The sequence below is a fragment of the Hordeum vulgare genome, chromosome 4H, assembly GCF_904849725.1.
Source record: "Hordeum vulgare subsp. vulgare chromosome 4H, MorexV3_pseudomolecules_assembly, whole genome shotgun sequence".
NCBI lineage: Eukaryota > Viridiplantae > Streptophyta > Magnoliopsida > Poales > Poaceae > Hordeum > Hordeum vulgare.
The window spans coordinates 533,478,957-533,551,045 of NC_058521.1; positions in this window are offsets into that span (position 1 = coordinate 533,478,957).

Sequence of the window (72,089 nt, forward strand, 5' to 3'; positions counted from 1 at the left end):
CAAAAAAGCAAAGACAAGGCATAGCACGAAGAGATTCGGACCGGCCAATGCATGGCCGACCGATTCTCGGGGGCTATACCCAGTGGGTGCGCTGGCGCGCCCCCACTGATTCAAGAGCAGAAAAAATCAAATCCAAGGCAATGAAGATGCAAAAGATGAAGCACTCACCCTGGCGCGTTCCTCCAGGCACTCCATATCGTTGTGGGCCACCCTGGCCGCTTGCTTAACCTTGTCGCAGCTGCTGGCAAACATTGCCACCAGCTCCAGGACACCGCTGAGCTCGGCACGTGGGGTCATCGTTAGGCGCTCGGCATTGGCCACGCGCCAAGTCTTCATGAGCCGGCTCCCAGTGCTGGAGCCGGCTCCTGGAGCGGCCGGGCCACGGTTGGTCACGATGATGGCACCGGCTTCAGGTGGCTGGTTGCTGGCCGGCTCCATCGACGCCCTAGCCGGCATCGTCTCTGTAGCTAGGGGAGGATCCATGGTCACCTTCGGCGCCTCTAGGTTTAGCCCCGGCACGTCGCTCACCTTGGCCTCCGGCATGTCGGGGATCACCTCGAGGTCCACAGGCGTGGAGACGACCGGCTCGGGAGGCTTGGCCACCTCGGTTCTCTGGGTGCGCCTCGGGGCCGCCTCGCTAGCTCGTTCCTCCACGCGAGTTCGCTTGGAGGGGTCATGTCTAGCCTTCGTACGCTTCTCCTTGGGCTTCTTAGCCCGGCTGGGCTGAGATTGGCCCGCGGCCAGCTTCTTCGCCGCCACTTCCCAGCGAAGGGCGGCCTGATCATCCAGAGACTTCTGGGCAGCTTGACGTGCTACCCAGCCGGCCCATTCGGCGGCGGAGGCAGTTTCTTCCTCCACGTCTTATGCCTCCCTGCCAGGCACGATTTGAGGAACCTGTCCTCACTCGACAAAGAAAAAAGATAACAACAAAGTATTCTTACCCCGCCACGACGGGCACCTGCTTCCTGCTGGCGTCGGCGCGGCAATTCTTGGCGCTGCCTGCTCGCCCTTCGGCTGGAGTTCCGGGCACGGTGCACTTTGACGACGGCTTGGAGGTTGTGTCACCCTTGCCCTTGTTCTTGGCCGCCTCGCCAGGCACGACCATCTCGCCAGCATGGGAGGGCTGATGACTTCCTCCACCTCTTCGGCGTCCTCCGTGAAGGCTGCATCATACGAAGATGGTGGCGTGTCGTCATCATCCGTCCAGTCAACAAGGGGAGGCCTCAGGTGCTCACCAGATGGCTCGGAGCCTTCGACTCTAGCGCCTCCTCTGAGATGGCGTCTCGCAGCTCGATCATCCCCTCATCCTCAATCTCCGAGGGGTCCGACGTCTACACGTCGGGAGTCGGCGGGGTGAACCCTTGTAGCTTCTCAAACAGCTGATGCAACAGAGTTGGCGGCCGGCTTAATGAGAAGAAACAACAGTTTCAAAACACAAAGAAAATACCAGATCCATGAGGACACTCACCGTTGGGGGAGGATGGTTCCTGTCGTAAGGGACCAACCCCCATTCCCAGTCTCCTCCTTCATTCATGTTGGTGGAGGAGATCTGGTTCACATTTTTCGCCACCGCACCGGGGTGGAAATTTTTGGTGGAGAGCCGGCAAGGATCGTGCCGGCCGCTCATCTGGCATATCAGATGAGGACGTCTGTGCAGAGGCACGAGCCGGTGGGTCATCATGGTGGTAAGAAGTTCGCGGTCTACGAGGCCGTGAGCCTTCAGGCTGTCGAGGTAGATGCGTATCTGCGCAACCTCAGGAACCGGCTTGGGCTACTTGGCTTGCCAGTTCTTCTTCGCCGTCGGAGGCTCGATGGTGAAGGGGGGCATGTTGATGGTGTCGCGGGTGGGGCTGGCATTCTTCACGTAGAAGAAGCCCCTCTGCCACTTCTTCATGGAGTCTTGAAGCGGCATCTGGGGGAAACCACTCTTCATCCAGTGATGCACCAGTGCCGCGCCGCACGGGGTCATCGGGCGGGGGCCATCGGGATTCTCCACCACGGACTTGTCCATCTTGATGGACTGTTGCGTGAAGAAGAACAAGCTCTGCCAGAGCTTGAGGTGGGGCTCGATCCCCAGAAGCCCCTCGCACAGGACGATGAACGAGGCGAGCTGAAGGATGGCGTTCGGTGCCAGATGGTGCGGCTGTAAGGCGAAGAAGGTAAAGAAGTTGCAGAAGAAGGTGCTTGTGAGGATCCCGAAGCCTCGGTAGGAGTGTTCATCGAACACGGCTACTTGTACCTCCTACGGAGTTGGGGCATTCTCGGCTCTGGGGATCCGCACGGTCACAAGGGAGGCTGGAGGAAGCATTCGGCGATGGCGGAGTATGTCGATGTGCTCGGCGCAGATGTCTCTGCTGAGCCAGGCACCATTGTGTTGGCCCTTCTTGGAAGAGCTGCTCGACATGGCGGCGAGCGGCGAGATCTCAAAGGGGCTGCAACGGTTTGCGCGACGGTGAAGATGAAAAAGAAGACAAGACTCTCTCTTTCTCTGGGCTCAAGGAAAAAGCGAGCGCAAGTGCGGGGCGAGAAGGGGGCGAATGGCCTCCTCAGTACCCCCGCACCCCATTTAAACCCCAAGAAGGATCGTGGGGAGGGGATCCGGTGCGCACCGGTCCCATTATCTCCGAAACCCAACCGTCGTGGTGTAAATCCATAGAGGATCCTCCGCGCGGGGGCCGAGGGGGCGTCGTGCGGAACCTAGGGCTCAGGCCCAGTCCCGCCAACTGAACAATCCATCATCACGTCAGGCCGGGCCTAGCACGTGGTGTGATTTGCGCGACCTACGATGAAGCCCAGGTGTCGCTTGGAAGCCAGCCGGCTTCCGAGCCGGTGTCCATGCCGCACGCGGCGGCAGGAATTCAACAGCAAATAACTTAAGACGGCGAGGCCACCCGCTCCAAGGCGGCGGGCCTCCCCATCTTCAGGGACTACTGTCGGGGGGATAACCCTGGGGTACGCTCATCGAGCCTACTCCTTTGCCTTCAACCAAGAAGGAATAGCAATAACCCTTCTGCAAAGCCCGATTCCCCCTGGCTGGCTAGGAAGTACCTACCAGCTGGGGGCTAGACGACCAACTCTCTGGCCGGCCAGGAAGCACCTGTCGGCTAGAAGCAAGACGGCTACCTCCCCCTGGCCGTCTAGGCCAAGCCACCCGGCTGGGGGCGAGGAGGCCGTGCCTAGGCCGACTAGTCAAGCGACTAGCCGGCTAGGGAGCACAAGTCACATCAGACCGTAGGTCATGACGAGACCCTACGGTTAAAGGTGGCTACGCGTCAGCAAAGGTACTAGATCGGGGTGCACGGCGGGTACAGCGTCGGCGGCCATGCCGTTGACCTCCTCCGGCTTCGATCCATCACCCTACACAGTGTCGGTCCGTCAAACTCCCACTCCATTACTGCACTCGGCGTGGGAACAGTGGAGAAGGCCGTACTTCCAGCCCATGACGATCATCGCTGGACGACGCCGGACGTACCACACGTGTTCTGGGTCAACCTTACGTGATAGCCTTATTGGCTAGCCGGCGGGTCCCACACCAAGACGGGACCTCGCAACCGACGGGCCCCTCGAGCGACAAGACAAGAACCCATGGCCCCCCTGGCCAGTCGGCGAGTCTGCCAGCCAGGTCCCACTCTTATACTTTTAACCATATTGTAGGTCGGTGGGTTCGTCTATAAAACCACCCGCCCCCCTCCATGCAGAGGGTCGGTCAACTCAGCACACACACACCACATAGGAGAGGCAGACGCGAGCCGGCAGCTCCTTCTTCCTCCTCCGCAATAGGGCTCCAGGAGCACTTTGTAGTCCTATTGATACATCATACACTCCGGCAGGAATAGGGGTGTTATTTCTATGGAGAGCCCTGAACCTAGGTACATCATGCGTTCCATGCTTGTACCATCCTCGTTCCCAGCGCCACCCGGTACCACTTCGGTTCCCACCATCTTTAGCCTACCCATGGCTTATGTTGTGAGTAAACACCGATAGCTTAATAAGCATACTTAGCTCCAAAATGACATATTTAACCCAAGTTAGCTCGAAAACGACATATAGTTAGCTTGGCTTCCACCTAAATGACATAATTAGCTTAGTTAGCTCCAAAATGACCTATTTAATAAAAAATGACCTATATTTGGCTAAGTTCTCTCCTAAATGACATAGTAAGGCTAACGTAGCTCCAAGATGACCTATTCCCCCTAACTTAGCTAATAAATGGCCTATAATAAGCATAGCTAGCTCCAAAATGGCTTAATAAGCATAGTTAGCTCCGAAATGACCTATTTTATCCAAGTTAGCTCCGAAATGACCTATAGTTAGCTAGGCTTCCACCAAAATGACATATTTAGCTTAGTTAGATCCAAGATGGTCTATTTAATAAAAAATGACCTATACTTAGCTAATTATCCTCCAAGATGACATAATTAGCTCCAAAAAGGCATACTAAGCTAATTTATCTCGAAGAAGAGAACAAGAGGAGAATAAAGAGGAAAATGAAATGAAGGAAGAAGAAGAAGAAGAAGAGAAGAAGAGAAGAAGAGGAGAAGAAGAAGGAGAGGGAGGAGAAGAAGGAGAAGGAGCCCTCCTTCTTCTCCTTCTTCTTCTCCGTCTTCTTCTCTCCTCCTTCTCCTTCTTCTTCTCCTTCTTCTTCTCTTCTTATTTTCTTCTTCTCCTCCTCCTCCTTCTCCTTCTCCTTCTCCTCATCCTCCTTCTTCTTCTTCTTATTTTTCTTCTCCTTCTTCTTTTCTTGCTTCTTCTCTTTCTTCTTCTATGTAGCTTCTTTTTCCCAACAAAGACATACTTAGCTATTTATCCTCCAAAATGACATAATTAGCTTAGTTAGCTCCACAATGGTCTATTTAATAAAAAATGACGTATACTTAGATAATTATCCTCCAAAATGACATAATTAGCTCCAAAAAGGCATAATTAGCTAATTTAGCTCGAAGAAGAGGACAAGAGGAGAAGAAAGAGGAAAAATGAAAAGAAGGAAGAATAAGAAGAAGAGAATAAGAAGAGAAGAAGAAGGAGAAGGAGCCCACCTTCTTCTTCTCTCCTCATCCTTCTCCTTCTTCTTCTCTTCTTATTTTCTTCTTCTTCTCCTCCTCCTTCTCCTTCTTCTACTCCTCCTCCTTCTCCTCCTCCTCCTCCTCCTCCTCCTTCTTCTTATTTTTCTTCTCCTTCTTCTTGTCTTCTTGCTAAGAATTGATGAAATCTCCAAGAAGAGGAGAAATGAAAAGAAGGAAGAAGAAGAAGAAGAAGAAGAAGAGAAGGAGAAGGAGAAGGAGAAGGAGGAGCCTTCTTCTCCTTCTTCTTCTTCTCCTTCTTCTTCTTCTTCTTCTCTTCTTATTCTATTCTTCTTCTTCTTCCTTCTTTTCATTTCTCCTCTTCTCCTCTTCTTGGAGCTAAATTAGCCAAGTATGTCTTTTTGGAGCTAAATGGATATGAAACTTACTTATTTCTTCTCCTCTTCATCTAGTATTCTTCTTCTAACTTACTTTTTTCCCATTTTGCACATTTCATAACGTCACGGAAGCTTGGATTATATTGATGGAGTGCTTCAATATGGTTTCTTCTAAAATGGCTTCACGGACGCTTGGATTGAAACTATTGTAGTGAATGGATATGAAACTTTGTATGTATGGGTGAAACTAGCGTAATATATGGTTTGGTACGGATAAAACTTGCATAATATGTATGTATTATGGATGAAACTTATTTTAATATGGTTATGAGTATGGTGTAGTTTGTGTGAAATATATTATGCCATTTGGGGCCTTTGTGTGAAATATATTATGTCATTTGGGGCAGTTTGTGTGAAATATATTCCTAATTTGTGTGAAAATTGTTGGATATTATTAAAAATAAAATAAACAGTGGTAGTTTGGAGCCTTTGTCGTCTGCTCACCGACACCAAAGGAGCTACAGCAGACGGCAAAGGGCCCAAACTGGCATATTGAATCAAACTGGGTGCCCCCCTTTGCCGTTTGCCATGCTGGTGGGCAGACGACATAGGGGCAAAGGGCAGACGTCAAAGGGGCAAACGAGAGGGGCTTTGGTGGCACCTTTGTCATTAGCCCACCAGCATGGCAGACGGCAAAGGGGTCCATGGCAGACGGAAACTATCTTTGGGCCCAGCAGGCTGCCGTTAGCACTTCACGGAGGTGCTCGAAGATGTGTCGTCCCATATTCTTTGCCGTCTGCCCCCTCACGTCAAAGATCCTTTATCATCACCTGTCCCAATGCAGACGTCAAAGAGGACCTTCGCCGGTTTTTTGTTTTCCGTCCAGTTTGCCATCTGCTTGCGGACGGCAAAGGCCTTTGCCGTCCGGGGTGTCCCCCTTTGCCGTCCGCCATGGAAGACAGCAAAGTATCTGCTGCCTGTAGTGGGGAACAACAGCTCGAAACTAACAAGACATTGCACCAAATCACTCCTTAACCATCGCAGGATTTCTGGATCGATCACCTTGTGAGAGATTGCATTGAGGAATGCACATAGCTTCACAATGGCTAATCGAACGTTTTCCATTAGAAGCTCCCTCAATGCAACCGGAAGGAGTTGCGTTATAATCACGTTGTAGTCATGAGACTTTAGGTTCTGGAAATTTTTCTCTACCATATTTATTATTCCCTTTATATTCGACGAGAAGCCAGAGGGGACCTTCATACTGAGTAGGCAGTCAAAGAAGATTTCCTTCTCTTCTTTGGAAAGAGCATAACTGGCAGGACCTTCATACTACTTCGGATGCATGCCTTCTTTTTCATGCACACGCTGATGTTCCTCTCGTGCCTCTCGTGTATCTTTTGTCTTCCCATACACTACCAAGAAGCCTAGCAGGTTCACGCAAAGATTCTTCGTCACGTGCATCACGTCGATTGCCGAGTGGACCTCTAGGTCTTTCCAATAGGGTAGGTCCCAAAATATAAACTTCTTCCACATGGGTGCGCGTCCTGCATCGTCATTCAGAACAGATAGTCCGCCAGGACCCTTTCTAAAGATTACATGTATATCATTGACCATATCAAGTATGTGAACACCAGTACGGAGGGCGGGCTTCTTCCGATGATTTGCCTCACCTTTGAAATGCTTTCCTTTCTTTTTACATTGATGGTTGGTCGGAAGAAATCGACGATGCCCCACGTACACATTTCTCCTGCATTTGTCGAAATATATACTATCGGTGTCATCTAAAGAGTGTGTGCAAGTGTTGTATCCCTTGTTTGTCTGTCCTGAAAGGTTACTGAGAGCGGGACAATCGTTGATGGTTACAAACAACAACGCATGTAGGTCAAATTCCTCATGTTCATTCTCATCCCACACACATACACCATTTCCATTCCATACACTACTAGCAAAAGGAAATTTGCCATGGGCCTAGTCTTTGCCGTCCGCCCCCTGTCGGCAAAGAATATATTTGCCGTCAGCTTAGAATTGGCAGACGGCAAAGAGAAGGCAGATGGCATAGAGATTGTTTGCCATCTGCCTTCTGTTTGTCGTCTGCTCCCTGATGGCAAAGAGACCAAAGGCAGACATCAAAGAGGTTCTAGCTCTTTGCCATCCGCCGGCGCACGGCAAAGAAAACCACGGCAGATGGCAAAGAGCTCCCCTCCTAACGGCCGACGCTCCCACCTCCAACCTCTCTCTCTCTCTCACCCGCTCCACCCCCCCCCCCCCTCTCTCTCATCCACCTGCTCCCTCCCAGCCACCTGCGTCACCGCCCCCTCCCACCTGCTCCCTCCCATTCACCTACGTCGCCGCCCCCTCCCACCTGCTCCCTCCGGTCGCAGCCCTCCTCCAACCTCCCTCCCGGCCGCCGCCCCAGCCCCACCTCCCTTCTAGCCACCTGCGCTGCCGCCCCCTCCCACCTGCTCCCTCCGGCCGCCGCCCTCCTCCCACCTCCCTCCCGGTCGCCGCCCCAGCCCCACCTCCCTCACGGCCCACCCCCCCCCCCCCTTACCTGCTCCTTCTGGCCGCCGCCCTTCTCCCACCTCCCTCCCGGCCGCCGCCCTCCTCCCACCCCCCTCTCGGCCGCCGCCCCCCCACTTGCTCCCTTCGGTCGCCGCCCCCTCCCACCTGCTCTCTCCGGCCGCCGCCCTCCTTCGCTCCTTGCCTCCCCGACACCCCGGTGCCCTCCAGTATTTTCTCTCTTTTTTTGTTTTAGTTTTTGTTTTGTTTTCTACTTTTTTGCTGTTTAATTGTTAGATTATATTATGTATGTAGTTTAATGCTAGGTTTAGTGTTAGATAAGATTAGGTTAGTCCTAGGTTTAGTGCTAGATTAGTTTAGTGCTAGGTTTAGTGCTAGGAAGAATAAGTAGGACGAGGAAGAAAAAGATGAAGGAAAAGAGGAAAAGTAGAATAACTAGTGGCCGACCCCCGACGCCACTGATCCCGGAACCCCGACCCTCAACTCCCGACGCCACCGACACCCAACCCTCGACACCCGATGCCACTGACAGCCGACCCCCAAACACCCGACCCCCTACAACCGACGCCACTGACCCCCGACCCCGATTCCCGTCCCCCGACGCCACTAACCCCCGACCCCCGACGCCACTAACCCACGACCACTGACGCCACTTACCATCTACCCCCGACCCCCGACCCCCGATGCCACTGACCCTCGACCCTCGACCCCTGACCCCCTACCCCCGACCCCCAACCCCCTCCCCCGACACCTCTTCGACCTCTTGTTGACCAAAAAGACCCCCGACCACCGACGCTAGTGACCCTCGACCCTCGACGACACCGAAACCCGACTACCGACGCCACTAACCCCCGAGGCTGACGGGGTCATAGTTTTGTAAATTATGAGTTAGGTCACTCATATGTCTCCAACGTATCAATAATTTTTGATGGTTTCATGCTATTATCTTGTCAAACTTTGGATGTTTTGCATATCTTTTATATATTTTTTGGGAATAACTTATTAAGTGAGTGCCAAGTGCCAGTTCCTGTTTTTTCCATGTTTTTGACCCCTTTCAGAGGAGATTTTGAAACAGAGTCCAAACGGAATAAAATCCCCGAAAAGAATTTTTCCTTAACGGAAGTAGATCAGGAGACTTGAGAGCCAATCAGGGGGGGCCCAGGGACCCCACAAGCCCCCAACCCGCGGCCAGGGGGGAGGCCGCAGCCCACAGGCATGTGGGCCCCCTGGACGCCCTCTGCCCTAGGGGTTGCGCCTATATATTCCCTAAAAATCCCAAAAAAATCAGGAGATCATCGAAAGTACTTTTCCGCCGCCGCAAGCTTCTGTCTCCGCAAGATCCCATCTGGGGCATGTTCTGGTACCCTGCCAGAGGGGGGTTTCGGATACGTAGGGCTTCTTCATCAACACCATGACCTCTCCGATGATGCATGAGTAGTTCACCATAGACCTACGGGTCCATAGCTAGTAACTAGATGGCTTCTTCTCTCTCTTGGATCTTCAATACAATGTTCTCCATGATCTTCATGGAGATCTATCCTATGTAATCTTCTTTTGCGGTGTGTTTGTCGAGATCCGATGAACTTTGGATTTATGATCAGATTATCTATGAATCTTATTTGAGTTTCTTCTGATCTCTCTTATGCATGATTTCATATCCTTGTAATTCTCTTCGAGTTGTGGGTTTTGTTTGGCCAGCTAGATCTATGATTCTTGCAATGGAAGAAGTGCTTGGTTTTGGGTTCATACCGTGTGGTGACCTCACCCAGTGACAGAAGGGGTAGCGAGGCATGCATCGTGTTGTTGCCATCAAGGGTAAAAAGATGGGGTTTTCATCATTGGTTTGAGATTATCCCTCTACATCATGTCATCTTGCTTAAAGCGTTACTTTGTACGTCATGAACTCAATACACTAGATGCATTCTGGATAGCGGTCGATGTGTGGAGTAATAGTAGTAGATGCAGAAAGTATCGGTCTACTTGTCTCGGACATGATGCCTATATGCATGATCATTGCCTTAGATATCGTCACGACTTTGCGCGGTTCTATCAATTGCTCGACAGTAATTTCTTTACCCACCGTGATATTTGCTATTTTGAGAGAAGCCTCTAGTGAATACTATGGCCCCTAGGTCTATGCCACACTAATACGTCTCAAACGTATCTATAATTTTTTATGGTTTCACGCTGTTATCTTGTCATCTTTGGATGTTTTATGTACCTTTTATATCTTTTTTGGGACTAACTTATTAATTCAGTGCCAAGTGCGAGTTCCTGTTTTTTCTGTGTTTTCGGCTCTTTTCAGATCTAATTTTGGAACGGAGTCCAAACGGAATAAAATCCCCGAAATGATTTTTCCCGAACGGAAGAAGATCAGGGGGCCTGTGGGCCAAGCCAGGAGGACTCCAGGGAGCCCACAAGCCCCCACTCCGCCACCAGGGGGAGGCGGCGGTGGCAGGACTCGTGGCCTCCCTGGCCGCCCCCTGACCTAGATCTTTGTCCTATATATTCCCTAACTTATAGCAACAAATCAGGGGAGCCTCGAAAATACTTTTCCGCCGCCCCAAGCTTCCGTTTCTGCGAGATCTCATCTGGAGACCCTTCCCGGCGCCCTGCCGGAGGGGACTTTGGAGTTGGAGGGCTTCTTCATCATCATCATTGCCCCTCCAATGACTCCTGAGTAGTTCACTTCAGATCTACGGGTCCGTAGTTAGTAGCTAGATGGCTTCTTCTCTCTCTTGGATCTTGAATACAAAGTTCTCCATGATCTTCATGGAGATCTATTCGATGTAATCTTCTTTGGCAGTGTGTTTGTCGAGATCCGATGAATTGTGGATTTGTGATCAGATTATGTATGATATATATTTGAGTCTTTGCTGATTTCTTATATGCATGATTTTATATCCTTGTAAGTCGTTCCGAGTCTTTGGTTTTGTTTGGCCAACTAGATCTATGATTCTTGCAATGGGAGAAGTGCTTGGTTTTGGGTTCTACTATGTGGTGATCTTTCCCAGTGACAGTAGGGGCAGCAAGGCACACATTAAGTCGTTGCCATCAAGGGTAACAAGGTGGGCTCGGTCGTTCATATGAGATTGTCCATCTACATCATGTCATCTTGCTTAAGGCGTTACTCTGTTCTTTTGGACTTAATACACTAGATGCATGCTGGATAGCGGTCGACGTGTGGAGTAATAGTAGTAGATGGAGACAGTATCAATCTACTTGTTTTGGACGTGATGCCTATAGATATAATCATTGCCATAGATGAAGTCACGACTTTGCGCGGTTCTATCAATTGCTCGACAGTAATTCGTTCGCCCACCATCTACTTGCTTTCATGAGAGAAGCCACTAGTAAACACTACGCCCCTCGGGTCTGTTCACATCTATCATTTACACCTCCGCTTTTACTTTGCTTTGTTACTTTGTTGCTTTCAGTTCTCACTTGGAAAAAAATTTATAAGGGATTGACAACCCCTTCCTAGCGTTGGGAGCAGGTTCTTTGTGTTTGTGCAGGATCTTGTGATACTCCTACACTGGATTGATACCTTGGTTCTCAAACTGAGGGAAATACTTACCACCGCTGTGCTACATCACCCATTCCGCTTCGAGGGAACACCAACGCAAGGCTCCAAGGCCACGGGGGAAATCCTTTGCATATTTGCCTAGGAAATCCCTTAAGGCGTAGCCGCAGCAGAAGGATTCCTGGTGCCGTCGACACGACTATTCCTGGCATCGTAGCCAAGGAAGCACAACTGACATCAGAAGTATTTCTGGCGCCGTTGTCGGGGAGGAGAGATCAAGATCTATCCAAGTAGGTCTCACAAACTCATCTCTTGCATTTACTTTTGTTGCAGTTGCCTCTCGTTTTCCTCTCCCCCACTTCACATTTGCCGTTTTCATTTGCCTTTCTCCTTTGCCTTTCTCTTTTGCCGTTTTCTTTTGCCCGTTTCACTCTCTCTGCCTGCTCGTTTGTGTGTGATATAGTCCATCAATGGCTAGACCCACCACTCCAAACGACACCCCTGAAAATGAAGTTCTCAATTTCAGGAAAAATGAGGAAGAAAATTTGAAGGACGCTTGGTACAGGATTTGCAATGCTCAAAGTAGATCTACTCGTAAGCAATCCACTACCGTTCTCCTTCACAGTTTCTATGCTGGAATTTCTCCTAGGAATAGGTATATCCTTGATACCATTGTAGGAGGGAACTTTTTGGGGAGCTGTATTGTTGACTCCTATAGAGCTATCATGCATTTGGTAGGCTCACCCCCGCTCATGGTTAATGGAACTATCTTGACCTTGGAATACGTGATGCAAAGGCTTGACGCTAATGAAAACAAAATTGCCACAGTTGAACTTATTGAGGGTTTGGATAGAAAGATCCACAATCAAATTACTCACTACGGATCCAAAGAGAGAAACTTTTTGAAAAATTGAAGGGAGAAGGAACTTATAGTTAATGATTCTTCTAGAATTGGCAAATTAGAACTTGTCATAACCAACTTGGGTTCCGCTTTTTCCGCTGTCCAAAATACTCCAAATCTCACTCTCAAAAAGACCGTCAAGCCTGTTTTTGTTCCTAAAGCTAGCGGTGAGTCATCCAATAGAGAAGAAGATCTTAAGATGATAAATGATCACGCTACCTCTGGTTTGAGCACCAAAGATGACTATACGTGATTCCATCACTTTTCTCCTAGCTAAGGGCGTTAAACAAAAGCGCTTCTTGGGAGGCAACCCAACGAATCTATTCTTTTTATTTCTGTTTTGTGTTTTCCACACTCTCATAATTCTGTTATGATTGTGTTTTTTGTGTTTCTTTTTGCTTTTGTGCCAAGCAAAACCGTTATGATTAGTCTTGGGTATGATCGTTTGGTCATGCTGGAAAAGGCAGAAACTTTCTGCTCACGAAACGAATTTTCATTTTTTTCTGTAAGAGATTTTGAGTTTATTCTTTTTTCTGCTGATTGCTACGTGAATTCTTCAGACTGTCGTAACTTTTCAGAATTTTTAAAGTAACAGAGGTATACGAAATATACAGATTGCTACAGACTGGTCTGCTGTTAACAGATTCTGTTTTTGTTGTGTTGGTTGCTTATTTTGATGAAACTATGGATAGTATCGGGGGGTATTAGCCATGGAAGAATGAAAATATAGTGACCCAACATCAGCATAAGTATAATTTAATTTGCTACAGTACCAAAGGAAGTGGTGGTTTGCTTTCTCATACTAATGTTATCACGAATTTCTGTTTAAGTTTCGTGTTGTGAAGTCTTCAAGTTTTCGGTGAAGTTCTTATGGACAAAAAGATAAAGAGTGGCAAGAGCTCAAGCTTGGGGATGCCCAAGGCACCCCAAGATATTCAAGGATGTCGTAAAATCCTAAGCGGGCATCCCCTCTCTCATCTTCAATCCAACGGTAACGTTACTTGGGGCTATATTTTTATTCACCACATGTTATGTGTTTTTGCTTGGAGCGTCTTGTATCGTAGGAGTCTTTTATTTTTGTTGTGTCACAATCATCCTTGCTGCACACCTAGAGAGAGAGACATGCACTAACCGTGATTTTGTCGAGCTTCACTTATATCTTTTGGTAGACAATTCAGCTCACATGTGTTTCACTTATATCTTTTGAGCTAGATACTTTTGCTCTATGTGCTTCACTTATATCTTTTAGAGCACAGCGGTGCGTGGCCTGGTAGTTGATCTATCCTTTGAAAGTAGTCTCAGAATGGGTAGTTATCCAAAGGGATACGAAAACTTCCACCTTCATGTGCATTGAATAGTTAGATAAGTTTGATTCATCTCAATTAGTTTTGAGTTGTTGTTATGGTAATATTGAAGTCATGCTAGTAAGGTGTTGTGGATCTAGAAATACTTGTGTTGAAGTTAGTGATTCCCGTAGCATGCACGTATGGTGAACCGCTATGTGATTAAATCTGAGCATGATTAGTATATTGATTGTCATCTTTTGCGTGGAGGTCGGGATCGCGCGATGGTTTAAATCTACCAACCCTTCCCCTAGGAGTATGCGTTGAATGCTTTGTTTCGATTACTAACAAAACTTTTGCAACAAGTATATGAGTTCTTCATGACTAATGTTGAGTCCATGGTTTAGATGCACTTTCACCTTCCACCATCACTATCTTCTTAGTGCCGTGCAACTTTCGCCAGTGCACAAAACCCACCATTAGCCTCCCTCAAAACAGCCACCATACCTACCTACTATGGCTTTTTCAAAGTCATTCCGAGATATATTGCCATGCAACTACCACCATGATATGTGCCATCACGTCTACATTGCCATTGCATGATCATAAGATAGCTATCATGATGTTTCCATTAATGTCTATGCCATGCTAGATCATTGTCACGGTACACTACCGAACGCATTCCATATAGAGTCATCGTTTCTCTATGTTTTGAGTTGAATGTGTGATGATCATCATTGATGGAGCATTGTCCCATGTGAGAAAATAAAAGAGGCCAAACAAGACCACCAAAATAATAATAAAAAGGCCAAAGAGCCCACCAAAAAAATGAAAAACAATGAGAGAAAAACAGAGAAGGGACAATGCTACCACTTTTTCCACACCTGTGCATATTAAGCACCATGATCTTCATGATTGAGAGTCTCTCGTTTTGTCACCACCATATAGCTAGCGGGAAATTTTCATTATATAACTTGGCTTGTATATTCCAATGATAGGCTTCCTCAAAATTGCCTTAGGTCTTCATGAGCAAGCAAGTTGGATGCACACCCACTAATTTTCTTCAAGAGCTTTCACTTACTCGTAGCTCTAGTGCATCATTTGTATGGCAATCCGTACTCATTCACATTGATATCTATTGATGAGCATCTCCACAGCTCATTGATATGCCTAGTTAGTGTGACTATCTTCTCCTTTTTTGTCTTGCAACCTCCACCACACTCCACACCATTTATAGTGCTAAAACCATGGCTCGCGCTCATGTATTGCGTGAGAGTCGAAAAGGTTTGAGAAAGTAAAGGTGTGAAACAATTACTTGGCCAATACTGGGGTTGTGCATGATTTAAATTCGTTGTGCAATGATGATAGAGCATAGCCAGACTATATGCTTTTGTAGGGATAACTTTCTTTTGGCCCTGTTATTTTGAAAGTTCATGATTGCCTTGCAAGTTTGCTTGAATTATTATTGTTTCCACGTCAATAGAAAACTATTGTTTTGAATCTAATGGATCTGAACATTCACGTCACATAAGAGGAGTTAGAAAGGACATCTATGCTAGGTAGCATGAAAGCATCAAAAATTCATTATTTATCACTTCCGTACTCGAGGACGAGCAGGAGTTAAGCTTGGGGATGCTTGATACGTCTCACGTATCTATATTTTTTGATGGTTTCATGTTGTTATCTTGTCATCTTTGGATGTTTTATGTACCTTTTATGTATTTTTTGGGACTAACTTATTAATTCAGTGCCAAGTGCCAGTTCCTGTTTTTTCTGTGTTTTTGGCTCTTTTCAGATCTCATTTTGGAAAGGAATCCAAACGGAATAAATCCCCGAAATGATTTATTCCCGAACGGAAGAAGATCAGGGGGCCTGTGGGCCAAGCCAGGAGGGCTCCAGGGACCCCACAAGCCCCCACTCCGCCACCAGGGGGATGCGGCGGTGGCAGGGCTTGTGGCCTCCCTCGCCGCCCCCTGACCTAGATCTTTGGCCTATATATTCCCTAAAATACAGCAAAAAATCAGGGGAGCCTCGAAAATACTTTTCTGCCGCCGCAAGCTTCTGTTTCCACGAGATCTCATCTGGAGACCCTTCTCGGCGCCCTGCCGGAGGGGACTTTGGAGTTGGAGGGCTTCTTCATCATCATCATCGCCCCTCCAATGACTCGTGAGTAGTTCACTTCAGACCAACGGGTCCGTAGTTAGTAGCTAGATGGCTTCTTATCTCTCTTGGATCTTCAATACAAAGTTCTCCATGATCTTCATGGAGATCTATCCGGTGTAATATTCTTTGGCGGTGTGTTTGTCGAGATCCGATGAATTGTGGATTTGGGATCAGATTATTTATGATATATATTTGAGTCTTTGCTGATTTCTTATATGCATGATTTGATATCCTTGTAAGTCTCTCTGAGTCTTGGGTTTTGTTTGGCCAACTAAATCTATTATTCTTGCAATGGGAGAAGTGCTTGGTTTTGGGTTCTACCATGTGGTGACCTTGCCCAGTGACAGTAGGGGCAGCAAGGCACACATTAAGTAGTTGCCATCAAGGGAAACAAGGTGGGCTCTGTTTACTTGTTTTGGACGTGATGCCTATAGATATAATCATTGCCATAGATGACGTCACGACTTTGCGCGGTTTTATCAATTTCTCGACAGTAATTCGTTCACCCATCGTCTACTTGCTTTCATGAGAGAAGCCACTTGTAAACACTACAGCCCCCGGGTCTATTCACATCTATCGTTTATACCTTCGCTTTTACTTTGCTTTGTTACTTTGTTGTTTTCAGTTCTCACTTGGCAAACAATGTATAAGGGATTGACAACCCCTTCATAGCGTTGGGAGCAGGTTCTTTGTGTTTGTGCAGGATCTCATGATACTCCTGCACTGGATTGATACCTTGGTTCTCAAACTGAGGGAAATACGTACCACCGCTATGCTACATGACCCTTTCTGCTTCGAGGGAACACCAACGCAAGGCTCCAAGGCCACGGGGGAAATCCTTTGCATATTTGCCTAGCAAGTCCCTTAAGGTGTAGCCGCAACAGAAGGATTCCTGGTGCCATCGACACGACCATTCCTGGCGCCGTAGCCACGGAAGCACAGCTGACATCACACACCATATTTTCAGCCTTACACTTTTTACTTCGTTGCACTTTCCGCCTTCAGATCTCACTTTGCAAACAATCTTGAAGGGATTGACAACCCCTTTGAAGCGTTGGCTACAAGCTTGTTTGTGTTTGCGCAGGTACTCTGGACTTGACGAGACCCTCCTACTAGATCGATACCTTGGTTCTCAAACTGAGGGAAATACTTACTGCTCCTGTGCTGCATCACCCTTTCCTCTTCATGGGAAAAACCAACGCAAGCTCAAGAGACGACAGAAAGATCTCTGGCACCACTGTCGGGGAACGACTTTTGTTGACATAGCAGTCACATATTTTCCGATTATGTTAATTATAAAAACATCATATTTGTGTTGATCGGGTGAATTTCAATGTGCAGTTGTTCGACGACCTCCACGTGTGTTGGACGAGCTCCACCCCTGCGTTTGTTGGTGAGCACAAATGAGTTCTCCTCCTACCCCCTTAATTTGCTATGTTCCGGTCTTCGTTCCAATGAAACTTGCTAGCTATAGGTTTCTTCAATCATGAGTATGTGTGAGTAGTATGCGTCTCCCGTTCAAAAGGGCGGCATCTATAAATATGCATGTCTTTGCATATTTATAACCGCCATCCTTTCGAATTGTCCAACGTTATCCATGGACAGCCCGAGTTTGTGTAGATTGGTTTCGTTTTCCTGTATGATGTGCTCTGGATCCGATGTGGAATTTCGTCAGTACCTCCCTATTGTTCTCCAGGTACACATCATCTCTTCTTATTGCCGATACGTGTATCAAGAGAACATCGGGGAGGTGCTGCCGAAATTCTTCGTCGCGTCTGGAGGAGAGCATGGGAAAAAGCGAACCCAATCTACACATACTCGGGTGGGATTAGGACCTATATTTACCTATTAGCGTGTTGGTTGCATGGATGTAATAAAACTAACAAACTTGATTAGTGGATGAATATAGATGATGAATTATATATTTATTTCTTGTGCGCCCATAGGTAGCTAAGAAACATGAGTGATCGTGCTTGGATGTACACTAGTCACCCTAGTCAGAAATACATGACCAATGAATGGTTAACAAAAACCAGGGGGTTTGTGAGAGCCGCATTTGCAAATGGCCAGCAAAAAACATGGTGCCCCTGTCCCAACTGTGACAAATGGAAAAAGCAGACAGAGTTGGAAATGGGTAAACACCTGCAGAAGTGGGGTTTTATGCCTAATTATACGGTGTGGACTTTTCATGGTGAGTCTGACCAACGTGCCAGAGCTGAGGTGATTCGTCATTGCACCGACGAGCATGGTACCGGGATCGAAGACATGGTGCAAGACTTTGATGATGCTCAGGATTCGAACGATGAGATGGAGGAATCTGCAAAGGCCTTCTATGAAATGTTGGAGTCTTCAAAACGTCATCTCCACGAGGAGACTGAGCTTATCAGCTGAATGCCATCGCGCAAGTAATGGCTCTGAAGGCTCAATTCAACCTAGGCAGAGAATGCTATGACGCGATGATGACGATATTTGGGCGCTTTCTACCCAAAGGCCATGTACTCCCTGCAAACATGTACCAGTAAGAGAAAATCCTCCGTGTACTTAAGATGCCCTATGAGAAGATACATGCTTGTGAGAATGGATGTGCCTTATTTAGGCTTGAGTATGCGGCCTTGAACTATTGCCCCATTTGCAATTCTTCCAGGTATATTGTGTTAGACAACGGTGTGGGTGAGAAGAATCAGACCAAAATCCCCATTAGTGTTCTTCGGTATCTTCCACTCGTACCAAGACTTCAACGTCTTTTCATGGTCGAAGAGACGGCCAGACAGATGACATGGCACAAATTGGGCAAAAGAACCGAACTAGATGCGGATGGGAACAAGATACTTGTACACACTTCAGATGGTTTTGCATGGAGGCACTTCGATGCATTACATAAGGATAAATCGGAAGATCCAAGGCATCCTAGAGTTGCCATCAGCACGGATGGGTTCAATATGTATGGTATGACGGCGGCACAATACAGTTGCTGGCCTGTATTTGTCATTCCACTCAATTTCCCACCAGGAGAGATTATGAAAAGAAAAAACATTTTCCTGACGTTGATAATTCCAGGGCCCAACTATCCGGGGAAGAATATGAATGTGTACATGCAGCCGCTTAAGGATGATTTGCAAGAAGCCTGGGATAATGGGATCAAGACGTACGACCCCGCTACCAAAACAAATTTCAAAATGCATGTGTGGTACATGTACTCAACGCATGATTATCCGGCGTTTGTGCTATTCGCAGGTTGGTGTGTGCATGGAAGGTTCCCGTGCACCACATGCAAGGCAGCTCTTCAGTGCTGTTGGCTGCAGGCTGGTCGCAAGTTTTCTTGCTTCGGCATGCATAGACAATTCCTGGATCCTGACCATAAGTTCAGAAAAGACAAGAAGAATTTCATCAAAGGTAGAGTTGTCAAAAACACTGCACGAGCTGCGTTGATAGGCCAACAGACCCTTGGTCAGTTAAATGGTCTCGAGCCTGATCCTTTGCGTCCAGGATACTTCAAAGGGTATAATACGGAACACGCCTGGACTCGCAAGTCATGGTTATGGGATCTGCCTTACTTCAAAGACCTCCTTTGCACACACAAGATCGACGTGATGCACACTGAAAAGAATATTGCGGAGGCCATTTTTGGTACATTGTTCGGCATGGAGGGGAAGTCAAAAGATAATCCTAAGGCTAGAATCGACCTGGAGGCTCTATGTGATAGACCGTTACAAAACTTGCGACAACGGAAAGGAAAGCAAAGCATAGCGAAGCCAAAGGCATGATTCAATCTTGAAAGGCCACTAGTAGAAAAAGGGCCTTTTGTCCCAGTTCGTAAGGGCCTTCTGTCCTGGTTTCGGAACTGGTACTAAAAGGTCGTTACTAATGCCCTTGGCCTTTAGTCCCGGTTCTTACACGAACTGAGACAAATGGGCCTCCACGTGGCCGGTGCGGCGAGCCCGGGCAGGGGGGCCTTTAGTCCCGGTTGGTGACACCAACCGGGACCAAAAGGCATCCACGCGTCAGCATTTCAGATGATGGTTTTTTTTGAAAGGGGGGGGGGTTAGGGGGTTTTGGGGGGTTAATTTAGGTGTTTCATATATTGTGTTAGCTAGCTAATGAATAGAGCGAAGTGTCCTCTCTTATCTCCGTGCTTGGTCGACGCTGCATACTATACGTATAGAGAGGACTAGACACGCTAGCTAGTAAGCAAATGAAGGAAACAGAAGATCGTCGTGAACATATGCATACAAAGAGAAGTGATATCACCACCTCTCCTTCTCTGAGAGATTGGTCGAACAACAAGTTCTCGTATATCTATCCGACGCTACTGGCTACATATATACAATATAATTATCTCTTACAATATAATCTCCTAATTAAAATTCAACTCATTAGGGTTCACATGGTATTCTTCGTCTTTAGCGATCACGTGGTCAAGAAAGAATGCCGCCAATTCCTCTTGAATTCCTCGCATACGATCTGCTGGTAGGAGTTCATTCCGCACCCGATATATCTAATTTGAAGAAGGGGGGTCAATACATATATATGAATAAATGAAACTGAACACAAATGATGGTAATTAAATAAAATTGTGAATATTATTATTTACGCACGTCATATTGTTTGTCAGAGTAGCCCCACTCACAGGTCGTGTGGCGGATGGACTCGCAAATGTAGTATCCACAGTAATCCCTGGTTCCTACCACAACCACTTTACAAGAAATAGAGGTCAATCGAACTGATAGTTAGCAAGCATGCTAAATGGTATTGATGAAACTAGCGCTTGAATTACTAGGAGATGCGTGGAACATGCTACTATAGTACTTACTTTCGGGTGTCTAAATTGCAGCTTCTTCAGCAGTCCCAGAGTTTTTGCGGTGAATTTTTTCCAAACCCTGTTAGACAAAGAAAACAATTACTTGATATTAGGAAATGAACAAAGTTGCCGATATGGTGCGATAATGATCGACTTAACTTACTTTTCTACAATTTCAGTCATGTCCGCATACTCGTTGGGATCTTTTCGTCTCGAGTCTAAGACGGTTACTAGTCCCTGCTCAAGCTTAATCTCTAAGAGAATATAGTGGAAGCTGTGCACGCATGCATAACTCATCAATTACATTACTATAACCTTGACTAATAAGGGAAACCGAATATGCACAAGATAGTCACACTAACTGGAATTCGTAAGGGAAGAGTATTATAGCATTGTTTTGATTCAATTCAAACAATTGTAGCAGGTTGGCCTCGGTATCTTTGGCCTGAGATTTAATCATAAATGCATCTACGAGATTTGTGTTAATGAACCCAATATCACCGATTTGTCTTTTCTTCAATTCGACGATCTTCAATGTGCATATAATATAGTGAGGATAATTAAAAATACATGCAATGAAAGAGCTGACCTATATATAGAGACTTAATGACAGAAGTAGTACTGCTTACAGGCAGTAGCAAGTGATCATTAATTTATCGAGGGCTAGGAGATTGAAGAACGGGAAGAACTCCTCAAATGGAACCATCGACACTTCAAGTCCAACGAGGTCATGCTCCTTTCTAACTCTCAGCATCAAAATATTACTCCCCCCAGACTCTTTGCAAGTTTTCATGTACCAATCATGGAATCTTCGCATCATCGTTGTTAGAGATCTTTCATCTTCGACGAGAGGCTTCCCGTACACGTATTTGTGTTCGTCCACCTCCAATAAATCAAAATGTGCATCATCGGGCAGGTAATCTACAGGATTGGTACAGGGCAACAAAATCCCCGGATGATTAGCGACGATATCGCTAGACACCTTGAGCGGGGGAACGAATGGTTCGATTGTTCGCCGAGCTGGGCAACTTTTTTCCCAGCTCATCGTTTTGTTAACCTTTGATCACTGACAGTACTTCCCGACCGCTGCGCTTCGATAAATGACTTTGTAATAATGCGCTCATAGTTGCCTTTCGCCGGAGACTTTGGTGGTTTCTTCAGGGCAGCCAGAATACGCTTTCCTTTCACATGATCTATCTTTTCCTCCGGAGGTGGATGTTTGTTTGCTTTCACCCCTTCAAAGAAGTTCTTCACTTTGGCTTCCACGATCTTCGTGATTTCCTCCTGGCTCCTCTGTATGGTAACTTCTCTATAGTCTTCAGAGAAGGACCGTATCTGTATTGCCTGCCTCTGGCTGTAGTGCTAGACGCCGGAGCAGAAGGAGCGGTTACGGCTGTCTTTCCTTTCTTACAGGGCGAAGGAGAAGGACGACGCGCCGGAGGAGCCAGAGCGGCGGCGGGTCACTTCCAACTTGTTGACGAGGCGGAGAAGGAGGAGGCAGCTGGCTGCTCGGGCGCGGCGGCGCAGGCGGAGAAGGAGGCGGAGTGCCGCCACGCACCGGAGAAGGAGGCTGAGTGCCCTGATCACTTTCCGGAGGAGGCGGAGGAGGAGGCGGAGTGCCCTGACTCACTGGAGGAGGAGGAGAGGCGGAGGCGTCCAGTTCGGAAGGTTGATGAGCTCCTTCTGCCATAGGCATGTAGTCTTCCGCCAGTTCGGAACCCAGCCGAATCTCCCCTTCACCCGTAGGGTGGTCAAGCTCAAGGTCCTCAAATCCGTCCGTTATTTGATCCACCATCACCCTAGCATATCCTTCTGGAATCGGCTGGCCTTGGTAGGTTGAGCTAGGTTCATTAGGTAAAACAGAGCCAACAGCCGCATTCACTTTAAATGTCATCCATCGCGTCATAAGGTGGCAATGTTGAGACTCTGTGATAGCATCCACGGGGTAGCTCGTGAAGACAGGGTCCAGCTGCTGAGTCTGCTCGGTGGAAGCCACGCTTCTTCTCCGCTGAGATGGCGGGGTAGCTTCAGGGGAAGCTTCGGCAGGTCGTTTGCTGCGATCTGCTTCTCGTTCGTCTAGACCTTGTACCCTTTCGTGCAGCGCGTGCTGTTGGCTATGCTCCACTTTCTTCCTCCTCTCCTAGGTTTTGTAACCCCCTGCGTCTGGAAACCCAGCGTTCCACGGAAGGGATCCTGGCGTGCCTCGTGTCCGTCCAGGGTGCTCAGGATTCGCGAGGGCCATTGTGAGCTCGTCCTTCTCTCTATGTGGAACGAACGTCCCTTCCTGTGCTGCGGCGATATAGTGTCGAAGCTTCGTGATGGGTATTCGCAGTTGCTCTTCCGTCCAAACGCACTTCCCTGATACAGGGTCCAAGGTTCCGCCAACCCCGAAGAACCAAGTCTGACAACGGTCTGGCCATCTCAATGTCTCTAGTTCGACCCCTTTAGCAATCAGGTCATTCTCAGCCTTGTCCCACAAAGGTCGGGCTTTGAGGTAACCACCTGACCCCGTGCGATGGTGATGGTTCTTCTTCGCATCATTTTTCTTGTTTGTCGCTGACATCTTCTTCCTCTTTTCCGATGTCTTGTGGGCCAGAAATGTGGACCATTGATCTCTGATCTTCTCAAACCGGTCGGTGAATTCTGGTGTCTCTTCTTTGTCGACAAACGTTTTCAGCTCGTTCTTCCACCTCTTGAATAGTTCTGCCATCTTTTTAAGGGCATGAGACTTGATCAATTCCTCTTTAACTGGCTTCTTTGGATCCTCCTCTGGCGGTAGGGTGAAATTTGCCTTAGGCGTTGTGCAAAGATCTTCTTTCTGCATATCAGAGACATAAGACGTCGGCACCTCAGGGTCTTCCTTGTTTGGCTTTAACCATTGTTGGATACTGATAGGGATCTTGTCCCTAACAAGAACCCCGCACTGAGCACGAAATGCAACCTTTGTCCGAATGGGTTCAATCGGCTTGCCATCGCGCGCGATTGCTGTGATCTCAAACCTTTCATCCGAGCGCAACTTTTTCTTCGGGCCTCGTTTCTTTACCGAAGTTGAGCTCGATCCGGAGGGCTAGATTTCAAAGAAGAAAGACGAGAGTTAACTAATATGTGTACATATGAAAACAATGAATGCATCAATTAACTAGTCAGCATGGGCTTAACTAATATATATATACCTGGCCGGACTCGGTTCGGTCACCGGAGCCTTCATCACGGTCTCCTTCTTGTACCTCCTTGGGTCACCAGAGCCATCATGAACATAGCCCTCTTCTTGTACCAGCATTAATGGGTCACCGGAGCCATCATGAACATAGCCCTCTTCTTCACCCGGTCCTTGCTGACCATCGGTGTCGTAGAGAAACGACGCAATGACATCACTTCCTTGTGTGATTATCTCCCCCAACTTCGCTTCTGTTGCTTTGTCTCGGGAGTGATCCATAGTTTCTGCAAAAATTTACAACATGTCAATTATTATTCAAACATGGCACAGATGGATATATATTAGTGGCAAACGTAGAACTAGCTAGCTAATCACAATAAGGAATCATGTTAGTGGCCTCGACGCTGCTTCTCTAGGGTTTGGGTGGCCTAGACAACGCTCCAAGGGTTTGTGGTGGCCTCGACACAACGCTTCAAGGGTTTGGGGTGGCCTCGATGATAACGCTCTTTTAACTTGGTAAATTTGGGTGGCCTTGAGAGAGTTTGTCGGGTAGGGGCGCGGCGGGAGAGGGTAGGAGACCAACATCATTTTTTCTCTAGGGTTTGGGTGTCCTCGAGAGTTTTGGTCAAGCGAGAGGGCCGAGGGGGGTGCTCCCGTGGTATAAGTTATCACGGTCGACAGTGGGTATATATATCGACCGCCCCTCATGTCAAAGTTATTCGGGAGGAGGTTATATAGACAACGACGCGACATACATATACATGGGAAAATAATGTTATCGGGGAGGGGGTATATCGGTACCCCCCCCCCTCGTGTTGAAGTTCGATCGGGAGGGGGTATATCGACAACGACATACCCGATAAAAAATAAGAAGACAAAAGAAGAAATAAAAAGAGGATAAGAAGAAAGGAATAGAAGAGAAGCAATCGAATAAAACAAATAAGCAAAAAAAGGAGAATAAGAAAGGAATTGAGGAGAAAGAAGAAAAAAATAGAAATTTTCTATTTTTTTTCTTTCTCCTCTATTCCTTTCTTCTTCTCCTCTTATTTTTCTTCTTTTTTCCTCTTCTTATTTATTTCTCCTCTTCATCCTCTCCTCTTCTTCTCCTTTCTTCCTCTTCTTATTTTCCTTTTTCTCCTCTCATTCTTTTTCTTCTTCTTCCTTATCTAAAAATGTAACTTTTGCATATATAAAACTTTTTCTTCTTCTTCCTTGTTCCTTCTTCCTTCTTTTCCTTATTTTCCTAAATATATAAAACTTTTCTAAAAATGAAACTAAGCTAAAATGTACTAAATCAGAGAAGATTTATACATAAAACTAACCTAAAATGTACCCAAATGTACTAAAAATCTAACTTTTATATGCACAGAGAACATACATACATATATACATTTTTATAAAAATGGAAAAAACAAATCATCATTTGTATGAACCAAGGAGAGGCACGGCACCGGCGTCGGTGTAGAGGGCGGCGACGGCGGCGTGGTCGGGGCAGGGGCGAGGCGGCGTGGTCAGGGCAGGGGCGATGGCGTTCGACGGGGCAAAGGGCGGCGACGGCGTCGACGGGGCAGGTAGGGGCGCGGTAGAGGCACGTCGAGGGCGACGACGGCGTGGTCGGGGGCAGGGGCGACGACGGCGTGCTCGGATAGCCTGGCGGCGTCGTCGGAGTGATAGAAGAACTGACGAAATTTTCACAACTGCTCGCTTATATAGCAAAGCCATTGGTACCAGTTGGTTCCACCAACCGGTAACAATGCCCCCTTTAGTCCCGGTTAGTGCCACCAACCGGGACCAAAGGTCACTTTTCAGCAGCCCAAAGGGCGGGAAGCGGTGGCCTTTGGTCCCGGTTGGTGCCATCAACCGGGACCAAAGGCTACCCGCGTCGCGGCCAAAGTTTAGTCCCACCTCGCTAGTTGAGAGGGGCGCGCAGTGGTTTATAAGCCCCACTGTCGCACCCCTCTCGAGCTCGTCTCCACTGCAGGCTTACGGGCCTACTTGCTACTACTTTGTCTGATGGGCCTTCTGGGCCTACTGCGGGCCTGAATCCTCGCCCATGGATGGGTTTCTAGTCATATTCAGGCCATGGTGGCCCAGTTGGTGGCAAATTTTTTATTTTTTCTCAGTTTTTTTTGTTTTCTTTTTTGCTTTATTTATTTTGTTTTGTTTCTACTTACAACAAAATACTTATTTATTTTATTTTATTTTGTTTATAATTACTTATTTATTTTATTTTATGATAATTCTTTTTGCTATTAAAGTTTCTAACAAAAAAAGTTCTTTATGAAAATTCATTTTGCTTTTAATGATTTTGAACAGAAAATACTTTGATAATTTTAGTTGCATGAATTTTATATAATTTTAGTTTCAATAATACTAGAAGTTGCTTATAATGTTTTGAACATAAAATACTTTGATAATTTTAGTTTCCCAAATTTTATTTATGTTATTAAAAAAATTGTTTCTACTTATCTATTTTATTAAAGTTTATATTATTTTGTTTGAAATTACTTATTTATTTTATTTTATATTGTTTCTGACTTCATTTGTTATTTTTCATGCATTTACTGATTATTTTGAGTTATAAGACCATGAAATTGAAAAGCATTTGAAATGAACTCTGAAAAGGTTCCAAGTTGGCATGGTATCATTATTTCACCCACATATCATGTGCATGAAAGTAGAGAGGCTTACGGCAAAAACTGGATGCACTTCATGTACAAAACAGACAATCTCCTTCGAAGTATCAGGGTTTCATACGGAAACTCGTCTGTTACAAAGGGATTTCAATTTTCTTGAACTTATTTGAACACCCTTGTTTTTCTGTGTTCAAAATGCACCATTCAAAGCCACATCATCAATTTAGAACCCTTTCTCACTTCATTTGTTATTTTTCATGCATTTACTAATTATTTTGAGCTATAAGACCATGAAACTAAAAAGGATTTGAAATGAACTCTCAAAAGGTTCCAAGTTGGCATGGTATCATCATTTCACCCACATAGCATGTCCAACAAATTAGAGAGGCTTACGGCAAAAACTGGATGCACTTCATGTACAAAACAGACAATCTCCTTCGAAGTATCACAGTTTCATACGAAAACTCGTCTGTTACAAAGGGATTTCAATTTTTTTGAACTTATTTGAACCCCCTTGTTTTTCTGTGTTCAAAATGCACCATTCAAAGCCACATCATCAATTTACAACCCTTTCTGACTTCATTTGTTATTTTTCATGCATTTACTGATTATTTTGAGCTATAAGACCATGAAATTGAAAAGCATTTGAAATGAACTCTGAAAAGGTTCCAAGTTGGCATGGTATCATCATTTCACCCACATAGCATGTGCAAGAAAGTAGACAGGCTTACGGGAAAAACTGGATGAACTTCGTGTACAAAACAGACAATCTCCTTCGAAGTATCACGATTTCATACGGAAACTCGTCTGTTACAAAGGGATTTTAATTTTTTGAACTTATTTGAACCCCCTTGTTTTTCTGTGTTCAAAATGCACCAATCAAAGCCACATCATCAATTTACAACCCTTTCTGACTTCATTTGTTATTTTTCATGCATTTACTGATTATTTTGAGCTATAAGACCATGAAATTGAAAAGCATTTGAAATGAACTCTGAAAAGGTTCCAAGTTGGCATGGTATCATCATTGCACCCACATAGAATGTGCAAGAAAGTAGAGAGGCTTACGGGCAAAAACTTGATGCACTTCGTGTACAAAACAGACAATCTCCTTCGAAGTATCACAGTTTCATACGGAAACTCGTCTGTTACAAAGGGATTTTAATTTTTTGAACTTATTTGAACCCCCTTGTTTTTCTGTGTTAAAAATGCACCATTCAAAGCCACATCATCAATTTACAACCCTTCTGACTGCATTTTTTCTTTTTCATGCATTTACTGATTATTTTGAGCTATAAGACCATGAAATTGAAAAGCATTTGAAATGAACTCTGAAAAGGTTCCAAGTTGCCATGGTATTATCATTTCACCCACATAGCATGTGCAAGAAAGTAGAGAGACTTACGGCAAAAACTGGATGCACTTCTTGTACAAAACAGACAATCTCCTTCGAAGTATCAGGGTTTCATACGGAAACTCGTCTGTTACAAAGGGATTTCAATTTTGTTGAACTTATTTGAACGCCCTTGTTTTTCTGTGTTCAAAATGCACCATTCAAAGCCACATCATTAATTTGCAACCCTTTCTGACTTCATTTGTTATTTTTCATGCATTTACTGATTATTTTGAGGTATAAGACCATGAAATTGAAAAGCATTTGAAATGAACTCTCAAAAGGTTCCAAGTTGGCATGGTATCATCATTTCACCCACATAGCATGTGCAAGAAAGTAGAGAGGCTTACGGCAAAAACTGGATGCACTTCCTGTACAAAACAGACAATCTCCTTCGAAGTATCAGGGTTTCATACAGAAACTCGTCTGTTACAAAGGGATTTCAATTTTGTTGAACTTATTTGAACGCCCTTATTTTTCTGTGTTCAAAATGCACCATTCAAAGCCACATCATCAATTTACAACCCTTTCTGACTTCATTTGTTATTTTTCATGCATTTACTGATTATTTTGAGGTATAAGACCATGAAATTGAAAAGCATTTGAAATGAACTCTGAAAAGGTTCCAAGTTGGCATGGTATCATCATTTCACCCAAATAGCATGTGCAAGAAAGTAGAGAGGTTTACGGCAAAAATTGGATGCACTTCGTGTACAAAACAGACAATCTCTTTCGAAGTATCAAGGTTTCATACGGAAACTCGTCTGTTACAAAGGGATTTCAATTTTTTTGAACTTATTTGAACCACCTTGTGTTTTCTGTGTTCAAAATGCACCATTCAAAGCCACATCATCAATTTACACCCCTTTCTGACTTCATTTGTTATTTTTCATGCATATACTGATTATTTTTAGCTATAAGACCATGAAATTGAAAAGCATTTGAAATGAACTCTGAAAAGGTTCCAAGTTGGCATGGTATCATCATTTCACCCACATAGCACGTGCAAGAAAGTAGAGAGGCTTACGGAAAAAACCGGATGCACTTCGTGTACAAAACAGACAATCTCCTTCGAAGTATCAGGGTTTCATACGGAAACTTGTCTGTTACAAAGGAATTTCAATTTTTTGAACTTATTTGAACTCCCTTGTTTTTTGTGTTAAAAATGCACCATTCAAAGTTGTAAGATCATGAAGTTGAAAAGCATTTGAAATGAACTCTGAAACCGAAGTACATACATAGTTCTCCAGAGCATTAAAACGAAAGTACATACATAATTCTCATTGAACAACATATAGCTCTCCACAGCATCTAATTAAACCATACATTGAAATTATGTAAAACATTTCAATGGAAAAACAAATGCGATCATAACCGCAACCATGGTAACAACTGATCCAACTGCATAATGATACCAAGCCTCGGTATGAATGGCATATTTTCTAATATTTTAATCTTCAACCGCATTGAATCCATCTTGATCTTGTGATCATCGACGACATCCGCAACATGCAACTCCAATATCATCTTCTCCTCCTCAATTTTTCTTATTTTTTCCTTCAAGTAATTGTTTTCTTCTTCAACTAAATTTAACCTCTCGACAATAGGGTCGGTTGGAATTTCCGGTTCAACAACCTCCTAGATAAATAAAATCTATGTCACATTGGTCGGCATAATTGTCATAAACAATAAATGAACCAAATAGTTATGAAAAGATAATATATACCACATCTGAATCATAGACAGGACGAGGGCCGACGGGGGCGGATACCAAAACCATCGCACTATATAATAACAAGGAATAATAAAAGTAAGAAAATTAGACAAGTATCTATCTGAAGTCAGAATTTTTTTCTTTCAGAAAGAAGATAAGAACAAGAGGCTCACCACGGTGGTGCCTGCGACGAGATCGGCGCGGGCGATCGACGGCGGTGAAGAAGGGGCGGGGACGGGGCGTGAGGGACCGCCAAATCTAGACAAATCTCGTTGAAAATGGAGCTCGGAGATCGAGTTTCGAGAGGAGAAAGCTTAACTAGTGTGGCTCGGGCATTTCATCGAACACCTCATGTGCATAGGAGGTCAACTAGAGCACCCAAATGCCCTCCCCTCGCCGGCTTGACAAAAGCAGAGCACTGTGGAGTGCACTGCTGCGGCGGTGGGTATATGTAGGCAAGTTATTCGTCCCGGTTCAAGCCACGAATCGGGACCAATGGTTGTGGGCCAGCAGCGAGGACCATTGGTCCCGGTTCGTGGCTCGAACCGGGACAAATGGTTTCACACGAACCGGGACCAATGCCCACGAGGCCCCGGCCGGCCCCATGGGCTCACGAACCGGGTCTAGTACCCCCCATTGGTCCCGGTTCTTGAAGAACCGGGACTAATGGGCTGGCGAGGGTCGAAACGGTAGCCTTGTTTTCTACTAGTGGGCCAGCTATGAGGGAAATGCTATTGTGGGCGAAAATGCGGTTGATGTTCCCCGATGGGTATGCTGCGAATCTAAAGAGGGGAGCGAGGCTTCAGAAATTGAAAATATTTGGTCTCAAGAGTCATGATTGGCACATATGGATTGAGCGGGTAATGTCGGTGATGTTGCGTGGCTGTATCCCTGAGGATGAATGGCTAGTACTGGCAGAGCTGAGGTATTTCTTCCGTTCTCTTTGTGCGAAAGAACTATCGCCTGGCGTGCTAGATGAAATGGAAGAGTTGGCGGCGGAGTTGATCTGCAAATTAGAAAAGATCTTTCCACCAGGCTACTTTAATCCAATGCAGCATTTGATTTTGCATCTCCCGACCGAGGAAAGATTGGGGGAGCCGTTCAAAATCGATGGTGCTACTCAACTGAGAGGATGCATAAGACGCGTCGATCTAAGTGTAAAAATAAACGTAGAATTGAAGCATCGATGGCCGAGGCATTCATTACTCAGGAGGCGACAAACTACGTGACAGCACACTACGAAGCCAAAAATCATCATTTGCATAACCCGAAGCCTCGGTACAATGATGGCGATCCAAAAAAGGTCGATCTAACCTCAGCCTATTCAAAGGGAAGCTCGCACCATCCGGTGCTTCGAAAGGGAAATCGTTGGATGTCGAAGAATGGCGGACCATTTCATTGTATATCTTCACTAACCTAACAGAAGTGCGGCCGTACATCGAGTAAGTTCTCGGTAAATAATTGTTCCGCAACTTCTAATTCCTTTCAACTACTCTTATTCTCGGATATTTGATATAGTCGATACGTCGCCGAATTCCCGGATGGAGGGGTCATCGTAAAGGATTCTGTCGAAGAGTATGAGCTTCTCGCAAAGCATGGAGGCGACTATCCCACTTTCATCTCTTGGTTCAAACAAATGGTAATTAATTACCATTAATGGCCCATTTCATTTATTGGTCTAATTTGCGGCTAATTGCATACAAGTCGCTAATGGTTTTGCCTATAAGGTCCGTTCATTTGATAAATACAACATCAACGGGTAACACTTTCGTACCTTTGGCAAAGAGCTATCTATGCCCGACCTAAAGACTAAAATTGTTCTCTCTCTGCTATCGGCGAAGGAGGCCCGAGTATTATGGAAGAGTTGAAGCAATTTATGAACTTCTATTCTATGGTGAAAACCCACCGATCGTCGTAGTCTTCAAATGTTATTGGTTTGAGCCAAGGGAGACTAGAAGGACTCATGAACATATAGGACTAGTCGAAATCAACCTAAACACCCACTTAGATGTTCCCGATGTCTATATTACAACTCAACAGGCGACACAAGTTTTCTATCTATCATAGGCTTGCCAAATTGATCCAAATATCAAAGGTTGGGATGTCGTTTATGAAGTGCCACCACATTTTAGACCACCTACCCTCAATGAAGAGGATTACGAACCTCAATTAACCAATACACATATGAAGGAGAATTTTTCCAAAGAAACACCTATGTCCAAGAAACGTTTCAAGAACCACTCTACTTCACCCCAGAACATTAAAGTAGACAACGACAATGAATCCGTCTTAACCCTTGAGCCCAAACAGGAAGAGCCGGAAGAAGAAGAGGTTACTGCTGCAGATGACCTGTCACTTCTTGACCGATTACATAATGGTGGCCTTCCACATGTTCTTCCTGATAGTGATGATGATGATGCATTTATTGATAATAGTGATGATCATGATGCATTTATTGACCCCGAAGCATATAGACGAGCACGATTGTTATTAGTTCATGTCAGGTATTCAACTATTACTATATATAAATTTTGAGTTCAGGTTAGGTATTCAATTTTTATTAGTCATGTTGGTATTTATGACGATGATACACTTAAATTATATACATTTTATTACTCATGTTGGTATTTAGGTTGTACTAATTTCATTTACTCTTTGTCATGACAGGTGTTGAAAGATGGTGGGAAAGGGTCGAAAGCACTCCGCCACTCTTTCTTCACTGGCGGGTGGTGGGATGGGTACTTCCATTCCTGCCTCGCCTCTTCGGAGAGCGTTGCTCTCTACTTTGCATGGAGTGGCCGCTTCTTCGACTCTCGTGGCCCCCGTGAGAGGAGGTCGACCCCCCGCGAAGCCGAGAGGTACTAAATGTATTACTCATGTTGGTATTTATGCTGTACTCATGTTGGTATTTATGTTGTACGCATGTTGGTATTTATATACATTTTATTACTCATGTTGGTATTTACGTTGTACTAAAGGTACACGTGGTCACGGGAGAGGTAGGGCGGTGGCTGCCACGCCTTCCTTGCCGCCATGATGTTTGGTGCAGAATATCTCCCGAAATGAATCGCACGACCCTTCTATAGTGGAGCCTTCTCCAGGGCAGCCTTCTCCAGGTGAAACAAGCCAGAGCCACCGTGCTTCACTGCCATGGTATGTTATCCTCCAAAAGGACATAATTAGCTCCAAAAATGCATAATTAGCTAATTTAGCTCGAAGAAGAGCACAAGAGGAGAATAAAGAGGAAAAATGAAAAGAAGGAAAGAGAAGAAGAAGAAGAGAAGAAGAAGGAGAAGGAGAAGAAGGAGAAGGAGCTAGCCCTCCTTCTTCTTCTCTCCTCCTTCTTTTCCTTCTTCTTCTCCTTCTTCTTTTCTTCTTCTTCTCCTCTTCCTTCTCCTTCTCCTCCTCCTCCTCCTTCTTCTTTTTCTTCTCCTTCTACTTCTCTTCTTGCTTCTTCTCTTTCTTCTTCTACGTAGCTTATTGTCCCCAACATAGACATACTTAGCTAATTATCCTCCAAAATGACATAATTAGCTTAGTTAGGTAAAAACATCATCAGAACCTTGGTTAGCTCATCAAAATGAATAATTTAGCTCCAAAATGACATAATAAGCTCATAATGCCCTATTTAACAAAAAATGACCTACAGTTACCCAATTATCTTCCAAAATGAAATAATTAGCTCCAAAAAGGCATAATTAGCTAATTTAGCTCGAAGAAGAGGACAAGAGGAGCAGAAAGAGGAAAAATGAAAAGAAGGAAGAAGAAGAAGAAGAAGAAGAAGAAGAAGAAGAAGACAAGAAGAAGAGAAGGAGAAGGAGAAGGAGAAGAAGGAGAAGGAGCTAGCCCTCCTTCTTCTTCTCTCCTCCTTCTTTTCCTTCTTCTTATCCTTCTTCTTTTCTTCTTCTTCTCCTCTTCCTTCTCCTTCTCCTTCTCCTCCTCCTCCTCCTTCTTTTTCTTATCCTTCTTCTTATCTTCTTCCTTCTTCTCTTTCTTCTTCTAGGTAGCTTATTTTCCCCAACATAGACATACTTAGCTAATTATCCTCCAAAATGACATAATTAGCTTAGTTTGGTAAAAACATCATAAGAACCCTGGTTAGCTCATGAAAATGACTAATTTAGCTCCAAAATGACATGATAAGCTCATAATGGCCTATTAAATAAAAAATGACCTATACTTACCTAATTATCCTCAAAATGACATAATTAGCTCCAAAATGACATATTTAACCCAAGTTAGCTCCATAATGGTCTCCTTCTCCTTCTCGTCCTCCTCCTCCTAAATGACATAATTAGCCAATTTAGCTCCAAAATGCCTTAATAATCATAGTTGTCTCCAAAATGACATATTTTACCCAAGTTAGCTCTAGAATGGCCTATACTTAGCATGGCTTCCACCTAAATGACATAATTAGATCCAAAAAGGCATAATTAGCTCCAAAAAGGCATAATTAGCTAGTTTAGCTCGAAGAAGAGGACAAGAGGAGAAGAAAGAGGGAAAATGAAAAGATGGAAGAAGAAGAAGAACAGAAGAAGGAGAAGGAGAAGAAGGAGAAGGAGCCCTCCTTCTTCTTCTCTCCTCCTTCTTTTCCTTCTTCTTCTCCTTCTTCTTTTCTTCTTCTTCTCCTCTTACTTCTCCTTCTCCTTCACCTCCTCCTCCTCCTTCTTCTTCTTTTTCTTCTTCTTCTTCTCTTCCTGCTTCTTCTCTTTCTTCTTCTACGTAGCTTATTTTCCCCAACATAGACATACTTAGCTAATTATCCTCCAAAATTACATAATTAGCTTAGTTAGGTAAAAACATCATAAGAACCTTGGTTAGCTCATTAAAATGACTAATTTAGCTCCAAAATTACATAATAAGCTCATAGTGGCCAATTTAATAAAAAAATGACCTATACTTACCTAATTATCCTCCAAAATGACATAATTAGCTCCAAAAAGGCATAATTAGCTAATTTAGCTCGAAGAAGAGGACACGAGGAGAAGAAAGAGGAAAAATGAAAAGAAGGAAGAAGAATAAGAACAGAAGGAGAAGAGAAGAAGAAGGAGGAGAAGAAGGAGCAAGATCTCTCCTTCTTCTTCCCTCCTCCTTCTTTTCCTTCTTCTCCTCCTTCTTCTTTTCTTCTTCTTCTCCTCTTCCTTCTCCTTCTCCTCCTCCTTTTCTTTTTATTCTCCTCTTCTTATCTTTCTTCTTCTACGTAGCTTATTTTCCCCCAACATAGACATATTTAGCTAATTAAGCTCCAAAATGACATAATTATCTTATTTAGGTAAAAACATCATAATAACCTTGGTTAGCTGATTAAAATTACTAATTTAGCTCTAAAATGATATAATAAGCTCATAATGGCATAAGATCCTTGGTTAGCTCAGGAATATTATATACTTAGCATGTTTTCTTCTAAAATGACATAATTAGCCAATTTAGCTCCCAAAAGACATACTTAGATAATTTAGCTCCAAGAAGAGGAGCAGAGGAGAAATGAAAAGAAGGAAGAAGAACTTCTTCCTTCTTTTCATTTCTCCTCTTCTCCTCTTCTTGGAGCTAAATTAGCTAAGTATGTCTTTTTGGAGCTAAATGGATATGAAGCTTACTTATTTCTTCTCCTCTTCATCTAGTCTTCTTCTTCTAACATACGTATTTCCCATTTTGCAGATTACATTCAATTCACGAAAGCTTGGATTATATTGATGGAGTGCTTCAATATGGCTTCTTCTAAAATGGCTTCACGGAAGCTTGGATTGAAACTATTGTAGTAAATGGATATGAAACTTTGTATGTATGGATGAAAATAGTGTAATATATGGTTTGGTACAGATGAAACTTGCATAATATGTAAGTATTATGGATGAAACTTATTTTAATATGGTTATGAGTATGGGTAGTTTGTGTGAAATATATTATGTCATTTGGAGCCTTTGTGTGAAAAATATTATGTCATTTGGGGCAATTTGTGTGAAATATATTCCTGATTTGTGTGAAAATTGCTGGATATTATTAAAAATAAAATAAACAGTGGTAGTTTGGAGCCTTTGCCGTGTGCCCGCCGACGGCAAAGGGCCCAAACTGGCCTGTTTTGAATCAAAATGGGTGCCCCTTTGCCATCTGCCATGCTGGTGGGAAGACGCAAAGGTTCAAAGGGCAGATGACAAAGGGGCAAAGGGCAGACGGCAAGGCTCAAAGGGCAGATGGAAAAGGGGCAAATGAGAGGGGCTTTGGCGGTGCCTTTGCCGTCTGTCCACAAGCACGGCAGACGGCAAAGGGGCAAAGAGCACACGACCAACTATCTGTGGGCCCAGCAGGCTGCTGTTAGCACTTGACGGAGGTGCCCGCAGATGTGTCATATTCTTTGCCGTCTTCCCCCTCATGGCAAAGATCCTTTGCCGTCATCTGTCCCAATGCAGACGACAAAGAGGCCCTTCACTGGATTTTTGTTTGCCATCCAGTTTGCCGTCTGCTCACGAGCAGCAAAGGCCTTTGCCGTCCGGGGTGGCCCCCTTTGCCGTCCCTATAGTGATAGCTATAAAAGTTCATCAATTAATGGCCTTAGGTACACATCAATGTCATTGCTGGGTTGCCTAGGGCCTTGGATGAACACTGGCATCATAATGGACTTCCGCTTCATGCACAACCAAGGAGGAAATTTATACATACATAGAGTCACAGGTCATGTGATATGCTTGCTGCTCTGTTCCCCAAAAGGATTAACGCCATCTGCACTTAAACAAAACCATACATTCCTTGGGTCACGTGTAAAGTCGCTCCACTTTCTCTCGATCTTTCTCTACTACGACCCGTCAGCGGGTGCTCTCAACTTCCCATCTTTCTTATGGTCTTTTATGTGCCATTGCATCAACTCGGCATGTTTTTTGTTTCTGAATAGACGTTTCAACCGTGGTATTATAGGAGCATACCACACCACCTTGGCAGGAATCATCTTCCCGATGCGTTGGCCCTCACCATCACGAGGGTCATCTCTTCTGATCTTATACCACAATGCGCTGCATACTGGGCATGCGTTCAAATCCTCGTACGCACCGCAGTAGAGGATGCTGTCTTTAGGGAATGCATGTATCTTCTGCACCTCCAATCCTAGAGGGCATATAACCTTCTTTGCTTTGTACGTACTGTCGGGCAATTCGTTATCCTTTGCAAGCTTCTTCTTCATTATTTTCATTAGCGAACTAAATCCCTTGTCTGATACACCATTGTCTGCGTTCCATTGCAGCAATTCCAGTGTGGTACCGAGCTTTGTGTTGTCATCTTCGCAATTTGGGTACAACCCTTTTTGCGATCCTCTAACATGCGATCAAATTTCAACTTATCCCTTTCACTTCCGCATTCTCTATGTGCATCAACAATGACCCGACGAAGATCACAATCGCGCACATCGTCTGGTTCCTCTTGATCTTCAGCTTCCCCAATTGCAGCATCACCGTATTCAGGGGGCGGGTAGTTGTCATCATCCTCTTCCTATACATTGTCTTCCATCATAATCCCTCTTTCTCCGTGCTTGGCCAAACATTATAGTGTGGCATAAAACCCTTTTGAAGCAGGTGGAAGTGAAGGGTTTTATAGTCGGAGAAAGCCTCCGTATTCCCACAGACAGTACATGGACGATGCATAAAACCATTCTGCTTGTTTGCCTCAGCCGCTTCAAGAAAATTATGCAGCCCTTAATATACTCGGAGGTGCGTCGGTCACCGTACATCCATTATCGGTTCATCTTCTTGCGTTATATAATAAAGTGTATTAAAACCATAAAAACATATCATGAATAGAAAAGTGATCAAATTAATAGAAATTCATCATCACATTAAAGCCAAAGTAGAGTATAGACCAAAGTAAATACATAATGTTCATACATAGTCCTCATTATTGAACAACATATAGCTCTCCAGAGCATCTAACTAGAACATATATTGAAACTATAAAATTTAAAAGCAACAACAAATGCGAGGTACCAATTGATTCAACAGCATAATGATGCCAAGCATCAGTATGAATGGCATGTTTTCTAATCTTTCTAATCTTCAAGTGCATTGCATCCATCTTTATCTACTGATCGTCATGCACATCGGCAACATCCAACTCCAATATAATCTTCTCCTCTTCAACTCTTTGTAATTTTTCTTTCAAGTAATTGTTTTCTTTTTCAACCAAATTTTACTTCTCGACAAGAATTTCTATGTCGGTTGGAATTTCCGGTTGACATACCTCCTAGATTAAAAAATCTATGTCACGTTGGTCGGCATAATTGTCACAAACACTAAATAAAATAAATAGTTATAAAAGATAATATATACCACATCCGAATCATAGACAGGATGAGGATTAGAGGAAGATACCAAAACCATCGCACTATATAATAACAAACAATAATAAAAGTAAGAAAATTGCATAAGTATCTATCTAAATCATACAAGTAAGAACTTTTTTCTTTTAGGAAAAATATAAGAAGAAGAAACTTACCACGGTTGTGCTGGTGCCGAGATGGGCGCGGGCGATCGACGACAGTGAGGACGGGGACGGGACATGATAGACCGCCAAAGCTACACAAAAGTTGAGCAAAATGGAGCTTCGACAAGGAGATTCGAGAGGAGAAAGCTTAAGTGTGGCTCGGGCTTTTCATCGAACACCTCATGTACATAGGAGGTGAGCTAGAGCACCACAAAGCTCTCCCACGACCGGCCAAAAAAATAGAGTAGTGCACTACTCTGCTCGTTGGCACGGGGTATATATAGGCCAACCGTTGGTCCCGGTTTGTGGCTGGAACCGATACTAAAGTTCAACATATGGTCCCGGTTCCATCCCCAAACCGGGACTAATGGTTGTGGGCCAGGAGTGAGGAACATTGGTCCCGGTTCATGTATGGAACCTGGACCAAAGGGGTCATACGAACCGGGAACAATGGCCCACGAGGCCCGGACGGCGCCCTGGCCTCACGAACCGGGACCGATGCCCCCATGGGTCCCGGTTCGTGAGTGAACCAGGACTAATGGAATTTCATCAAGTGGACCAAAGCCCTGTTTTCTGCTAGTGTTAGTATGGTAATTTCATGATATGCTTAGTGTAGAATTTGATGATATGCTTAGTATATTAATGTGATGATATGCTTGTAGTATACTAACATCATATGCTTTAGTAATGTGATATATTGATTAGAGTGTAGTAATGTATTGATATGCTTATTGTATAATTTGCTGATATATGCCTAGTGTGTACAATTTGATCATATCTTAGTACAGTAATGTGATGATATGCTTATTGTAGAATTTGATGATATGCTTAGTATATTATAGTGATAATATGCTTATTATATAATTTGATTATATATGCTTAGTGTGTTGAATTTGATGATATGCTTAGTATAGTAATGTGATGATATGCTTAGTGTAGAATTTTATGATATGCTGATAACCCACAAGTGTAGGGGATCACAACAGTGTTTGCGGGTAAGTTAAACCAATTTATTGATCCGACACAAGGGGAGCCAAAGAATATTTATCAGCTTTAACAATTGAGTTGTCAATTCAACCGCACCTGAAAGATACTTGCTTGGCAACGAAATATTAGTAGCAACGGTGATATGGAACTGATGGTGGCAACGGAAATAATAGTGGCAAAGCAACGAAAGTAAAACGGAAAAAGTAAAGTAACTTGTGACTAGCAGGATTAAAACACTATAGGCTAAGGAGATCGATGGTTGGTCATGGATGACAGATATCATGTCTTTCACTTGGGGCAAGGCACATAGAAAAGTAACGATCATCTAGGCATATATGAAACATTAGGCATGTATCCCGAGGTAGTCGTGCATGCTTGCAATAAGAACTTGCTCAACATCTTTTGTCCTACCATCCCGCTATCAACGGGTCCAAAAGGAACTTATGGAGATTAAGGTGCTCCTGTCAAAGAGCACCGGAACAAAACATTAACAATCAATGGATACATGGAATCGTCAAACTATAGCCTATCCCCTTTGGTGTCCCAAGCTGTCACCATTGGGATCATCGGTTCTGGACTATAATAGGTGCATACTACTCATAGATAGGATCTATAACACAAATATATTCATGAAAACATAAGGTATTCAGATCTGAAATCATGGCACTCGGTCCCAAAGTGACAAACATTAAGAGTAATAAGTAGTAGCAAAGATGGTAAACACCATAGTAGATGATAGGCAACATGCCCCCAACATTCTGACGAACTATTACATGATCTAACTCATCCAATCTCTCCCATCCCCTTCACCTACAGCAGGGAATTACTCACACATCATGGGAGAAGCCATGAGATAATGATGGAGTGGTGATGGTGATGACGATGGCGGCGATTTCCCCTCTCCGGAGGCCAAAACAGCCTCCAGATTAGCTCTCCCGAAGAAGAACCGAGGGTGGCGGCGGCTCCATGTCGAGAACTTGCAAAACGACTTCTGTTCTGGAATTTTCTCATCACGGGTAAAAATAGGAGACATAGTAGGGCACCATAGGGGGTGGCCCCCTCCCAGGCGGCCTCCCAGCACGGCAGGGGGCAGGCCGCGCCAACAGGTCACCTGGGGGCCCTGTGGCTCCCCTCTGGCCCATCTTCTGGCCCATGGTCCCTCCCAGTGCATGGATTTTCTCTATTTTTATTGGAATTTTCCAGGACGTCTAAATATTCATTTTCCTGCATACAAGAAAACCATACAGGCAGCTCTGCTGAAAGCAGCGTGAGTCCGGGTTAGTTTCGTTCAAATCATGCAAGAATGATGCCAAAACAATAGCAAAAGTGTTGGAGAAGTCGATAGATTCAGATGTATCAACTCCCCCAAGCTTAGCATATTGCTTGTCCTCAAGCAATTCAGTTTAATGAACTGAACACGAAAAAGAAAACTTTGACAAACTGTTTTGCTTCATTAGATGTATATAAGAATGCACTATGAACAAGTCCAACATGTTTTGTAGTAATGCTACAAAAACAGTACACGAAGCAATCCTTCAATCATGTGAAGAGTTTCAAACAACAAAGAAAGAATAATATGTAACTGGAAATCATAGAGAGATCACAATGCCCATGACTTGGATATACTAGAGTGGTATGTCATTAGCCCCTATGAGTGAAGCAAAACATAAATGCAGACACTCCTTCAGAGTATTAAAGGAGACTAGAAATAAATATTTCAGAACAAGCAATATCACAATCATGCAGAAGACAATGTGGTGGTTTGGGACAATGCACAATACACTCTGAATGACAAGTATGCTCTTTATAGTTGGTGTTTTTTGTAAGAAGAGGACAACTCGATAGAAAAGTAAAATAGATAGGCCCTTCGCAGAGGGAAGCATTGATTTGCAGAGGTGCGAGAGCTTGAGCTTTAAAACATAGATAAATCAACATTTTGAATGGCATGCTTTCATTGTCAACGTAGAAACTAAGAGATCTAAATATCTTCCATGCTAAATGCATTATAGTCGGTTCCCAAATAGAAAAGTAAAGTTTTAACTGCCCCTCCACCAATCAATCACACTCCATGGCGGGCCGAATCCACGGGTACCGTCCATACAAACAACAATCCACGGGGAGTTTTGTTTCATTGAATTTGATTTTACTTTGAGTATGGAAGTGGGCATCCCGGTTACCAGCCACTTTCTCGTGAATGATAGTGAATCAACACATATCTTGAGAATAACCTATTTAGCATGGAAGATACTGATAGCCCCTAGTCACTTCATGAGCGATTCGGGTATACAAAACAAAATATTCACATGAAAATTTAGAATAGACACATGCATATTTACTTAAGATGGCACATAAATACCGCATATAGGTAGATATGGTGGACTCATATGGCGCAACTGGTTTTAAGGATTTTGGATGCACAAGCAGTCTGTCCGCTTAGTATAGGCGAAGGCTAGGAAAAGACAGGGAAGCGACCAACTAGAGAGCAATAACGGTCATAATCATGCAGAGCGACAAAGCAACATTGAATCGGGCATGAAAGCATTATAACTATTCTGAAATAAAAGATCGTCAAGGCTTGATAGACTTCTAGTCATAAACATGTGTAAGCATGTGCCAAGTCAATCCAAAAACTCTCCGAAGGGAAATACCACTCTAATATGCCAAACCATGAACAATGCAATGCATGCTAAACATTTCAATAACACATTATGCACTCCAGCTATCTGAGACTAGTCACAAAGAAAGCATGAACTCTTGGGAAAGCATTGTAATCATAGCACTATGTCGCTACAAGATGGTCTCTAGATCATAAATACACACATATGTACAAAAGTAGAAACAAATAGATTTCATACCGGCTTTCCTTGTTGCATTCCATCCGTCGATCTTCGTCATTATTACATCCTCACTTGCACAATCGGACGTAGAAAGATATAATCAAGTGCAACTGCAACCATGGGCGCGAGCTGAACTCTGCAAACAAAGCAAACTAAAGCGAGAAAAGAAATCTTTTTGGGTTTTCCAAAGGTTAAACAAAAGAAAAAGAAAACAGAAATCTTTTTGTTGTTTTTGCAAAGAAAGAACAAAGAAGAACAAGCAAAAACTCTGAAAAACTTAAAAAGGATGCTACGGATGATACAATGAAAGGGGAGATAGATACGTACCCCCCAAGCTTAGGCTTTTGGCCTAAGTTGAGCTAGGCTACTGTGGGCTCCTGGAGCTTCCTCCGGCTCCGGAGTCGTACTGGTGGCTCCAAGAATCATACGAGGTCTCACGCATGTACACTGATGCCCGGCTGGCCTCCCAAGGAGAAGGCTCTTCTTCCACGGGAACAACCTCCTCCATGGGGTTGTGGAACTCCTGTTGGATCACGAACTCGTCCAGCTAAGTCGAGGTGAAATACCACCCGTTCCTGCTAGTGTAATCAAACAAAAGTGGTGCAGGTAGACGGATCTCGTCAGTAGTAAGCTCGCCAAATATCATAATATAAACAAGGTTACTAAACTCAGAAGTCCTAGTAACAAACTCATGCCTCTTCACAGCGGTAAGATCAAATCTTATGAATGAAAAAGGCATATCATCCGTGCGCACTATGCACCCGAGGTGCTCGAGAATAAGCGTGTCATAAATGCCACCAAAGTGAGGCCCTTTCCCGCTGTTAGCAACGAGGCGACGAGCAATCAAAGCACCAATATTATATGTGTTATCTCCTAGGAGGGCGGCTGCCAAGATAGCGAGATCCGGAGTTGAAATGTTTCTCGTGTTGTCCCGAGCTAACACCCCTCGAGCAATATAATATGCAAAATATCTGATGTGAGGAAACAAGATACTGGAGATCTTCCTCGGTGAATTTTTCGCGGGTCCTTACTCCATAGGGAAGCGAATAGCGATTTTAGCTCGTATGGCTGAATGTTCATTTTGGAAGTCTTCCCGACATTCCACACACCTATAATATCACAAAATTTTACCGAAGACATGGTAAAGACATCCTCATATAATCTGAATTCAATCATGGAAGTTTTATCATTATATCTAAACCAGTTGTCAAAATAATAGGTGAGTTTTGGTTATTGTTGCACACGTCGTGTTACGAGGTGTTTCAATCCTGCTGCTGCATAGAGGTTATCAAACTCATCCTTAATACCTGCCGCCATAAGAAAATGTGAACACGACACTACACGGAGCAGATACTTTGCCGTCTGCCATGGCGGACGACAAAGGGGGACGCCCCGGACGGCAAAGGCCTTTGTCGTCCGTCAGCAAACGGCAAACTGGACGGCAAACAAATATCCGGTGAAGGGCCTCTTTGTCGTCTGCATTGGGACAGCTGATGGCAAAGGATCTTTCTCGTGAGGGGGGAGATGCAAAGAATATGGGACGACACATTTGCGGGCACCTCCGTCAAGTGCTAACGGCAGCCTGCTGGGCCCACAGATAGTTTGTCGTCTGCCCTTTGCCCCTTTGGCGTCTGCCGTGCTGGTGGGCTGACGACAAAGGTACCACCAAAGCCCCTCTCATTTGCTCCTTTGCCGTGTGCCCTCTCACCCTTTATCGTCTGCCCACCAACATGGTAGACGACAAAGGGGGGCACCCAGTTTGATTCAAAACGCCAGTTTGGGCCCTTTGCCGTCTCTTGTAGCTCATTTGTCGTCGGTGGGCACACGGCAAAGGCTCCAAACTGCCACTTTTCATTTTATTTTTAATAATATCCAGCAATTTTCACACAAATCAGGAATATATTTCACACAAACTGCCCCAAATGACATAATATATTTCACACAAAGTCTCCAAATGACATAATATATTTCACACAAACTACCCATACTCGTAACAATATTAAAATAAGTTTCATCCATAATACATACATATTATGCAAGTTCATCCGTACCAACCATATATTACACTAGTTTCATCCATACATACAAAGTTTCATATCCATTTACTACAATAGTTTCAATCCAAGCTTCTGTGAAGCCATTTTAGAAGAAACCATATTGAAGCACTCCATGAATACAATCCAAGCTTACGTGAATAGAATGTAATCGGCAAAATGGGAAATAAGTAAGTTAGAAGAAGAAGACTAGATGAAGAGGAGAAGAAATAAGTAAGTTTCATATCCATTTAGCTCCAAAAAGGCATACTTAGCTAATTTAGCTCCAAGAAGAGGAGAAGAGAAGAAATGAAAAGAAGGAAGAAGAAGAAGAAGATAAGAAGAAGAGAAGAAGAAGAAGGAGGAGGAGGAGGAGAAGAACGAGAAGAAAAAGGAGAAGAAGGCTCCTCCTTCTCGTTCTCCGTCTCCTTCTCCTTCTCTTCTTCTTCTCTTCTTCTTCTTCTTCCTTATTTTCATTTCTCCTCTTCTTGGAGCTAAATTAGCGAAGTATCTATTTTTGGAGCTAAATGGGCTAATTATGTCATTTTAGAGGAAAACAAGCTAAGTATATAATATTCAGGAGCTAACCAAGGTTCTTATGCCATTTTGAGCTTATTATGTCATTTTGGAGCTAAATTAGTCATTTTAATGAGCTAACCAAGGTTCTTATGATGTTTTTACCTAACTAAGCTAATTATGTCATTTTGGAGGATAATTAGCTAAGTATGTCTATGTTGGGGAAAATAAGCTATGTAGAAGAATAAAGAGAAGAAGCAAGAAGAGAAGAAGGCGAAGAAAAATAAGAAGTAGAAGGAGGAGGAGAAGGAGAAGGAGAAGGAAGAGGAGAAGAAGCACAAAAGAAAAAGGAGAAGAAGAAGGAAAAGGAGGAGAGAAGAAGAAGGAGGGCTCCTCCTCCTCCTTCTCCTTCTCCTTCTTCTTCTCTTCTTCTTCTTCCTTCTTTTCATTTTTCCTATTTCTTCTCCTCTTGTCCTCTTCTTCAAGACAAATTAGCTAATTATGCCTTTTTGGAGCTAATTATGTCATTTTCGAGGATAATTAGGTAAGTATAGGTCATTTCCTATTAAATAGGCCATTGTGAACTTATTATGTCATTTTGGAGCTAAATTAGTCATTTTAATGAGCTAACCAAGGTTCTTATGATGTTTTTACCTAACTAAGCTAATTATGTCATTTTGGAGGATAATTAGCTAAGTATGTCTATGTTGGGGAAAATAAGCTACGTAGAAGAAGAAAGAGAAGAAGCGAGAAGAGAAGAAGAATGTAACATCCCAATTTTCCTAATTGGGAATGTTTTACATTGTAGCTAAGCATCTATGCATATTGATTGAAATAAATTTGGCACTTGAAATTCTTTTGTCTTTTGATTTGCATTTCCATCTTTTTCCTCGCACGAGAAATGCCCGGGGAAATACTCTCTTGCACGCAAGAGAGAGAGCGGAGGAAAATGACCCTCCAAAGTGCGGGCAATTTCTGAAATATTGGAGCCAAGAAATCCAAAGATCATTTGCAAAAATAATTGCAAAAAGAAAATAAAGCATTTTGAGGAATTTCTAGAAAAAAAAACATTTTTTCAAGTTTTTATTTTTGCTTTCGAAAAATGTTATTCGGGTAGAGGATTTTTTTCTGATTTTTTTGGTATATAATACCCTATATTAAATATTTTGATTTATTTCATTTTATACGCTTTTGATTTTGTGTTTCGGAAAAGATACACATATAGGAAAGTTTTTTTTAGTCAACCGCCCCGAGCGCTTAATAGTTGTGGGCCGCCACCCCCACAGCCCAGGGACCGAATCCCTTAATTGCCGGCCGCCCTTTCCCATCCGCAGCCCCCTCCTCCCACTGCCACGCGGGCCCTCCCCTGGCCGACCCTTCCTCCCCTGCGGTCGTCTCCCTCCTCCTTCCAAATCCCTGCCCGAGCCCGAGCCGAGGTTCCCAGGAACTCGGGATCCTCTCGGATCCCTCTACTCCTTCCTTCCCCGGTCCCCTCCCCGGCCTATAAATACTCCCCCGCTCCGCCGCACTCCGTTCCCACCCCGCCCACGTCAAGTCGCCGCGCCGAGCCCTCTGCAGCAGCCCCGCCAGAGCAGCCGAGCTCCTCCACTTCGGCCACCCTGGGAGCAGCGCCCCGAGCCTCCCTTCGCTCCGCCCGACACCTCCCCTCGGTGGAGGACTGCCGCCACCGCCTCCCCGTCCCTCCACCGCCCCCGGAGCCCCTCCCCTCGCCGGCGACGCCACCCTCGCCGGAGTTGCCTCCCACTGCCGGTGAGACTCCCTCCTTTTCTGTTGTCTTTTCTTTTTCTTTTCTTAGCCCTTAGATCCTTATTCGATGGTGTAGATTAGAAGTAGGGTAACTGTTTGGTTCAGCCCTGAAAAACCGTCGGTTTTATTTCACTAATTCTTTAGCCAGTAGTTTCGGGTAGAACTAGGCCGTTTGCTCCTAACGTTTGCAACAAACAACCCCGCAGCCTATCGTAGCGCGCCACGTATACCCCCAGTTAGTTAGCTAGTTAGCTTCATTTTTTCTGTCTAATTGCAAAAACAGAAAAGTTTCTGTTTTGTTTTGGCCATAACTTTTGATCCCGTAGTCCAATGATATTGATTCTTGTTCCAGTAGACTCCAATTTTTCTGTAGTTTTTAAAAATATATAATTTGTCTATGTTTGAAATCCTCAAAGATAAGGTAGATCAGATTTAGTTTAAACCTTGTTTTGCCTATTCCAGGAGTTTAAAAAATGATTTTGAGTTGATTCTTTTTGCTACTGCTTCCTAGTGATTAAATCTTACTGTGGTAGAAGTTTAAAAATTTGTAAAGTATTTTTACTGGTGTTTTTAACAGAAACAAGTTTCTGCCATAGTGACGCGTGTTGGATTCTTTTACTTAGGCATTAGCAAATCCTTACTCGTGATGTTATTTTTACTTGTTGCTTGATTGTAGTGCTTATGGTGTGTTTTGTGTTTGTATCGGTAGATCTTCCGGAGTGCGAAGCGTGTTACTTAAAAGCGCTCGATCAAGATAATTATCATCAAGGCAAGTCATTTCGATCATGTTATTTTTCCTATGTTTTCGATGCATGGTAGTTCACCTCTCTTTGCCCCATTGCATGCTGCCTAGGTACTTGGAAACATTAGTATAAGTTGTAGTATCATGTGGTAGGCACACAACAACCCCGATACTTGGCCCCGGGACGACAATGTTATATTTGCTATGCTTGAGTAGACGGGTTTTCGGTTGAGTGCATAACACGAGTGATGCGAGGTTGATATAATAATCAAGACCGGTTAAGACAAGATTTTCAAGACCTCGGACGCAATGCAACTCTGGGTGAAGAAAGGTTGATTGGCTCCCTGGAGAACCAAATGGATGCCCGGGATGCTGGAGAGGCCATGACATCCTGCGGAAAGCTTCACCCAGGCTCGAAGAGACGGACGGAGACTTCAAGACTCAAGGCTTACCTACACAGCCACAAGTCATTATGGGCTCTGGCTTGGTTGGACAACACGGCGATTCTGGACAGGCGGTGCTAGCAGATGTAGAAGAACGGTAGGAATGGATGGGCACCGACAATGATTCACAGGGACCCGTTGAAAGACCATGTTTTGATCATCCGGTCTTCAAACACCCTCAAGTGCGAGGACAAACCCGGAGGCGATCAAATCTTGTGGGGAACGTGTGCAAAACTCTGCAGAGTGCCCAACCTAATCGATTAGCCGTGTCCACGGTCATGGACAACTTGAGCTGGAGGCATTGAATTTCCCCTGAACTCTCGACACAACTAAATAATGAGGTGGGTGTTAACAACTATTCGGGTACGAGAATTGGTTGGCGGAACCATCTCGTTAACAACAAACAATGTAGTAATATTTTGCTTCCAACCCCTCTTGTTGTAGGATAAAACTGGCTTTATGCAAAACTCATAGCCCCACAGGCCAAATATGCATGTAGAGATAGTTGAGTATTATTTTACTCCTCTCTTTGATGACTAGCCAGCATATTCAATATGCTAACCTACACGGCTGCAACGTATCATGTTGCAGAGTACTTTTCCGACCAGGAGTGAGGCTACGATCTACGCTCAGCGACATGCCCTTGGAGTCGGATGGACTCGTCTACCTGATGCTTCCGCTAGTCTTCGTTAGATATCTCATGAGATGGCCTTCAGCCACTTTATTGTATTCCTTTATTGTAATATATTACTCTTTATGAGATTTCGATTAATAAAGCTGTGTGATTGAACTCTTGAATATATATATTATGTACTGAGTGTGTACCAGCATGATCTTGGGATGGTACGGAAACACGAGAGGTTTGACTCGTCTTGAGTCAGGTCGCTACAGAAATGGTATCAGAGCACACGCTGACCTTAGGACGTAACCTCTAGGAATGGAAAAGCCTTAGGAAGAAAACTATTTTCTTATGTCTATAAATCCTCTATTTTCTCTTCAAATCATTTCTGACTTCTCTCCGATTTTTCCAATGTTTTAGATGGCCACCTTCATCCCTGTTAAGTTCACGAAGTTTTGCCAGCCCGACGCCACTATGCCGTTCGGAAAGGAGCTGGTGCAGATCACCAAGGACTTGAGGATTGCTCTGCCGACTATCACACGGAAGCCAACTTCGTCTTACCCGGAGGATTCATGCTACAGGATCGAGGTGCACGTTCCCGGAAGGACATTCCAGCCGCGCACTGAGCCGATGGATTTCAAGTTCATCGCACCCAACTGGATTCTCGGAAGGGACATGACGATCCATTGTGCCCTCGGACGTATCAAGGAAGAATACAAAGGCTGCCCTATTTCTCCAGACCTATTCACCGTATCCCGGAGAAACGAAGATGGAGAAATCATCTCAAGCAAAACCAAGGAGGCTCTCTTGTCTTATGCCCAGACCTTGGAGAAGCACAGCAGGACTCTGGAGCATCGTGTGATCAAGGACGCCAGGAAGATCAAGCAGCTGTCACTCCGCGAGCTTGAACTCGAAGAAGCAGCCCGGGAAGCCCACTATGAACATGAACTGGAGACGAAGGACTTTTTGGAGCGGATCGAGAAGCTGAAGGCTCGAGTTGCATACCTGGAGGAGGAACTGGATATGGGCGAGAACCTTCATCCCGAAGGAGACGTAGCCCCCTTGATCAGCAACGACGAGGACTATGAAGAAAGCTCCACCGAAGGACCCACCACCATGCTTTTCTGAGGAGGACACTTAGACTAGACCACCAAATTTATTTTATCGTTATACGTTTTAGGCCGATGTTTAGGATTATTGAATTTTGTATCCTCGTGTGAACCTTTGTGATGGTGTTGAATAAAATGTGTTGTGTGATACTTGTTTGTTGCATTTCATATGGGTAGTGTAGTTCCTCTTAGACCATTGTTCTATGCTAATCTCACCCCTCCACAAACATCAGATGCCTCCGAGACGCGCCCCTACCTCCAACTTTCCGCCGGAACTCACCCAGTTGATCCAGCAACAGAACACCCTGATGCAGCTGATCATCCAGAACCAGAACAATAACAACAACCGTCATCCACCCCAGGCCCGTTTCCTGAGGTTGAACCCTCCAACTTTCTCCAGCAGCATTGAGCCCATTGTGGCAGATGATTGGCTCCGCAAGATGGAGCGTGAACTTATCACTGCTGGTTGTACTGAAGCTGAGAAGGTGTGTTTTGCCGCGCATCAACTTGAAGGCCCTGCAGCTTCTTGGTGGGAGAACTACACCACCACTTACCCCATTGCTGGAGTCACTTGGGAGAAATTCAAGCAAGCTTTCCGCACCGCACATGTCTCAGCTGGTGCAATGAGTCTGAAGAAGCGTGAGTTTCGCAACTTACGCCAGGGGAATCGCTCTGTGGCCTAGTACGTCGATGACTTCAGCATGCTCGCCCGTTATGCACCTGGAGATGTGGCCGATGATGCGGCCAAGCAGGAAAAGTTCTTGGAAGGACTCAATGATGAGCTGAGCATTCAGTTGACTGTAGCCACCTTCAACAACTACCAGGAGCTGGTTGATAAGGCCCTCATCTTGGAGGGGAAACACCAGCAGATGGAGAACCGCAAGCGAAAGTATGGGGTTGGAAAGTTCAACTCCGGCACTCAGCAGAAGCCTCGCTACACCCCCTATTCAGGGAATACCGGGACTGGATCCGGTAAGTTTGGAGGACACGTTCAGCATAACCACCCGGTGCACAACCATGGAGGCCACAACCATGGAGGAAATGGAAACCACCGCAACAACAGCAATTTCAAGAATGGCGGTACTGGCACTCAGCAGCATTCAACTCCAGCTCAGAAGGATCTGACTCACATCACCTGCTTCAAGTGTCAGAAGACGGGACACTATGCCACTGAATGTCCCCAGAACAAGCAGTGAAATGGACGGCAACGGCAACTCTGCAGCAAAGAAGCCCAATCCTTTTCCTCGAGCTCAGGTGAACCACATCGATGTTGAAGAGGTCTATGATCACCCCGATACTGTGGTTGGTAAGTTTTTGCTAAATTCACGTCCAGTATTGGTACTTTTTGATTCTGGTGCAACACATTCATTCATATCAAGGGTAGTTGTGGAAAAGTATAGTTTGCCAACTAGAACCCTCAGCCAGCCTATTAAGGTCAGTTCCCCAGGAGGCATGATGACAGCCGGGATAGGATGCCATGCTTTGAGTCTCAACATCGGGAACCATAATTTTCCCACCGACCTCATCGTATTAGAGTCCCAGGGATTGGATGTAATCCTAGGCATGGATTGGTTGGCCAAGTATGAAGGGAATATTGATTGTGCCCTTAAGTCTATTTTGCTCACCACCTATGAGCAGAAACGGATTAAGTACGTGTCTCAGCGCCCGACATGGAGTAAGCGGGTAAACTCTCTCATGGGAGTAGTCCAGGAGGAAGTACCGATTGTGCAGGAGTACCCAGATGTATTTCCTGAGGAATTGTCGGGCATGCCCCCCGATAGAGAGATTGAGTTCTTGATTGAGCTATTACCCGGAACAGCCCCGATATCCAAGAGACCCTATCGGATGCCCGCAAATGACTTGATAGAAATCAAGAAGCAAATTAAGGAGTTATTGAACAAAGGGTATATTCTCCCAAGTTCTTCACCTTGGGGAGCCCCAGTGCTCTTGGTTGAAAAGAAGGACAAGTCCTTGAGAATGGTTGTCGATTATCGTGCATTGAACGATGTGACCATCAAGAACAAGTATCCCTTGCCGATGATCAATGATCTGTTTGATCAGTTAGTTGGAGCTCGCGTATTCTCAAAGATCGATCTTCGATCCGGGCATCATCTGTTGAAAATTCGTGAACAGGATGTACCCAAGACAGCCTTCACCACTCGGTACGGCTTGTATGAGTACACGGTCATGTCATTTGGACTGACTAATGCTCCGGCATATTTTATGAATCTGATGAACAAGGTATTTATGGAATACTTGGACAAGTTTGTCATGGTGTTCATCGATGACATACTGATATTCTCCAAGAACGAAGAGGAACACAAGGAACACCTGCGTCTAGTTCTGGAGAAGCTTTGAGAGCATAAGCTGTATGCAAAGTTCAGCAAATGTGAGTTTTGGTTGAAGGAAGTCGGATTTCTCGGACACTTCATCTCAGGAGAAGGAATAGCAGTGGACCCTGCCAAGGTCGCAGCAGTCACCGAATGGGTAGCACCCACTTCAGTCAAGGAGATCCGCGGTTTCCTCGGACTTGCCGGATATTACCGGAGGTTCATTGAGAATTTCTCAAAGATGCCAAGCCCATGACAGAGTTGTTGAAGAAGGAATCCAAGTATATTTGGACTGAGGAATGTGAAACCAGTTTTCAAGAGCTGAAGAAACGTCTTGTTACAGCCCTAGTGCTGATATTGCCGAACATTCGGAAGGCTTTCCAGGTTTACTGTGATGCTTCTCGTCAAGGATTCGGAGCAGTGCTCATGCAAGAAGGCAAAGTTGTAGCCTATGCATCCAGACAACTCAGACCTCATGAGTTGAATTATGCCACACATGACTTGGAACTAGCAGCCGTAGTGCACGCTCTCAAGACCTGGAGACATTTCCTGATCGGAAATAGTTGTGATGTTTACACTGATCACAGGAGCCTGAAATATATTTTCACGCAGAAGGAGTTGAACCTGAGACAGAGGCGATGGCTAGAGTTGATCAAGGACTATGACATGAGATTGCATTATCACCCAGGCAAGGCAAATGTTGTAGCCGATGCGTTGAGCCGCAAGAGTTTGTGAACACACTCACAGCGGGAGGATTACCCCAGGAGTTAGGTGATGACCTCCGAGAGCTCAAATTGGAAATAATTCCAGGAGGATTTGTTGCCACACTGGAAATTCAGTCCACCTTGACCGAAAAGATCCGCGAGGCACAGAAATGAGACAAGGAGATAGCTGAGATTAAGCAGAAAATGGAAGACGGGAAGGCTAAAGGATTTCGTGAGGATGAACACGGAACTTTATGGTTTGAGGATCGCATCTATGTGCCCAATGATCCCGAACTCAGGAAGTTGATACTTCAGGAGGCCCACGATTCCCCGTACTCGATACACCCCGGCAACACCAAGATGTATCTGGATCTGAAAGAGAGTTTCTGGTGGACAGGATTGATGAAAGACATTGCCGAGTTCGTAGCAATATGCGATGTTTGTCAGTGAGTAAAAGCCGAGCATCAGAAGCCAGCAAGTTTTCTCCAATCTCTGCCGATACCCGAGTGGAAATGGGAAAAGCTTGGGATGGACTTCATCACAGGATTACCTCGGACCCGTTCTGGCTATGATTCTATTTGGATTGTGGTCGATCGTTTGACCAAGGTAGCTCACTTCATCCCGGTGAAGACTACTTACACGAGTGCCAAGCTGGCCAAGATATATATGACGAGGATCGTATGTCTGCACGGAGTACCGAAGAGCATTGTGTCAGATAGAGGGACTCAGTTCACATCAAAATTTTGGCACCAACTGCATGAAACCTTGCGAATGAGATTGGAGTTCAGTACAACTTTTCACCGACAGACAGCTGGACAGACCGAGAGAGTTAATCAGATTCTGGAGGACATGTTGAGAGCTTGCGCACTAGGCTATGGGTCTAGTTGGGATGACAATTTACCTTATGCCGAGTTCTCATACAACAACAGCTACCAGACCAGTTTGAAGATGGCCCCTTTCGAAGCTCTATACGGAAGGAGGTGCAGAACACCGTTGATGTGGGATGGAGTTGGAGACCGACAACTTTTTGGTCCCGACCTTATCCGAGATTCTGAAGAGAAGGTCAAGCTAATCTGTGACCGACTCAAGATAGCCCAGTCCAGGCAGAAGAGTTATGCTGACGGCAAACGCAAGGAAGTAACGTACGAAGTGGGAGAACGAGCATATCTTTGGGTGTCTCCACTTCGAGGAATCAAGAGATTCGGTGTGAAAGCAAAATTAGCACCTCGTTTCATTGGCCCCTACAAAATTCTTGAACGTAGAGGCGAAGTTGCATACAAACTGGAACTGCTGGAAGGACTGTCCGGAGTTCATGATGTCTTCCATGTTTCCCTGTTGAAGAAATGCCACGATGAGATGGCCGATGTTCCGTTGAGAGATACACTGCCCCTAGAGGCCATACAGCTTGACAGTGATCTCACGTATGAGGAGAAACCCGTCAGGATTCTCGAGACTGCCAACAGAGTTACCCGCAGCAAGATCATCAAGTTCTGCAAGGTGTTGTGGAGCCACCACACCGAGGAAGAAGCCACCTGGGAACGAGAAGAGGATCTTCGTCGAGACCACCCGCACCTATTTTCTAGCCAACCCGAATCTCGAGGGCGAGATTCATCTTAAGGTGGGTAGGTTTGTAACATCCCAATTTTCCTAATTGGGAATGTTTTACATTGTAGCTAAGCATCTATGCATATTAATTGAAATAAATTTGGCACTTGAAATTCTTTCGTCTTTTGATTTGCATTTCCATCTTTTTCCTCGCACGAGAAATGCCCGGGGAAATACTCTCTTGCACGCAAGAGAGAGAGCGGAGGAAAATGACCCTCCAAAGTGCGGGCAATTTCTGAAATATTGGAGCCAAGAAATCCAAAGATCATTTGCAAAAATAATTGCAAAAAGAAAATAAAGCATTTTGAGGAATTTCTGAAAAAAAAACATTTTTTTAAGTTTTTATTTTTGCTTCGGAAAAATGTTATTCGGGTAGAGGATATTTTTCTGATTTTTTGGTATATAATACCCTCTATTGAATATTTTGATTTACTTCCTTTTATTCGCTTTTGATTTTCTGTTTCAGAAAAGATATAGAAATAGGAAAGTTTTTTTTTAGTCAACCGCCCGAGCGCTTAATAGCTGTGGGCTGCCACCCCCACAGCCCAGGGACCGAATCCCTTAATTGTCGGCCGCCCTTTCCCATCCGCAGCCCCCTCCTCCCACTGCCACGTGGGCCCTCCCCTGGCCGACCCTTCCTCCCCCGCGGTCGTCTCCCTCCTCCTTCCAAATCCCTGCCCGAGCCCGAGCCGAGGTTCCCAGGAACTCGGGATCCTCTCGGATCCCTCTACTCCTTCCTTCCCCGGTCCCCTCCCCGGCCTATAAATACTCCCCCACTCCGCCACACTCCGTTCCCACCCCGCCCACGTCAAGCCGACGCCCCGAGCCCTCTAAAGCAGCCCCGCCGGAGCAGCCGAGCTCCTCCACTTCGGCCACCCTGGGAGCAGCGCCCCGAGCCTCCCTTTGCTCCGCCCGACGCCTCCCCTCGGTGGAGGACTGCCGCCGCCGCCTCCCCGTCCCTCCACCGCCCCCGGAGCCCCTCCCCTCGCTGGCGATGCCACCCTCGCCGGAGTTGCCTCCCACTGCCAGTGAGACTCCCTCCTTTTCTGTTATCTTTTCTTTTTCTTTTAGTAGCCCTTAGATCCTTATTCGATGGTGTAGATTAGAAGTAGGGTAACTGTTCGGTTCAGCCCAGAAAAACCGTCGGTTTTATTTTACTTATTCTTTAGCCAGTAGTTTCGGTTAGAACTAGGCCGTTTGCTCCTAACGTTTGCAACAAACAACCCCGCAGCCTATTGTAGCGCGCCATGTATACCCCCTGTTAGTTAGCTAGTTAGCTTCATTTTTTCTATCTAATTGCAAAAACAGAAAAGTTTCTGTTTTTTTTGGCCATAACTTTTGATCCCTTAGTCCGATGATATTGATTCTTGTTCCAGTAGACTCCAATTTTTCTGTAGTTTTTAAAAACATATAATTTGTCTATGTTTGAAATTTTCAAAGATAAGTTAGATCAGATTTAGTTTAAACCTTGTTTTGCCTATTCCAGGAGTTTAAAAATTTATTTTGAGTTGATTCTTTTTGCTACTGCTTCCTAGTGATTAAATATTACTGTGGTAGAAGTTTCAAAAAATTTAAAGTATTTTTACTGGTGTTGTTAACAGAAACAAGTTTCTGCCATAGTGACGCGTGTTGGATTCTTTTACTTAGGCATTAGCAAATCCTTACTCGTGATGTTATTTTTACTTGTTGCTTGATTGTAGTGCTTATGGTGTGTTTTGTGTTTGTATCGGTAGATCATCCGGAGTGCGAAGCGTGTTACTTAGAAGCGCTCGATCAAGACAATTATCATCAAGGCAAGTCATTTTGATCATGTTATTTTTCCTATGTTTTCGATGCATGGTAGTTCACCTCTCTTTGCCCCATTGCATGCAGCCTAGGTACTTGGAAACTTTAGTATAAGTTGTAGTATCATGTGGTAGGCACACAACAACCCCGATACTTGGCCCCGGGACGACAATGTTATATTTGCTATGCTTGAGTAGACGGGTTTTCGGTTGAGTGCATAACACGAGTGATGCGAGGTTGATATAATAATCAAGACCGGTTAAGACAAGATTTTCAAGACCTCGGACGCAATGCAACTCTGGGTGAAGAAAGGTTGATCGGCTCCCTGGAGAACCAAGTGGATGCCCGGGATGCTGGAGAGGCCATGACATCCTGCGGAAAGCTTCACCCAGGCTCGAAGAGACGGACGGAGACATTAAGACTCAAGGCTTACCTGCACAGCCACAAGTCATTATGGGCTCTGGCTTGGTTGGACAACGCGGCGACTCGGACAAGCGGTGCTAGCAGATGTAGAAGAACGGTAGGAATGGATGGGCACCGACAGGGATTTAGAGGGACCCGTTGAAAGACCATGTTTTGATCATCTGGTCTTCAAACACCCTGAAGTGTGAGGACAAACCCGGAGGCGATCAAATCTTGTGGGGACCGTGTGCAAAACTCTGCAGAGTGCCCAACCTAATCGATTAGCCGTGTCCACGGTCATGGACAACTTGAGCCGAAGGCATTGAATTTCCCCTAAACTCTCGACACAACTAAATAATGAGGTGGGTGTTAACAACTATTCGGGTACGAGAATTGGTTGGTGGAACCATCTCGTTAACAACAAACAATGTAGTAATATTTTGCTTCCAACCCCTCTTGTTGTAGGATAAAACTGGCTTTATGCAAAACTCATAGCCCCACAGGACAAATATGCATGTAGAGATAGTTGATTATTATTTTACTCCTCTCTTTGATGACTTGCCGGCATATTCAATATGCTGACCTACACGGCTGCAACGTATCATGTTGCAGTCCGACCAGGAGTGAGGCTACGATCTACGCTCAGCGACATGCCCTTGGAGTCGGATGGACTCCTCTACCTGATGCTTCCGCTAGTCTTCATTAGATATCTCATGAGATGGCCTTCAGCCACTTTATTGTAATCCTTTATTGTAATAAAGTACTCTTTATGAGATTTCAATTAATAAAGTTGTGTGATTGAACTCTTGAATATATACATTATGTACTGAGTGTGTACCAGCATGATCTTGGGATGGTACGGAAACACCAGAGGCTTGACTCGTCTTGAGTCGGGTCGCTACAAAGAAGGAGAAGAAAAGAAAGGAGGAGGAGGAGGATAAGGAGAAGGAGAAGGAAGAGGAGAAGAAGAAGAAAAGAAGAAGGAGAAGAAGAAGGAAAAGAAGGAGGAGAGAAGAAGAAGGAGAGCTCCTTCTCCTTCTTCTCCTTCTCCTTCTTCTTCTCTTCTTCTTCCCTTCTTCTTCTTCTTCCTTCTTTTCATTTTTTCTCTTTCTTCTCCTCTTGTCCTCTTCTTCGAGCCAAATTAACTAATTACGCCTTTTCGGAACTAATTATGTCATTTCGGAGGATAATTAGGTAAGTATAGGTCATTTTTTATTAAATAGAACATTATGAACTTATTATGTCATTTTGGAGCTAAATTAGTCATTTTCATGAGCTGACCAAGGTTCTTATGATGTTTTTACCTAACTAAGCTAATTATGTCATTTTGGAGGATAATTAGCTAAGTATGTCTATGTTGGGGAAAATAAGCTACATAGAAGAAGAAAGAGAAGAAGCAAGAAGAGAAGAATAAGGAGATGAAAAAGAAGGAGGATGAGGAGAAGGATAAGGAGAAGGAAGAGGAGAAGAAGAAGAAAAGAAGAATGAGAAGAAGAAGGAAAAGAAGGAGGAAAGAAGAAGAAGGAGGGCTCCTTCTCCTTCTTCTCCTTCTCCTTCTTTTCTCTTCTTCTTCTGTTCTTCTTCTTCTTCCTTCTTTTCATTTTTCCTCTTTCTTCTCCTATTGTCCTCTTCTTTGAGCTAAATTAGCTAATTATACCTTTTTGGAGCTAATTATGTCATTTTGGAGGATAATTTGGTAAGTATAGGTCATTTTTTGTTAAATAGGCCATTATGAGCTTATTATGTCTTTTTCGAGCTAAATTAGTCATTTTAATGAGCTAACCAAGGTTCTTATTATGTTTTTACCTAACTAAGCTAATTATGTCATTTTGGAGGATAATTAGCTAAGTATGTCTATGTTGGGGAAAATAAGCTACGTAGAAGAAGAAACAAGAAGAGAAGAAGGAGAAGAAACTGAAGAAGGAGGAGGAGGAGGAGGAGAAGGAAGAGGAGAAGAAGAACAAAAGAAGAAGAGAAGAAGAAGGAGAAGAATGAGGAGAGAAGAAGAAGGAGGGCTCCTTCTCCTTCTTCTCCTCCTTCTCCTTCTCCTTCTTCTTATCTTCTTATACTCTTCTTCTTATTCTTCCTTCTTTTCATTTTTCCTCTTTTTTCTCCTCTTGTCCTCTTCTACGAGCTAAATTAGCTAATTATGCCTTTTTGGAGCTAATGATATCATTTTGGAGGATTATTAGGTAAGTATAGGTCATTTTTTTATTAAATAGGCCATTTTTGAGCTAACTAAGCTAATTATGTCATTTAGGTGGAAGCCAAGCTAAGTATAGGCCATTCTAGAGCTAACTTGGGTAAAATATGTCATTTTGGAGCCAACTATGGTTATTAAGGCATTTTGGAGCTAGCTAAGCTTATTTTAGGCGATTTAATAGATGATTGTTAGCTAAGTATGTCTTTTTGGAGCTAAATTGGCTAATTAATTACCCTTTTATTTGGACCATGAGATGAAACCGGGATAGTCGCCTCTATGCTTTGCGAGAAGCTCATACTCTTCGACGGAATACTTTTCGATGACCGCTCCATCCGAGAATTCGGTGATGTATCGACTATATCTAATATCTTGGAATAAGAGTAGTTGAAAGGAGTTAGAAGTTGCGGAACAATAATTTACCGAGAACTTACTTGATGTACGGCCGCACTTCTGTTAGGTTGGTGAAGATATACGATGAAATGGTCCGCCATTCTTCGACATCCAACAGTTTCCCTTTCGAAGCACCGGATCGACCTTTTTTGGATCGTCATTATTGTACCGAGGCTTCGGGTTATGCAAAAGATGATTTTTGGCTTCGTAGTGTGTTGTCACAAGGTTTGCCGCCTCCTCAGCAATGAATGCCTCCGCCATTGATGCTTCAATTCTACGTTTACTTCTACACTTAGCTCGAAGCGTCTTTTGCATCCTCTGAGTTGAGTAGCACCATTGATTTTGAACGCCCCCCCCCCCCAATCTTGCTCGGTCGGGAGATGCAAAATCAAATGTTTCATTGGATTAAAGAAGCCTGGTGGAAAGATCTTTTCTAATTTTTAGATCAACTCCGCCGCCAACTCCTCCATTTCATCTAGCACGCCAGGCGGTAGTTCTTTTGCACAAAGAGAACAGAAGAAATAGCTCAGCTCTGCCAGTACTAGCCATTCATCCTCAGGGATAAAGCCACGCAACATCACCGGCATTACCCGCTCAATCCATATGTGTCAATCATGACTCTTGAGACCAAATATTTTCAATTTCTCAATACTCGCTCCCCTCTTTAGATTCGCAGCATACCCATCGGGGAACATCAACTACATTTTCACCCACAATAGCATTTCGCTCATAGCTGGCCTTTCAAGATTGAACCATACCTCTCGCTTCGCTATGCTTTGCTTTCCTTTCCGTTGTCGCATGTTTTGTAACGGTGTATCACATAGAGCCTCCAGGTCAAGTCTAGCCTTAGGATTATCTTTTGACTTCCCCTCTATGCCGAACAATGTACCAAAAATGGCCTCCGCATTATTCTTTTCACTGTGCATCACGTCGATGTTGTGTGGGCAAAGGAGGTCTTTGAAGTAAGGGAGATCCCATAAGCATGACTTGTGAGTCCAGGCGTGTTCCGTATTATACCCTTTGAAGTATCCTGGACGCAAAGGATGAGGCTCGAGAGCGTTTAACTGATCAAGGCTCTGTTGGCCTGTCAATGCAGCTGGTGTAGTGTTTTTGACAACTCTACCTTTGATGAAATTCTTCTTGTCTTTTCTGTGGTCAGGATCCAGGAATTGTCTATGCATGTCGAAGCAAGAAAACTTGCGACCAGTCTATAGCCAACGGAACTGAAGAGATGCCTTGCATGTGGTGCACGGGAACCTTCCATGCACACACGAGCCAACGAATAGCGCAAACGCCGGATAATCATGCGTCGAGTACATGTACCACACATGGATTTTGAAATTTGTTTTGGTAGCAGCGGCGTAGGTCTTGATCCAATTATCCCAGGATTCTTGCTACTCATCCTTAAGCGGCTGCATGTACACATTCATATTCTTCCCCGGATAGTTGGGCCCTGGAATTATCAACGTCAGGAAAATGTTCTTTCTTTTCATAATCTCTCCAGGTGGGAAATTGAAGGGAATGACAAATACAGGCCAACAATTGTATTGTGCTGCCGTCATACCATACACATTGAACCCATCCATGCTGATGGCAACTCTAGGATGCCTTGGATCTTCCAATTTATCCTTATGTAATGCATCGAAGTGCCTACACGTAAAACCATCTGAAGTGTGTACCAGCATCTTGTTCCCATCCGCATCTAGTTCAGTTCTTTTACCCAATTTGTGCTATGTCATCTGTCTGGCCATCTCTTCGACCATGAAAAGACATTGAAGTCTTGGTACAATTGGCAGATACCGAAGAACACTAATGGGGATTTTGATCTAATTCTTCACACCGATACCGTTGTCTACCACAATATACCTGGAAGAATTGCAAATGGGGCAATAGTTCAAGGCCGCATATTCTAGCCTAAATAAGGCACATCCATTCTCACAGGCATGCATCTTCTCATAGGGCATCTTAAGTACACAGAGGATTTTCTCTGACTGGTACAGGTTTGCCGGCACTACATGGCCTTTGGGTAGAAAGCGTCCAAATATCGTCATCATCGGGTCGTAGCATTCTCTGCCTAGGTTGAATTGAGCCTTCAGAGCCATTACTTGCCCGATGTCATCCAACTAATAAAGCTCGGTCTGCTCGTGGAGAGGACGTTTTGAAGACTCCAACATTTCATAGAAGTCCTTTGCAGATTCCTCCATCTCATCGTCCGAATCCCGAGCATCATCAAAGTCTTGCACCATGTCTTCGATCCCGGTACCATGCTCGTCGGTGCGATGATGAATCACCTCAGCTCTGCCACGTTGGTCAGACTCACCATGAAAAGTCCACACCGTATAATGAGGCGTAAAACCCAACTTCTGCAGGTGTTTACCCATTTCAATCTCTGTCTGCTTTTTCCAGTTGTCGCAGTTGGGATAGGGGCACCATGTTTTTTGCTGGCTCTCACAAACCCCCTGGTTTTTGTTAACCATTTATTGGTCATGTCTTTCTGACTAGGGTGACCAGTGTATATCCAAGAACGATCACTAATGTTGCCTAGCTACCTATGGGCGCACAAGAAATAAATATACAATTCATCGTCTATATTCATCTGCTAATCAAGTTTGTCAGTTTTATTATGTCCATGCAACCTACACTCTAATAGGTAAAGATAGGTCCTAATCCCACCCGAGTATGTGTAGATTGGGTTCGTTTTCCCATGCTCTGCTCCACATGCGACGCAGAATTTCGGCAGCGCCTCCCCGCTATTCTCCTGATACACATCTCGGCAATAAACAGAGAGGATGTGTACCCAGAGAACAACAGGGAGGCACTGACGAAATTCTGCATCGGATCCGGAGCACAGCATACGGGAAAACGAGCCCAATCTACACATACTCGGGCTGTCCATGGATAACGTTGGACAATTCGAAAGGATGGCGGCATGCTCATGATTGAAGAAACATATAGCTAGCAAGTTTCACTGGCACGAAGACCAGAACATAGCAAATTAAGGGGGTAGGAGGAGAAGTCATTTGTGCTCACCAACAAACGCAGGGGCAGAGCTCGTGCAATGCACGTGGAGGTCATTGAACAACTGCACATCGAAATTCACCCGATTAACACAAATATGATGTTTTTATAATTTAAATAATCGGAAAATATGTGACGTAACTCATAATTTACAAAACTATGACCCCATCGGGGCTTAGTGGCGTCGGGAGTCAGTGCCATCGAGGGTCGGTGGTGTCGTGTGTCGGTGGCGTCGAGGGTTGGGGTTAGTGGCGTCGGTGGTCGGGGGTCGAGGGTTTGTGGCGTCGGGGGTCTTTTCGGTTAACAAGAGGCCGATGAGATGTCGGGGGTTGGGGGTTAGTGGCGTCGGGGGTCGGGGGTAGGGGGTCGAGGGTTAGTGGAGTCGAGGGTCGGCGGTCGGGGGTCGGCGGTCGGGGGTCGAGGGTAAGTGGCGTCGGGGGTCGCGGGTCTTGTGGTGTCGGGGGTTGGGGGTCGAGGGTCAGTGGCGTCGGGCGTCGGGGGTCGGGGTCGAGGGTCAGTGCCAGGGTTCCTTTTTCCTCTTCTTTCTTCTTCCTGGCCTGTTTCCAGCATCCACTTGATCGCCAAACAACTCACACACAATTCGAGTGTTTTCAGCGCTCCATTCAGCGGTCATGCTTGACACTTCTCTACGAAAATGCATGTTACATTGGTCCTCACATGTACTAGGATAATACGAAAACTTAAGCTTTTTGCAAAGCCAAAATCATGTCAAACCTGAACTACACTAAACAAACAAACTAATATCTTAGCAGTACTGCTACTATCCAAGCAGTACACATACTAGTTCAAACCATTAATATCTTAAACGAAAATTCAGTTTTATGTAACAGTATAGGAACAACATGTCTGACATACGTAGAAATCCATTGTTGGAGCTCACCTTGTGGTTTGGGCAAGGGGACTCGGTTGAAGGGCTGCTGCTCCTGGCTCAGGCGCTGGTCTCGGGAGTCAATGGCGTCTGGGTGACCTCATCATTGCCATGGGGTTGTTGCTCCAAGCCGGTGGAGGGAGGGGTGCCGCTGAGCAGGGGATCCGGCGGGAAAGAGGCCCGGATGGCCAGATCTGTAGGCGAGGAGGGGGCCTGGCCGGCGATGGGAGGGCGAGGGCAAGGGCGAGGGAGGCGGCAAGGGAGGAGGGCGAGGAGGGCGAGGGCGAGGGTGCGGGCAGAGGGTGGACGGCAAGGGAGTTCGAGGCCGAGGGCGCGGGCGGAGGGAGGGCGGCCAGGAGGGCGAGGGCGCGGGCGGAGGAAGATGGCGAGGAGGGCGAGGGCGACGGCGCGGGCGGAGGGAGGACGGCGAGGAGTGTGAGGGCAAGGGCGCGAGCGGAGGGGGCCGGCCAGGGAGGCGGCGCTCGCAAAGAGAGAGGCTGAGAGAGACAGAGAGAGATCATGTCGGAGAGAGGGGGACATGGGGTGGGGGAGACAACCGTTAGGGGCGCCCTCTCTTTGCCGTCCGCCCCCCGATGGCAAAGAGGTGTAAGGCATACGATAAAGAGAGCGGCCATTATGGGGAGAGAGGGGTGCGTGGTGGGCCGCCCCGTGCTCTTTGCCGTTTGCCGTCCTGCTCTTTGTCGTCTGCTGGCGCACAACAAAGACCAAACTGATGGCAAAGAGTATCTTTGCCTTCAGTCTGCTCTTTATCGTCCGTTGTTTTTTGACTGACGGCAAATAGGGTCTTTGCCATCAGCCAGCAGACGGCAAATAACTGAATTCCAGTAGTGCGGGTATGCCATGGCACGTGCCGTGTCCATCTCGTGGAACAACTCCGGTGGCAAGATATCATCATTGTAACTTGTCCTCACAGTAGATGATGAAGCTACAGCTCTAGTTAATCTATCGATAGGCTCGGGTCTCTTCTTCCCAAGCCATCTCTTTGCCTTTCCAAACAAGCTCATTTCTGAAATTTTTGGTTCATCACAAAAATGGAGGTTTAAGCAAAAATGAGTTGGAGAAAACTATTCTACCCACTCCCCTTATGCATAAGCTTGCATCAAAACATCACAAATAAATTTCAAGGCATGCAAGCAAGCTTATATGAACAGCACCAAGAGCTCCTAAATACTCAGAAATAAGAACACCAATCAAAATTTTAATTAGAGGAGTGGAGGAGTCACATACCAGGGAGCGAATGCTCAAATTCTCAATGCAAATGATGGGCTGTAGAGAGATATCAAAATTTGCCACCAAGAACAGCAAGAACTCGAGTTCCAGCAGAAAAATCAGGATTTTTGGAGTGAGAGAGAGAGAGAGATAGGAGGAGGAAGAAGAAGTACCTGGAAAGGGGCCCAGGTGGGTCACGTCAGCTGTGCTTCCCTGGCAATGGCTACAGAAAAGGGTTGATACTGCAATCTCTAGTGTTAGCTAGACGAATGCTTATAAACAATTAATCTTCTCCTGCAACGGCACCAGAAGCATGCTGATAGCACTCCCCGGCAATGAAAGTAGAAGAAAGTTGTTGATGGCCCACCAGCGCGTGGGTTCGCAGCAGTTTTCGAGTGTAGAGTATTCGACCCAGTTTGTTGGTACACCAGACAGGAGGTGAGAGTATACTCTCAAGTATTAGCAGCTGAATTTGTCAGATTCAACCACACCTGAAAGATTAGTATCTGCAAGCACAATAGTAACAGTGAAGTAGTAACAGCGAAGTGGCGGGCATCGGCAGAGTAACGAGCAATAACAGTGGCAAGGAACAATAGTAGTGATAGCAGTAGCAAGTAGCAACAGTAGCAAGCGACAATAGTAGCAACAGTAGCAGCAGCAGCAGGGCAAGACAAGTAACAGCAGTAGCAACAGTAGTAGCAGCAGAGCAAGACAAGTAACGGGAGTAGCAACAGTAGTCGCAGCAGAGCAAGACAAGTAACGGCAGTAGCAACAGTAGTAGCAGAGCAAGACAAGTAACGGCAGTGGCAACAGTAGGACAAACTCGTAGGCATTGGATCGGTGATTTGTTTGGATGATATTCATCATGCAACAGCTATAACACGGAGAGATATGTGGCTAGCTCCAGTTCGTCAATGTGATGTAGGCATGCATTCCGTGTGTCGTCATACGTGTGTCGTCATACGTGCTGAGGGTGTGTCTTCATTCCGTGTGTGACATCTATTGTCCATCCCTCCCGTGGCAGCGGGGTCCAAAAGGAAACTACGGGATATTAAGGTTCTCCTTTTAATAAAGAACCGGACCAACGTATTAGCACTTGGTGAACACATGAACTCCTCAAACTATGGTCATCACCGGGAGTGGTTCCGGTTATTGTCACTCCGGGGTTGTCGGATCATAACACATAGTAGGTAACTACAACTTGCAAGATCGGATCTAAAACACACATATATTGGTGACAACATGATAATTTCAGATCTGAAATCATGGCACTCGGGCCCTAGTGACAAGCATTAAGCATGGCAAAGTAGTAGCAACATCAAATCTAAGAACATAGTGGATACTAGGGATCAATCCCCGTCAAAACTAACTTGATTACATGATAGATCTCATCCTACTCATCACCGTCCAGCGAGCCTACGAATAGATTACTCACGAACGACGAAGAGCTTCATGGAATTGGAGAGGGAAGAAGGTTGATGATGACGATGGCGACGATTTCCCCTCTCCGGAGCGCAAGACGGACTCCAGATCTGCCATCCAGATGAAGAACAGGTGGTGGCGGCGCCTCCGTATCGAAAACGCGACGAAAACTTCTCTTTTTATTTTTTCTGAGACGAAAGACAACTTATACAGCTGGAGTTGGGGCGGCAGAGGCCTGTGGGCCCACAAGCCTACCCATCGCCACCAGGGGGGTGGTGGCGGAGCAGGGGCTTGTGGCCCACTGGCCCACCGCCTCAGGTGGATTCTCGCGCAGGTATTTTTGATATTTTCCAAAACTGCTCCCCGTAAATTTTCAGGACGTTTGGAGAACTTTGATTTCTGCACAAAAATAACACCAAGGCAATTCTGCTGAAAACAGCATCAGTCCAGGTTAGTTCCATTCAAATCATGCAAATTATAGTCCAAAACAAGGGCAAAAGAGTTTGGAAAAGTAGATACGTTGGAGACGTATCAACTCCCCCAAGCTTAAAACCTTGCTTGTCCTGAAGCAACTCAGTTGACAAACTGAGAGAGAAAGAAAAACTTTGACAAACTCTGTTTGATCTTGTTGTTGCAACTATTCTAACTCATAACCAGAATTTCAGCAACATCACAAGTTAACCACATAAGCAAATGACACAAAGGTCTCACGGTAAACTAATATCAATGGCATAATCACCTAACTAGCAAATAATAATGAGTTTCAAATACCAACACTTCAATCAAAACAAGCATGAAGCAATATGAATAGGTGGTATCTGGCTAGCTCTTTCTGAGACCGCAAAACATAAATGCAGAGCAGTTTCAAAGATCAAGGGCTGACTAAACATTGTAATTCATAGCAACGAAGATCCAGTCATAGTCATACTCAATATCAATCAAAAGCAAATCATAAAAATGATAGAGGTGCTCTCTAATTGGTGCTTATATAAGAGGAGGATGACTCGATAGGAAAATAAATAGACAGGCCCTTCGCAGAGGGAAGCATTGATTTGCAAAGGTGCCAGAGCTCAAGCTTTGAAAACAGAGATAATAATTTTGGGTGGCATGCTTTCATTGTCAACGTAATGACCAAGAGTTCTCAATATCTTCCATGCTACTCATGCTATAGGCATTTCCCAAACAGAAAAGTAAAGTTTTAACTCCCCCACCACCAATCAATCAAACTCCACGGCTAGCCGAATCCTCGGGTATCGTCCATACTAACATCAATCCAAGGGGGATTCTTGTTTTACAGTTATGTTTTCGATTTATGCGTGGAACTGGGCATCCCAAGTACCGGCCCCTTTCTCGTGAATGACTTTGAATAAACACATCTCGAGGATAGCACTCCTAGCATGGAAGATACCAATAGCCATGTGTCACCACATGAGCGGTTCGAGCATGCAAAACAGATTTATTTCTTGAAGGTTTAGAGAATGGCACATGCAAATTTACTTGGAATGGCAGGTAGATACCGCAAATAGGTAGGTATGGTGGACTCTCATGGAAAAACTTTTGGTTTTATGGAGGTGGATGCACAAGCAGCATTCCCGCTTAGTACAAGTGAAGGCTAGCAAAAGACTGGGAAGCGACCAACTAGAGAGCAACAAGAGTCATCAAGATGCAATGAGTTTGACTAACATTGAATGCAAGCATGAACAGGATATAAATCACTATGTACACGAACATCATAGAGGCTATGTTGATTTTGTTTCAACTACATGCATGAACATGCGCCAAGTCAAGCCACTTGAAACATTCAAAGGAGAATACCATCCTATCATACTAAATCATAGTCATCTCAAAATCTATGTTGGCATTCAAGACAAACCATTATAAGCTCTCAGCTAAATAAGCATGGCATCAGAATCTCTAAGTTGTCATTGCAAACATGGTTCTCTCACGACAAAGCTAAATCTGGGTTGACAAGCTAGTCATATTTACAAAAACAAAATAGATAGAGTTCATACCAGCTTTTCAGTCTCAGTCACTTCATCATATATCATCATTGTTGCCTTTCATTTGCACGATCGAACGATGAAAACGATAATAAGCGCATTGGACTATGCTGAATCTGCAGGCAAACACAAAGGAGAAGACAAAGTAATATGGCTCTTTGAAAGCAAAACTGGTAAGCATATAAGAACCATCAAGCATTGTAACCAATATCTTCTACCTTGACACAAAGAAAAAGAAAACTATTTACACGGGAAAGCTCCCAACAAGAAAAAGAAGAAAGAAAAATCTTTTTCGGCTTTCTCAAAAGGACACAAAACAAGAAAACAAGAAAACGAAAAGAAACTAGCATGGATAATACAGTGGCAAAGTGTAAACACCGGCTAACAAAGTGAAAGTGTAAGCATGAATGTAAAGTCGGTGAGAACACGTACTCCCCCAAGCTTAGGCTTTTGGCCTGGCTTGGTCTACTCCCATGGTGGGAAATAACCAGCTCCAGGATACTCCGGAGCAGACTGTGGATGCCAAAGCTGTGTGAGCTCCTCTGGCTCCCACTGATAAACTAGCGTCTGGTACTCGATTGGCGGCTCGGGGACGGGCGCCTGTGGTTGGGCCAAGCCCCAATATGCGTAGATGTCTGCGGGCATAATAGTGTACCTTCCTGCATGAAGATCAAACAAAGAAGGAGCAGGCAAAGTAATAGTCTCTCGATTACCCTGACTAAACACCAGGTTATAAATCATCCGTCTACTAGCATCTCTATCCAGAAAATCATGGCGAACCATGCTGTCATAATCCAGATATCTCTCAGGGAGAAGCATCTCTCCTTCCTCTCTCAGTCTAATGGGTATCAAAAAGTGTCTGGCAAGATGGGTAGCATAGATACCTCCATAGACAACACCTTTCGAACGGTTCAGGTTCAACCGTTGACCTACTATAGCGCCCAAGCTATAAGTCTTATCGTTATAAAGGCCTTCGCGTAAAACCGCAAGGTCTGGAGAACTAAGTGATCCAGCTTCCCCACGACCAATCAAACATTTTCCCACAAATAGTGAGAAGTACCGAAGCACAAGAAAATGTATGCTAGCAATTCTAGCGCGAGACACTCCTCTCTCCTGTGCAACAGCAATAGAACCAATGAAATCCTCCAAGTCCCGTGGACGAGGGTCACGGATATCCCCAATATAAGCTAATTTGTATACATTGCAAAAATCTTGCAGCGTCATGCACTAGGGGACATCGTATATCATGAACTCAACCATGGGAGGATTCTTCCTCGGATAAAAATTGAATCTTTGAACGAAAATATTGGTGAGCAGGAGATATTGTCGGCACTTCTCTTCAACGAACGCAGTAAGACCTGCGTTCTCCACCAAGTAATAAAAGTCTTCATAAAGTCCGGCGGCGCGCAAAAATTCAACACTTGGCCACTCGCACGCTCGAACTTCTGTGACTCAAGGGACTACGTACTTGGGGTGGTTCTTCTCATCCTCCTTGTGGTTACGGCTTGAAGATCCTCTCAAGAACCTTCTCATCTTTTCCTTTTTCTAGCTCTGAAAAATTCTGAAATTTTTAGAGACTTCGAAAGAAAAGTGAACAAGGATCAACCGAACTTGTAGCAACTACTCCTACTAGTGCCTAGAGACCATATCACGCGATAAAACTACTTGGGACCAGCTAAAATCAACCTTTTAAGCTCAAGAACAGGGTCACCAAGGTAGCAAGAATTCGCGAAGGATAAAGCACTATAGCAAAAACTAATTGGACCAATGGAGGAGTCATTTACCAAGGAGTAATTTCCCCAAAACGGTTCGGAGAATGGTGCTCTGACCAAGGAGATCGAAAATCACAGCCAAATGAGCAAGAACACGGGTTTGAGCTGCGAAACAATTTTTTCTGGAGGTGGAAGAAGAGGATGAGAGCTGGAATGAGTGGAGGGGGTGCCTGTGGGCCCCACAAGCTTGCACCCTGCCACCAGGGGGTAGGTGGTGGTGGGGGGGGCTTGTGGCCCACTGGTCATGCCCCCTGACCAGCTCTCAGGCTCAGAAATTTTCAAAAATTCCAGAAAAAATCATACTAAATTTTAAGAACCATCGGAGAACTTTTATTTTCGAGGTATTTTTCTCCGGGACGCTAAAACAGAAAACAGGAAAAGCTAAACTAATTCTATCTTTTTTTTTCTAAGCAAAAGAAAATGAAGACTCAAAATAGAGGTATGTGACTCTTTGATTCATCCACTTCATGGTCATCGAAAGAAATCCGTCAATGGGATTGATCAAGTCCTTATGATAAAACCTTCTCGAATCAAAAGAGAGAACGGAGAATTTTCGAATAGCCACTAAGTCACCTCAATGGGGATATGAATCTCCCCAACAAGCAAATCATACTTCATCTTGACACGAGGAATAGGGCACTCAAAGCTCCCAATGAGAATCGATGAAGTCTTTTCGATAGCATTGATGCAATGTACTAGATATCGTTTCTTCGGAAAGTGCACTGTGTGCTCATTACCATTGACGTGGAAAGTGACATTGCCTTTGTTGCAATCTATAACAGCCCCTGCAGTGTTTAAAAAGGGTCTTCCGAGGATGATAGCCATGGCATCGTCCTCGGGAATATCCAAGATAACAAAGTCTGTTAAGATAGTGGTATTAGCAACCACAACAGGCACATCCTCACAAACGCTGATAGGGAAAGCAGTTGATTTGTCGGCCATTTGCAGAGAAATTTCAGTGGGTGTCAACTTATCGAACTCAAGTCTACGATAAAGAGAAAGTGGCATAACACTAACAGCGGCTCCAAGGTCACATAAGGCAGTTCTTAGGTAGTTTCCTTTAATGGAGCAAGGTATAGTGGGCACTCTGGGATCACCAAGTTTCTTAGGAGTTCCACCTTTGAAAGTGTAATTGGCACGCATGGTGGAGATCTCAAGATCTGGTATCTTTCATTTATTAGGCACGATATCTTTCATGTACTTGGCATACAGAGACATCTTGAGCATATCAGTTAAACGCATCTGCAGAAAGACGTGTCTTATCATCTCAACAAAGCACTCAAAATCCTCATCATCCTTTTTCTTGGATGGCTTAGGAGGAAAGCGCATAGGTCTCTGAACCCATGGCTCTCTTTCTTTACCATGCTTCCTAGCAGTGAAGTCATTCTTGTTGTATCTCTTAGGTTGTGGATTATCAGGATTAACCGTAGGTTCAATCTCCACATCCTCATCATGGCTAGGTTGAGCATTATTATGAACATCACTGTCCATATTGTCACTAGGTTCATGTTCATCACCTGATTGTGTTTCTGCATCAGACGCAGAAATATCATTAGGTTCTTCAGGTGTGATAGTATTTGGCGAACTGGTGTGCAGGTTTCTATCATCCTTCTTCTTATCCTTAGGATGACTAGGTGTATCAACATTGATTCCTTGAGAATCTTGATCAATTCACTTAGGATGACCTTTAGGATACAAAGGTTCCTGAGTCATTTTGCCTCCTCTAGTAATGACTCTGACAGAGTTGTCATTTAATTCATTGAGAAGGTCATTCTGAGCTTTAAGTACTTGTTCTACCTGAGTAGTAATCATAGAGGCATGTTTACTCAGAAGCTTGAGAGCATTGACATTTCTGTCTACACAAGCACTTAGATGGCTAAGCATACGAGCACTTTGTTCCAAATATCTGCTAACATAATCATTGAAACTCTGTTGTTTGGCAACAAAGTTGTCAAATTAAGCAAAGCATAGGCTAGCAGGTTTATCAAAAGGAATATCACTCTCGTCAAACCTACGCAGAGAAGTCACTTCTACTACCTGTATCGGGTTATCGAGACCGTGGATCTCTTCGATAGGTGGTAGATTTTGGACATCTTCAGCTCTAATGCCTTTCTCTTGCATAGATTTCTTGGCTTCTTGCATATCTTCGAGACTGAGGAATAGAATACCTCTTTTCTTAGGAGTTGGCTTAGGAGGTGGTTCGGGAATAGTCCAAGCATTATCGTTGATCAAGATGTGATTCAGTAGAGACTCAGCTTGTTCTACAGTTCATTTCCTAAAAGCACAACCGGCACAACTATCTAGGTAGTCTCTAGAGGCATCGGTAAGTCCGTTATAGAGGATATCAAGTATCTCGTTCTTCTTAAGAGAGTGATCAGGCAAAGCATTTTGTAGCTGGACGAGCCTACCCCAAGCTTGTGGAAGACTCTCTTCTTGGAGTTGGGCAAAGTTATATTTCCTGCTAGGCAGCTTGCTTCTTATGGGCAGGGAAATATTTCTCACAAAAGTAATAGACCATCTCCTGGGGGACTACACACACATCCACGAGCAAGAGAGGTGAACCAGGCTTTAGCGTCATCCTTTAGAGAGAAAGGAAACAGCTTAAGGATATAGTAGTGGCGGATCTTCTCCTCATTAGTGAAAAGGTTGGCTATTTCGGATAGTTTGGCAAGATGGGCTATGACCGTCTCAGACTCATAACCGTGAAAAGGATCAGATTCAACTAGAGAAATTATCTCAGGGTCGACAGAGAATTCATAATCCTCTTGGGTGACAAAGATAGGCGAAGTGCCAAACTTCGGATCATTTCTCATCCTAACTTCCCGAGATTTTTCCTTCCACTTGAGAATTAATTTCTCAGCGTCATAGGCATCCTTGTTGGGGAACGTCGCATGGGAAACGAAAATTTTCCTACGCGCACGAAGACCTATCATGGTGATGTCCATCTACGAGAGGGGATGAGTGATCTACGTACCCTTGTAGATCGCACAGCAGAAGCGTTAGAGAACGCGGTTGATGTAGTCGAACGTCCTCACGTCCCTCGATCCGCCCCGCGAACAATCCCGCGATCAGTCCCACGATCTAGTACCGAACGGACGGCACCTCCGGGTTCAGCACACGTACAGCTCGACGATGATCTCGGCCTTCTTGATCCAGCAAGAGAGACGGAGAGGTAGAAGAGTTCTCCGGCAGCGTGACGGCGCTCCGGAGGTTGGTGATGATCTTGTCTCAGCAGGGCTCCGCCCGAGCTCCGCAGAAACACGATCTAGAGGAAAAACTATGGAGGTATGTGGTCGGGCAGCCGTGAGAAAATCGTCTCAAATCTGCCCTAAAA